Source organism: Condylostylus longicornis, unplaced genomic scaffold (genome assembly GCF_029603195.1).
Source record: "Condylostylus longicornis isolate FDR11 unplaced genomic scaffold, ASM2960319v2 ptg000169l, whole genome shotgun sequence".
Classification (NCBI taxonomy): domain Eukaryota; kingdom Metazoa; phylum Arthropoda; class Insecta; order Diptera; family Dolichopodidae; genus Condylostylus; species Condylostylus longicornis.
Window position 1 is genome coordinate 61806 of NW_026578137.1, and position 72089 is coordinate 133894.

The window sequence follows — 72089 nt, forward strand, 5'->3', positions numbered from 1 at the left end:
TTTATTATTTCTTATAATAACGGTTTGCTGTTATTATTTTATTTTATCTTTAAAAGAAATAAAAAAAAATTATTTAAAAATTAATAAAAAGTTGAAAAAAAAAACGTAAACAAAATAAGTGTAAAAAACTAAGCAAATTACGAGCATTGGTGTAGGTTAGTATTTTACCCCATATTTTATTTTTTTTTATTTTGCTTATTTTTAAGGGGTTATTGCTACTGTTGTTCTTATTGTTGTTGTTGTTTTACGCCATCGTGTTGTTTTATGTTTTGTTTTTATGTCCTTGTTATTATTATTGTTTGTTCTTATGTTATTGTTATTGTTCGCAATATCTGGTAATATAACAATACTTTTAACATTACGGTTTTCTTTGATTCTTACTCTACATTTTGTTTAATTTTTTTTTAATATTCAACCCTTCTTAAGTTTTCTCTTTTTTTTTCACCACATATTCTTTGGCATTGTACCTATACCTACCACCTTATGAGCTCGTCCTTTTTGTTTTTTCTATACCGGTTATTGTGTTACCAATTTTTTTTTGATTGAAATTCTTTTTTTTTTTAATGTTTAGCTTCCTGATATTTTTAATTCCTGTCTATAATCAGAATTAATTTTCCTTTATTTATTTTTATACATGCATTTTTTTTATATTATTATTTGACTTGTTTCCAACGTATATACTGCTGTGCTGAGGTGATACTTGATGATAGATGTCACATACAGCTTAACAAAAAAAAAAAAAAGGGGGTGAATAAAAGTGGAAGGACTGGTATGGTAGAATAGAAAAAAAAAGTATAAGAAAGGATTGGATGTGTAGGGAGAAGGAGGAATCGGGGAGCGCGGGAATGGAATATGAAGAGGTGGAATTGAACTGAAAAAAAATTTTTTTTTTAAATAATTATAATATGGTGTCGTGCGAGTGCAATCGGAGTAAGTTGCATAAGAAAAAAAATATGGCAAAGAAATTTTAGATAGAATAAAATAAGAACAAAAAACATATGGGGAAAGAAAGACAAGAAGACAGGTCAGAAATTGGGATGATGAAAAATGCAAAAAAAAAAACCAGAATTAAAAATATAAAAATTCAAGAGGGGGATGGTTAAATTATAACGGTTCCCTTTAAAAGAAAAAAAGCAGTAATAGAAAGACAATACTTAAGGGCTACAATGATCTTTTCCTATATTTTGTTAATTTTAAAAATTTAGATTTAAAAGAAAAAAAAAATAAAAATAATTCACATATCATAGTTTATTCAGGCTAGATTACACCTATCTAGGCACACCTAGACCGAATACTCTCTACACTTACATAAACCAGCCTAATATCTTACAGAAATCGACAGATCTGCAACTAACGAAAAATAAACGTAATTCAAGAAATCTTCAACTTGTCTTTCTTTCAATTTTTGTAAAATATTAAATTAAAAAATTTAATTTAATCAAATGAAACATAATTAAAAATAAAGTTGGGTCAAACCAATGATGAAAATAGTAGCATTTAAAAACAAGTGATTTTACTGTTTTTAAAAACACAAAATAATGTAGATTATTTAAAAATTACTCTCATTCATATACGAAACTATTTTAAGAATTGCATACATTTAGGGTAAAACAAATAAAAAATTGAAAGAGGCGTTAACATAATTATTGCGGGAGTTAAGAAAAATAATTATATTTTTTAATGGAATGGCATTTTTAGCTTTTAGTTTTCTGCATGAACAAAAATTTGAAAAAAACAGCTGTTTCGAAAATATATAAGGTATCAAAAATTCAAATTTTACAAATTTTTGAGAGGCGATAACTATAGTTATCGCCTATATTATTATTACCTATAGGTAATTTTGGTAAACAAGAAAAACTATATGAAAAATTTAGAAAAAACAGATTTTAGATAACGGCAAAATTTCGTTTTTTTAAAGTTAAAATAAAGAAGCTGCGGTAGAAGAAGTCCTACACTACTTTTCTGCGTTTGAAAAATTTCAAAAATGCTTGTACTTTGCAAAATGCTTGTAACAAGCATTTGCCTATATGTCGTTCTCAAGTATAAGAAGAAGCAAATAACTTTTTTTCGATATTTCCCTAATTATGCAAAACATTTTTGCTTTTTTTGATAAGAATGGCGATTCACGTATATTAAAATTTTCTTTCAAAGATTCATTTTGTACATTAAATTTCAGTCTTCTACTTTAAAGGATATACGTAGAAGTTTTATTAACAAACGTATAGACGGATGGAAGGACATACTGATTGAAGGAAATTTCAATCACGCATGTAATCTTTATGAAACCTATATATAAAAGAATAAAATTACAATTAAATAAAATTATTTATATTAAATTTTAAATCAGAAATTTAATTACGAAAAAGTTTAATTATAGCACTTCTTTATACTTGAGTGAAAGATTTGGCCAAATTTATTAAAATTTCACATACATTCTTTTATTTCGTGTTCTTCTAAATAAATAATAGACGTATGTACGTAGGTACGTACTCTTATATAATGTATAATACGCGTATGTCTCTGACTTTTCGAATGCAAAGTTCACTGTGTATATATGTTGCGTGTAGAGTCATGCACAACAAAAAAAAAGAAAATGTTTTTTTCCTTGTTTGAAGCAGAATAGCGAATTCAAGAATTTTTCTTTTTTTTTCATATTACACACACGACTCCTTCATATTTCTTTCTTATTTGCGTATATACATTATACGTTATTATATATCTACATTATTACATATGATGTGTATATTAAATATATATATATATGTACATACATACATGAATTTAAAGATTCGAAAAGAAACACATAATTAAGAAAAAAAATCAAAAAGTTTTTTCTTAAAATTGTATACACAAAAGAATCTCAGGTTGGCAACACTCACAGATAAGGATTTAAAACAACAATAGCAAATACAACCTCTCCATAGGTTGCACAATGTGACTCTCCCTTGACTTTAACCCTTTTTGTGTATACGTTAATTTTGGAGAAGCCTACTAGACGTATTCGCTACAGTTAGAAGCATTTGTTCCACAAGAGAAGGAAGACTCTGATTGGATTCGTATTGCCAACAAACAAGCTATGAGGTATTAGCGACTGAAATATACTCGAGTTTGTTTATAGCATGTAGGTTTAAAAAGAAGTGCTGAAGACGTAATCTAATATTTGGCCAGGAATTACAATATATCCTATCATAGTGAGTTAAGCTCGCGCATACATTATATATAATAAGTCTGTAAATGTTAGGGAACATTTAGTATATATTTAATACATACAATATATATTTTTATATTATTCTCAATATATTTGTAATGCAAGGCGATGCATACATATAATATTTCTTACGTTTAGAAATTTCTGTTTGTCGGCCTCGAAAATATTGTAAAGGTAATACTGCTAGAAGGTTACAAATATACATATTTAAATCACAGACATATGCAAATACATACCGAATATATGAAATTTATTTAAAAATATTAAAACAAGGCTCACAATATAAAAAAGAGCAAAAACATAAAAAAGAAAATGTTCTCTCCAAACATAATTATGTGTGTTCAATAATATTAAAAATAATAATAATGACAATAATAATGTCAATATAAAATAATAACAATAATAATTATAAGAACAAAAATATTTTAAATAGGGTATAACAATAAATAAAACATCTAATTTAGTCATAACATACCCGAACCGTTCTTTGTTTTTAAGTAATACTTGAAAATTGCAATTTCTCTGTTTCTTCGCAAGAGCTTCTCCAATTTGACGGATCTGTTTGCTCTCCTAAAAAGCATTTTCTCCTTTGCACTAGACTAGGAAGTTCGCAGATCACGTATCGCATTCCCTATGATAGTACAACCCCCAAAAAACCAGGGCAAATATTCATCTCTTAGTTATCTAATCAAACAAACCTAATCAAAGTACCAAATGCAATACTGAAAGTCCTCCGCTCATTGTGAGCACACCTCTCATTCAACCCTTATTCCCTATTCGTTCACAAAGCTTTGACTGTCCCACAAATCTGCATGTTATTTTAAAGCAAACTTGCGCCAATGATGGAAAAAAGTGAATTCTCCATCTCTGTTGCATCGGCTTTCGTAATCAATTTAATCAAATCGTCATTCCGTTCATTTCGTCTAATGATTCTTTATACCGCTTTACTATAAATCTGATTTGAAAACACAGGAATTGAGTTCCTCCAAAATATGATAACACTATCTGCCGCAACACACTTCTGTATATCGACAATTGATTGACATTTCCAATTTTCCTACAGAATATTGAACTATTCTACTGTGTCTCAGAACTATAGATAAATATAAATGAAAAATTTTCGTCCTACCAACGACACTGCAATTTTTTTGAAATTTTTTTTTTGTCGTATGTTTATCACTAATTTCATACTTAATGCGGTGCTTAGATAAACCTCCATTGCCGTTACCTTCTTCACCATCCCTCTATACCGCATTCTCAATATCAACCTCAATTTCAGTTCGATTACAGTACCCACCTTTATATACGGTTGACAAAAAGTTCAATAAAATGAATTTTTCCTTTCGTTAAAAATATAATATGACATACTCTCTCTACATGCATACGCATATACAGGGTGATTCAGTGACATAACATATACCATCCTTTAGTGCATCAAAAATAAGTAGAATTTTTGTTCAGAACTGGGTGTCAAATCTGAATGGTTTCCGAAACACAGTAATTTTAACGAATTTTAACGACACATCTATATCCCCAAGATTTTTTTTGCTTATTAAAATACTTTTCTTTTGAAAAAGATAGAAGCTTCAAACAAACAGTTTTTGAAAGAACTAGCACAGGTCTTGAAAGTGACATCTTACTTAATTTTGTACTTTATGCACTTTCGCACACCAAGCACTCGAACTTAAAAAAAAAAATCAAAATTTTCGTTTTTTTTTTATTGTTTTAGTTTTCCCGATGATTTCGTACAAAATTGAAACTTTAAAATTTTTTTTACACATTTTTTCCCAGCTGCTTAAGCTTTAATTTAAGTCATTAAATTTTTGATCGCAGTATTCACTCTGAAAAGTGGTTGACATTTTTCAGTACCCTTACAAAAAAAAAAGCTGAATTTTAAAATTTTTATTGAAATCCATTAATTTTGGAGAAAAATCTGTATTGCTGAATTTTTTAGGAACTTTTCTCTACTTTAAGGAGCTTTTTCAAGGGTATTGCGAGTAAAATGAGTAACCGGAGATGGTTAGACTACTCATCGGACCTGCTGTTGTCATCTTGTTTACTCTTTCTGGGAGCTAGCGTCTTGCATTTAGAATATTGAGCCACGATTTTTTTTTCTTTATCTCCTGTACCATAAAAGTTTTTTTTTACATTAAGTTACATACATAAGTTAAAGCTTGGCAAATTTCTATGAAAATAAATTTCAAAAATTTTAAAAATTTTGTACGAAGCTACCTCGGAAACCGTTGAGATTTCACCCCCTGGTTCTGAACAAAAATTTTACTTATTTTTGATTTTCTACATAAATGATAGCATATGTTATGGCACTGATAACTGAATCACTCTGTATATAAACACCACACATTAAAAAATTTTTTCCTATACCATATTCAATTACCTGTAAAGAACTCAATCTGATTATGAAATATTTATTGTAAAAAAAAAAAAAGTGCTATTGAACTGACAAGGGACAAAGTTTTTGCAAAAACCAAAAAAAAAAATGTATATGAATTTTTCTGTATCGAGGTGAATAGGATAGATTGGAATTGATGGATGGATGGATGGTGCGAAATTTATCATCAAGAGACAGGACGTGAGAGGATTTTAGAAAAGGGCAGTTAAAATAAAACAAAAAAAAATCCTGAGTTGTTTTATTTATTAATTTTTTTTTAATAAAATGTGAGTCATTTTTTTGCAAGCCTACCCTAGTTTTTTTTCCCTCTCATATTATTAATGGAGATTGGATTCCAGAAAATTGTGAAAAAAAGGGTTTAATTTCAAAAAGAGTTTTTTAAGTACATAATATATGAAGAGAAAAAAGCAACAAAAAAAGTAAAAAAATAAAAAAAAAAGCATATCTGTTTTTTTTTCTCCATTTTTGTCACCTTAAATCAGTGCTGCCAAACAAATTAGTCCATATATCGTAATTTTAATTAAAAATAAGGTCTTCATGCGAAGATTCGATAAATGAAAGCAATCTTCTTGAACTATTTGAGATCTTAAATTGAAGTTCGATTGAAAAAAGTTGGAAGCCAAGTCGATTAATATAGAATTAATTGCAGCTCAGAATATCAAAAATTTTCATTACAATGCGGTGCCCATTACATTCGCTTTTTGGGCAAAATGTTTTTTTTTGTAAAATTTGGAAAATATGGAAAAAGGTAAACAAATTCAATAGCTGTAAAAAACCTTAATATTGAAGATATTTTTGTATATAAAATTTAAAAATATTAAAAATCCTATTTTGAAGTAATTACGGTAAATTTTCACTTTTGGTAGCGCTGAATTAAACTGCAAAATAATTATAAGGTAAGTAAGATAGGAAATGTGTTTGCTATTTTCTTTTTTTTTTTGTATTTTCAAAAATTTATTTATTATTCAACACATTTTTAAGTTTATAATTAAAAGAAAAAAAAATCCCTTGACAGATTTTTTTCTTTTGTTTTTTTTTTATGACTGTATTTGCAAATTTTTTATATGCGTGGATTTCTAATTGAAACCGAAACAAAAGCAAAATAACAGAACATATATATTTTTTTGCAATTCTGAATACATACATATATACATTTAATTTTATATAATAAAATTTTATCGCTATACATCTTAACATATTATTATTATTATTATTTGTATCGAACCATATTTAAAAATAAAACAAAAATTAAATATGTTAGGTATACTGACAATAAAATTAAGTTTAGAATTCTGTTCTGATTCTAAAATGTACTTTACGCACAATACACATACGCGTACATTTATAATTTCAAATAATTAAAATAGTTCTCGTGACATCGAATTGTAATAGAAATTGTGACTATGTAAACTTGCCGCAACACTAATTTCTTAAAGAGTTAAAGTCGTTCTGCAATATGTTTTGGAATCTAAACAAAAATAAGGATTAAGAGAAATTCTATTAAAAGAGTACTTACTGCATTGCTCACGATCGTGTTATCAATCAGCAAAACAAAATCTATATAATCTACGATCTATAAGTTAAATATGTATGTCAGTTTGCTTATTCTAGCGAGCTTTAATTTTTAATATATGTATAATTCAGCAATCAAGGAGTCTGGAATTCAGAAATGCAGTAATACGGTATCGATAAAAATTCATCAATTCACAATAATCAGCTGAATTGTGTAAATATACGCTACTATAAGCGTCTACAAGGGAAACCAGTTCCGATTAATTTATTCGAATACGTCTGCTCCAGTTTCACAGGTCATAACAATATGTAATAATAATATCATCATCATAAATGCAAAAATCTCCCTTCCTATAGAATTCCCGTTAATTTATTTTCAAGAAATCGTAATCGTTCTCGAAAGTCAATCATCGAAATCGAAAATAATCGACTAAAACAACTCTTCAAATTTAAACTTCTCTACATAAATTCTAATTAAAGTTTTCTAAAAACTGAACTATAATAAGGCAAATTACCTGTTCTAGGCATTAATTATCATTATTTACAATCGTACAATCATTATTTACTATCGCACAATTTGCGACTGGCAGCGATTTTCTACAGCAAAATTTTTATCGTTTAATGAGCAACAAAAAGGAAAAATGGATTAGAGTTTATTAGTATTTTAGATTGCTGAATCGTACTTGGTTAATATACAAATATAGCTATGGGGAAACAAATATTTAATATAGTAAATTGAATTGTTGATAAAAATACAAGTATGTACACATATACATATAATACACGATCAATTACGCATGTATGTATGGACACATGTATTTTATGAAACTTTTCATATTAATAAACAATTCAGCTTATCAATTGTAATTGCTGAATTCTTTGAAAATGCTAGTTCTATTGAAATTTTAAAGTCACAAATGAAAGTTACAATTTTTTTGCTCATAATTCAAATGTTTATGTATGTAGGTATTAAAAAAAATTGTAATAAAAGATGTCCCTTAGTTATCGGAAATTTTTTTTTCAATTTTATGTATATATTTTTTTACACATTTTTCCACTTATTATTTTATTGTATATAATTTTTTTTTTCATATCTTTAAATGTGCTTATAAGTATGTAATTTAAGAGCATAAAAATACGCATATGTGGAATATTGTGCACTATATGCATATTAGGTATGTATGTCCGTGTATTCACAAATATTAAATTCGTATGCCATATGAAAAATATACATATACAGCATTTGCGCTCTCTGTTCACTTCATCTACCGTTATCCATCAACAGTGTAGAGCGACATCATTTTTTATGCATATGCATGCTGCTGCTGGTGACGTGATGTCAATGCAAAAAAAAAGGGAAAAACAAAAAAAGTCATTTGCTCCCCTCAGTTCTTCTTAGCTTTGTGTATTTTTTTTTTACTTTAAAGAAAGAATAAGAGGGCTTTTAAGTGGAAAAGCATACACAATAAAAAGAAAAATAAAAGTTACGCACATTTCGCACCGTTCCCATTTGTGCTTTTGATTGTATAGATGTTTTGTTAATTTTTCTTTTTTTTTTTTGTTTAACAGAAAGGGTGTTTTTCTTTTTTGATCTCATTTTCGTTCTTTTTTGCATATATTTTTAATTATTTTATTTTAAATAAAAAATAATAACGTACAAAAAAAACACGAAAATAAAAACGTTTTAGAAATTTTAAATACACACGTAGGTATGTATGTATGTATTGTAAATAATACGGAGAAGTCGTTCATACATCCATTAGGGCAATTTTTTATAGCTTTCAAAAAATAAACTCCGACTTTATATTTTCAGTGATGCTATATGTATATGTACTCGTTTTTATGCAATTCAGCAATCACAACTTCTAAGCTGAATTGTTTATCAAAAACGTAATTAGTGCAATCTTGAAGTTGGATTTATTATTACAACTTCAGTTTTGATTTTAAAGTCAGAAAAAAGTTTTATGTGCTTACATACATTTTAAATATGTATGTCAATTTCATGTTTTGTCTTATTCAGCAAATTCAATTAAATTTTAAATCCTAAATTTTTTTTATATGATAGAATTTAATACATACATATATACATATAAGTTTTCCCTAAATTCAAATTCGCAATTGCATATATTAAATAAATTGGTATTAAAATACAATTCAGTGTTGAATTTTTAGTTGCTGAATTGTCTAGAAATATACAGTTATTGCGGCCATTTCGAATTTTAAGGAAAAAATACCTATTAAATGATGAATTTATATTAAGATGTTGTTGTTTTATTTTTTTCTTAATTTTTTTTGAACATCTGTGTTTTCAATTTGAAGTTTCATATTTTATTGAACATATGATGCAGTTTTTTACACTATATTGTGAACTAGATTTTACAATATGTATAAGTGCGTGCATGCATGGTAAGCCTCGTTTGAACCAAATTTGCTTGACTTAGGTATATATAGAAATTATTTATATATTTTTTTGTCACAATACACAATTAATATGGAATATGCGTATAAATTGTACATAAAGATGTTTACATATATACCAAATACATATGAATAATATCATATTCTCATATTGTCATACTATGCGTGTACCTTCGATAAAATTATTTAAAGATTAGGTTCAAGATTTATGCGAAGAAAAAAATACTCAAGAACTGTGTGTGTGCAATTGAATTTTTTAATTTCCTTTCTTTTCTGTTTGTTTGTTTTTCTTTTGTAATTTTACTGCACATATTTTTTGCGGGTTGTTTTTACTTGCATTTATTTTTTTTTTTTTAAAAGGGAGCTATTCAATGTGATTCAATAAGGCTGGAAAAGCTTTCATATAAGCATTGGTATAGGTATATATGAAAATATGTAAATATATACTTATACGTACTGTCTTTTGAAAGAAATAACCGATTTCCGAAAAACGTGGGCTAAATCACAATTTTTAAGCTAAAAATTAGTGAGTACAAATTTCAAGAATTTCATTTAATTATAAAAAAGGGTGATTACAGGATTCGATTTCTAAACACATAGAAAATTGTCAGTTTTTTATCGATTATCAGTCCTATCATGAATTTCGTTCGGTGCTCTGAATTTCGAAAAATTACGAATATTATATTATCAATTATAAATTATTAAAATTCTGTTCCGAATATTCGTAATGGAACAATCATAAATTATGTTCGTAGAAAAAATTACCCTCAAAAGTCTACGAAAGAATAATCCCACATAACAAGCAATTTAAAGAGAAGATTCGAATTAAATTTTCAAATTCCCAATTTTTTGTTTGAGTTTAAGTTACTCTAACACAGCTACCATGAAAGGGAATGAAATCATATTGCCAAAAAAATTACATTACAATTACAATTCATACAAAAGAATATTTTAAAAAATATAATTTTGCATAAAAGTTGTTTGCAAAATAACAACAACAAATACTTATTTCGACACTCCGGAAAATGATACTGCCATTGGTGATTCATAATCTTTACGAAAGGAATTTGTGATCATTCAAAATTCTACGTCGTAGTTATGTTCGGAATTCGTAGGATTCTACGAGTGGAACTCATGATAGAACTGAATATATTAACGTAATCCTATAAAATCGTAAGAGACCAATTACTACACAAAAAATAAAATTTTAAATATCTCACCTGAAATACTTTCAAAATGTTATTTAGAATAATTTTGTTCTATTGTGATCATATATAGTGCATCCATAAAATATGTACATACATATACATATGTATATTTTTTTTATACGCGGAAAAAATGTAAAAAAATACTTTTATTCAAGGTAATAAATAATTAATTTTAATAAAAAAAAAATTTTATAAAAAAGGAATTTAATTGTCATCATTTAAAAATTATATAGAACGGCAATGTGTGGTATGATTTACACTATGGATATATACATATGTATGTATGTATATACTAGGTACATATATTTATCAAGTATTAACTTGTGATACACAATACATAAAATACCATATGGGCTCAATATGTAAATATTAAATGCGTAACCTCATTATATGCACATATTCAAAAATCAAAATATTTATAAACATACATACATGTGTATTCATTGTGGTGGCAATAACATTTTTTTAATACCCTTAATGAGTTAGTATACTGAATATTGCTTAATAAAATATGGTGTTACTGCAATTTTGAAATCAAGAATAATTGCAATATAACGAGTTTAAAACGACAATAATGGGGGGTTTTCGTTTATGCAAGCTGCGCTGTTAAGTTCTACATTAGAACTAAAATATCTTAGTTGCACCGTTAAACAGTATGCAAAAACTTTAGCTAAATTATGGTAAATTCTTAAACGTCAAATTTTACAAAATCTGAGTTGTCTGAGTTTACGGATACTCTACTACGTTTTTACTCTCAGTCAAAGTTTAAATTCTTAAACGTTTAAAAAAAGTCAATTAAGCGTCAAAATTGTAGATTTTTTTTTTTACATGCAGACAGTCTGACGTAGTAATTCAGTAAATAAATTTGATGTATTGAGTGACTATCATTACGTTAAAAATAATATAAAAAATACTTTTTTTATTAATTTTTAATATGTAAGTATAAAATTATTTTAAATCTAAAAAAAATTTTTTTTTGACTTTTACGGATGATCAAAATTCAAAGTCAATTACGAGTAAAAAGTTTACTACATTTCTGTCCGTAAAAGTTTTAGTTTCAGACAGTTTGCAGACTAAAATCAAAATTTTGACGTTAAAGAATTTGCGGTTATTTTTGTTTACGCAGTCTACATATTCTGAAACTTTTAAATAATCATTCGTTCGAAAATAACCTAACATTGTTTATGAAATTATATCCCAATATTTTTCGCCTTCCAATTCACTGCAAAATAAGGAAATTTTAACAATATTTGAAGACTTTAACACCCTTCAATATCTAAATCTCCCATTTTGAAATTTAAAATTTTTTAATTTTAAATTAAAAAAGAAAAAAAATATTATGAGGCAGCGACAAAATTTGTACTAGAGGTCTGCGCTACATTTCTAACATTTCTTTATTGCAGATTGAATTTCCGAACGCACTTTATTGCAGCCAGTAATTTCCGAACGATCTATATTTTTAGTGCGTGTAGCGTAAATTTCCGAACGTACTAAAAGTTAGAACTATTCTAAAACTGAATAAACGAAAACCCCAATGCTGTATTCGCTAAACAATTCAGTAATTATATACAATTGACAAGTTTAATACTGCAATTTTTAAGTGTTAGGCGATATATTTTTATGTACTGGCATAAACATGTATGCAACTGTTTCTCAATTAATAATGTTTTTTATTAATTATTTTTCTAACTTAGTACTCTAAATGTGTTCTATGTTTTACAATAAAGAACTGCACGTACTGTCAAAAAATGTGTTTGATAATAAGGTTCTTTTTTGCAGTTTTTTTTTATGTCTACATCTGATATTAAGATTTTTAAAATATGCTCGCAATAATTCAGTTTTAATTTTACTGCTACAGAAACTATTTTGTACTAAAAAAAATAATGTCAGATTTATCAAAATAATTTTTTTTTTTAATTTTGTTATTACTAAAAAACTGGAAATAATAAAATATTTAATTTTGTGGTTATATTTTTGAAACTTTAAAAAACATATGAAAATTTTAGAACTTTCACAACTATAAAAACTTTTTTTATGTTAATGTCAAATTTGTAATTTTTGCAGTTGCATTTTTCTGTTGTCTAAGTTAGAAATGCGAAAAAATATTACATTATCAAAAATACCTTTTCAGTAGAGTTGGCGGTCTTGATAGAATTATAATAATATGTACATACTATGTATTAAGATAAAATTCAACTTATAAATACCAATTACATAATAATTAGTATTTTATTACAATTCCGATATTAAGTAAGATATCAAGAGAAAGAATTAACCATTTCTTTAAAATTACAGACTTCAGAAATGCAATAAATATACATTGGTATGTGTATTGTATTATTCACTTTCAAAATGCAGTAATACGATATTGTACGTAATGCGGCAATTACAGCTCATAAGCTGAATTGTATATCAATACTGTTTTACTGCAATTTTGAGGTCAAGATGTATTTTTAATTTCCTTTTTTTCTGTTTGTTCGTTTTTCTTTTCTATAATTAAAAATCAATTATAATTCATAAAGCTTAATATTGTATATTTGATTCCATATTATTTTAATTTTGAAATTGGGGTATTTTTTTTTTTTTTTTTTGAAAGAAGTCCGAATAAAAATACATTTCAATAGGGGGTATCTCCCAAAATGCATATCTTGGTGTCAACTTTAGTTATTTAGCTAAACAGTTTCAATATTACTGAATAAGTTAAACCAGCATTTTGGTAGACGACCATAAAGAGAATTGGAAACAAAAGTACACATACAAATGTAAATTTCGGCGTATTATTTTTCGGAATTTTTCGAAATTTATAAATTAGTTAAATAAATTAATATTAATAACATGATATTAAATAAAATAAAACAGTAGATATTTACAATTCATTTTATTTTATTTATTTTTTTTTTTTAATTTAATACTTTTTTGTTGTTTTTTAGTTTTTTTTTTAATTTTTTATTAATTTTTTTTTATTTTTTTTTTTTAGTTTTTTTTTTTTGTTTTGTACAACATAATCTTCTTATATATATTAAAATTAATTTTTTTTTTCCTCATTAATTTTTAGTTTTATATATAAATTTTTTTTTTTCGCTTTGTAAACGCTGATTTTGATTAAAAAAGAAAAATTAAAAATTAAAACGAAAAAAAATTTTTTTAAAGATAATAAAATATAAAATCGGTTAAAAAAAAATATATATATATTTATATATTTCGGTTAATTTGTCCTATTTTTATATTATTAAATTTTAATATTAAATCATTAAGTACTTTTTCTGATAAATCTTTTATTTTTAAATTTTCACATTTAATTATAATTAATTATTAAAATATTATATACATATTTTCTGTTTTTTTTTTTTTTTTTATATTTTCTTTACTTTTTTTTCCTTATATTATTTATATTTAATTATATAATCATTATAAAATATTTTCATAATTTAATTTAAGTACTGAAAAATTATTTTTTAATTTGTGTTTTTAATGTTTAATGGAACGATTTTGTAACGTGATATCCAAAATGTATGAAATGCACTTTTTTAAAATTCTGGCCCATTTTTCAAAATTACAAATATATATTGTATTTCTATACAATTCAGTAATTAGAGCTCTAATAAGTTAAAAAAAAAAATTGTGTATTAAGGCCGTATTATTGCAATTTTGAAATGGGAACATTTTTTCACAATTCAGCAATATATATGTACATAGTTGAGCTGAATATGTTTTGAATAATTAATAAAAAATTTAAATTGGAAATGTAATTTCTGTTATTAACTACACGAATTCAGTTTATCAGTTCTAAAAAAAAATGAATAATATTGTAATAAAATGCAGATACTGACATTCAATAAAAAAATTCAGTAGCATGTACATAGTGTACTTCTACTGGTAAAACACATATTTAAATTAAAACTTTTTTTTTTATATTAGAATAGTATTATTAGTGTAAATAAAGTTTTACGGAAATTTGGACATCAATGATGATACCATCTCAATTAGTATTAGAAAATTTTTTTTTAATTTACATTTTATGGTCCATCATAGCTGATTGTATTTACATAAGCTTATGATGGTATTAATATAATATTAAATAATATTAAAATAATATTAAAATAATTTACATAGAATATTTTATATAATATTATCAAAATATATACATATATATGCATGTATATTTAGTATATATATACTTTTTATAACAATAAAGTTATTTCTAGTACTATCGTACTGAGCTGGAATGAAATTTGAATATATAAGGAATGATTTTCATAAAATTTTAGGTAATATTATTATATATATTCGAAAGTACGAATATTGAGCCTTATTCTAGTTGTCGCGTCACTTACGTGACATTTGTCGTTGTCGCTGTCACATCATTTGAAATGTGGTATTCTGGTTGTCGAGTGACGTGAGGGCGAGAAATAATCGTGAAAAAGAAGCGTTTCAAGTGAAATTGATACATTTTCAAAAGAAATTTTGGCGAGTAAAGTTCAAACTAAAAAAAAAAATTCAGTGTATATATTTATATTATTAAATAATAAAAAATATCATTTGCATTATGGTTTACGGGTTCATCTCATTCCGGTAGTGATGAAATTTTAAAAAAAACAAGAATTAAGGATCAAAAGATTTAAGATTAGCGACAACTGTAATCCATTGGATTTGCCAAATGGAGTGTAAGCCATTATAATCATTTTTTCAAGTAAGTTTTATTTTATTCAAAGATTTATAAACTATTACAGACTTCCAAAGGAGGTCTTTGAATATTTACTGAATATATTCGAAGGGAAAAACGAGTACCCGTAAAAGGCGTTCTCTGTCATAAAATTTCCAATTCTTCAAATTTATAAATACTTTCACGCTAAAAACAAAAATTAAATTATATATTTTATGACTTGATTTATGTATAAAATTAATTTTTTTATGATTTTGTTACATTGTTTTGTTTTAACTTGCATTTTTGGTGTATCCTTCTTGCTTATCACTTGTTAAATACTTTTCGACAAAAAAAAAAACGTTGTTTCACTACGACATATCTCGCATCAGAACGACAAATGGAATATGACTGAAACACATTTTCCCGCTATTGCCCGACAAGTGTCACTGCGATCACCGCTTAGAATATCAAATTCAAGTCGTAACGACAATTATCGCTCTACTTCGACAACTAGAATAAGGCTCATTGCTTTAGAATGTAATATTTAATTTTTATAAATCATTATTAGAAATAAAATTTTATAAATTTTGTTAAGTTGTGATTGAATTTTATAGATTATATACAAAATGTATAAAAGTCAATTTAATTTATACACGTTGTTAAATAAAATAATGTTTTTTTTTCCTGATCATTAGTGATCTAAAATTTGAATTTATACTATGGAAACCTCATTAATAATTAAGCAAACAAAAATTATGTCGTTCCAATACTAAGTATGTATATATGAATCGGAATTTAGGTAGAATCTATGGCTTCAAAATTACAATATTATTGTACATTACTATATACAAAATTCAGAAATTGAAATACATAAATTACATTTACAAAATAAGTTATTGATTATTTTAATTATTTGATTATAATGAATAATTAATCATCGTGTTGTTGTCCATACATTTTGGTAGTCACTTTGAGACTTCAAAATAGAGAGCAATTTTTTTTATTGTATCCTAATTTAATATTTTTTGTATTTTTTTTTTTTTTACAAATTTAATTTATTTTTCTTTTTGTACGAAGTACTAGGGATGATATTTGTGAGCTTCTATGGATATCCAAAAAGCAATTTTATAATTATAATTATTACATGTATAATTATTACATATATATGTATACAGTAATTTTATACTTCTGCAATATTAAGAATTTAAAAATGGTACATATAAAAGAAATTGAATAAAGTAATACAATTAGGAAAGATTGCGGTGCATCAAATGCGTACACTATTATCAAAAATTTAAAAAAATTGAATTTATAAGTTGTTAAATTACACATATGAAAGTTGATTTTGAAATCTCCTTTTGAATATGATAATTAATATTTCAATTAACAAATAAATAAGTTGCTTTTTTTATGTTACAAGAATTGTTGGTGATTACAAAATTGCATTGATTAGTTAAATTGCCTATTAATAATCAGTTTTATTCTACCAGACGCGTCACATTTTGTTTTTTAGAATTTAGAAAATAGTTTTTAAATAAATTGGTGGCAGAAAAAAGTATAAATAACAAATAGTAAATTAGAGAAAGATGAGTTTGGGGTAACAGCAGAAGTGAAAGTGGTGAAGAAAATTAATAAAATAAATTTTCCGATAAAAATTTGAAATTGCTGTAGATTGATTAGTTTTACACTGGAATTAATAAAATTACTTAATATTGTTATAGTATCAAATTAAACTTATGTCTTCTCAATTTTCTTTAAATTTTATTTTTCAGCAATTTTTATATCTCCGTCAACAACAAAATATATGCGACTTAATGTGACAAAATGTGATAATTTTCAAAAATGCATCTAGCAAAATAACATTAAGGAAGCTTTTTGTAAAAAATAGTCTCAGGTCTAGTATAATACGGCTGATCGTATTACTGCATTTTTAAAACTAGAAGTTTTATAATTTAAATGAAAACTTGAAAATTTAATAAAACAAAAAGTAATCAACCTTATTTTTTTCTTCTAATTCAATATGTTCAGATTTTTATATCTTCAAGATCTTAAAAAAAAAAAATGTACTATTTAATACAAAACATGCAACCGTTTAAAACTTAAATCATACACTGTTTTTATACATATAATAATGGTAATTTATTATACCTAGTTTCGAAATTGCAATAATACAAAATTAATTTGAAGAAAATACAGTTGAGATTACGGGTAATATTATTAATTTGTGTAATAACGCAATTTTTAAGTCGTGGAATGTGATAAATACAGTATTGTTAATTTTTTTTTGAATTTTGAAGTTAATGGAGTTAAAATAAATTAAAATATCATCCCTTATATAAAAATTAGTAATTTAACATTTTTTTTGTTTTTCTTTTCGTTTTATAATTAATTAGATGGATTTATTTAAGCGGTAGAAAGCGCAGTGTATAATTTTATATAGAAAAGTCTGTATTTTTTTTTCAACTTTTTATGTTTTATTTCTTATACTAATTAATTTCTTAATTTTTTATACTATATTACGTTTTTGTAATTCATATTCCCTTTTTTTTATATTTTATTTTGTTGAATGTCATAAATGGAATTATTCTTAATTTTTTTTCCTGATAAATTAGAATTTATATTTGTTTGTTCATTATTTGTATATACATTCACATTTATTCAATTTATTCACTTACATAAAAGGTTTTGCAAAAATAAAATCGGAATTTTATTTTATTTTTTTTTTGTTTTACCATAATATGAAAATATTGAAAAGATAAAATATATAAAAATAATTATATGCACAATTAAAAAAATTTCATTTTATAAACATAAATTTTCGAATTAATTTAATCTGATAAAAGTTTTTAAAAACAAGTAACACTAAAAAGACACTCAAAAGAAATGCAATAATATATTAACTTATATAGATGGTATCAAAATTAAATTCATATTTGTAAAAAACATGAATTGAATTTTGAAAAAACGAACATGGTATTCAATTTAATATGGGGTATAAAAATTTGTAGAATTATTTCTCAAGTGCTGTAATTTTCTATAAAAAGAATATTGCTTTTAATTGTGTAATTACACAATTTAGTGTAAATAGAAAACAAATACAAAATATAATTACAAACGTAATACAAAAACAAAATACAATTTTGATATATAAATCTATCTACAATAATAATTAAAATAATAATAAAAATAAAAGAAAAAAACATCTTACATTCACTTTTATGTTCGAAAATGTCCGACATCTTCTTTTCTTTGAGAAAATTATATACTTGACATATTCAACTTTCAAAAATTGAATCATAAACTTATAAAAAGTAAACTTTAGTTTTTATTTTTAATTTGTTATATCATAAATTGATTAATAATTTAATACATTATATATCAAAAAAAATACTCCATAACATTATTATTATTATCATATGTATTTATTAATATTTTCTAATAATTCTTTAGGAATTTAATTAATAAAACCAAAAATAATTAAGTAATAATATAGGTATTTTGAAATAAAAAAATTTTTTTTATTTTTTAATTTAATAAACACATAAACTCTCTTTTTAAATATAATTTTGCATGCACTAGAGATATATCGAAATTCCGATTGAATTTATTGTAAAGCCTACAAAGTAAGTAAAAATAATTTTCCAGATTTTACATTGATTTTTTTTATTTTGAGATTTTCTAATTAAAAAATTTTGTGAATTTTCTTATATTTCATTTTTTTTTGTTTCTTATTTTATTTGTTATTTTTTCTAAATGTTATTCCATTCATCACCATTATTTTCATCATTATCATAATTTTTACCATTATCATTCAGTTTTTTTACAACTTCATTTTTTAATATTACGTTTTTGTTATTATTCTTTTCATAATGTAAAAGTTTTTTTTTAATTTTTTAATAAGTAAAGCACATTTTCTGTTACTTCAATTTTTTTTTTCATTTATATTAGTTTAAACTTATAGTAAAAATATTTCTAGCATACTCATATAATTGAACCGCTTATTAAAAATTTGAAATTATTATAAATTTACTGTATAAAAAAATTTAAAATTTAATTAACGAATGAAGTAAATTAATACCAATTTTAAATTTAAATTACGCGGTTGAGATATATGTACATGAATATGGATGATATATATTTATACATGTGGAAATTAAATATTCATTTTCAAGGTAAAAATTTTCAATTTGATAAAATTATGATGCTAAGATCCGTTTAGAAAAAAATTGGTGGACTTATTTTACTCCATATTGTAAAAAAACAGTTCTCAAAAGGCGTTCAAACTTGAGCTTTTAGCTTTATGCACCAGATCGCCGAAAATATGCTTAAATATTTAAAAAACGAAATTAATAAAAAGCATTGGGAAATTATTCAAGGTGCTTTTTGCTTTTTTCAAAACAATTTGGAAATTACTAAATCGTCGAAAGCTTTTGAAATACAATATAGAACATGAATCATTGCAGCGAAAACGTTTTTTTCTGCAATGTGGAAATCAGGTATACAATTATTTATATATATTCTCACAATTTTTATATTTGGATAATAATTTATAATTAAAACAAGAAAAACAATATTATTTATGTTGCAAATTATGTCCCATTTTCGTTGTTTGAATTTTGAATCTGATTGAATTCAGAGTTTTCACAATCCTTTGTGGATAACTTAGATGAAAGGCAAATTTGTAATTTAAGAAATGTAATTAAAATTTTGATTTCCACATGCATATATATATATGTATATATTATATATATTCCACATTTACATATATATATATAATATGTACATAAATGATTTTTCGGTTTTTCGTTTTTTTTTTTTGCAATTTTATGTTTTATGTTATTTTCTTTAAATTCATTTTTCTTTCATTTAATAGTTGAATAATTTATTTAAGGTATATACAAGAATACACACAAGTAACAAATCTATATATATATAAAGTTTATTATATATATACTTATAAAATGAATGTTCATAGCAATACACATATTTATATGTGATATGTATATTATATGACATATATTACATTAGATATATTTATATATACATAATATTATATTACATATGTTATATTAGATATATTTATATATACATATATATATATATATATATATATATATATATCAAATTTTTAAACTGCAGGTTTACCAAAAAGTTGTAAAATATTTAGCGGAAGGGATAGAATGGGAGGATGAGGATGGGAGAATTTGTTAAATTGTGTGTATTGAATCTATTTTTATGCCGCCTTCTAATTTTTCTTTTTTTTTATAACTTAATGAAATGTTTTTTTGTTAATTTAATTTCTAACTTTTATGACAAAAATATATATTATATATTTTTTTGTTTTTTAATTTATTCGTAGTTTTTTTTAATTAGCTATGGACTATGTTTTATTCGTATATCTTTTTTCTTTACTACGGCCAGTTGTTCGTATTGAGGCATTATGTATACCTACACCTTGTGCATTATTTATATCATCTAATGCCCGGAACCTAACAAATCCATGTTCAGCAACTAACATACTACCGCTGTTAACACTATCACCACTTATGCTGCTACTGCCACCACCAGCACAACCACCACCATCGCTATCACCACAGCCACCATTTCCGCCATTACTAATGCAATTACCACAAATGCTACCAGTGTCACCATTAACAATAGTGTTATTGCTATTATTACTATTACCATTAATTGTATTTGTGCTAACAATTCCATTGTTGTGATGAAAATATTGTTGTTGTTGACGTTGCTGTTGATGTTTTTGTTGTTGTTTCATTGAAGTAATGTCATTATTACAACCAATTATTAGACTATTTGGTGTTGTTATATCAGTTAAATTTTCACTTGTACTCATAGTTATGCAACCTGTAATATCGTTACCACTGCTATTACCACTACAATGACCGTTTATTAAATTTGTTCGTTCAGCTTGGTTGTTACTGATCAATAGAATTTCCTCATCAGACTGTAATGTATACTGAGCTTGCTGTTGCTGTTGTTCGTGTGGTTGTTGTTGTTGTTGTTGTTGTGATGATGAAAGTTGGGGATAATGATTATAAATACTATTTCCATTAACAATACCATTGCTGACACCGACAACACCATTACTGCTACTACTATTGCCACTACCTGGACCACCACCAATGCCGCTACAGCCACCTCCTACTCCGCTACCAGAATTGCCAGTGATAGTATTAGCTCCCTCTAATGAAGATCTTGAATTAATGCCACGATAAAAATTACTATTATTACCCTTTGAATTCATTCTACCTGAACCACCACTATTACTACTACGATGTGATAAACTAAGTGTTTGAACTCCAGATGGACGATGATGCGAATGCGATGAAGTTGATGAAGAAGTACTACCATTACGACCATGTATATGAGTTGAATTTGCTGTATTTACTCCAGCTCCAATATTATTCAATGTTCCACTTTTCCTAACACCACAATTACGACGATCAAAAGAATTATATTGTGCATAACCTCTCCTACTATTTCCGTTACTAATATATTGACCACCACCACCAACACTAGCACTAATATCACCACCACCACCACCACAACCGCCTAAATCTCGATCGCTGTCACCATCAATATCCTCATCACCAGGATCATCATCTTCACCATGACCTCCACCACAATCCATGTCATTAACACCTGCACCACTATTGCATCTAGCACCAAGGCTATTCATACAGGAGTGCGCTGAATTAGAGCTCCTACGTTCTGGATTTTCATAACTCGATCGATCTAGCTTTGTATTACTATGTTTTGATTTATGATTTAAACCACTACTACAACTAATATTATAATCAATTAATCTGGAATGTATTCTTTCAGACTGAAAATTTGGACGTTCAAGATTTTGAAAATCATAACTTTGATCATATGAAATTTTTCGGTTTGTTGAACTATTATTATTATTATTATTGTTATTACTGTTAGGTATGTTTAGTGGTTCAGAATAACAATTATCCAAATTAGAACCACCGCCAGCTGTGGAATAATGTAATTTAGAACCACGTAATTCAAAATTTGGATTTTCATAATGATCAGTCGTTGAATCATTGTTACCTCCACATAAAAGATCTGAACCAATTTGACTGTGGCTAACGCTATGTCGGCCAGATCTTAATGAACTTGTTTCATATGTTCTTACAAAATCAGAATGACTTTGTTGTTGTGATTGTTGCTGCTGTTGCTGGAAATCATTCAAATGTGGAACACCGCCAACTAGATTTTCATTATTAGTTACCCCAGTATTTGCGACACCGACTGCTGTAACTAATGGGTTTGCTCCACCGCTATTATTAGAATTTTGTAAAGAATTCAATGCAAAATTATCATCATAAATTGGTTTTCCGGTACGTAATGTATATGTATGTAAATTTGTATTGGCATTACATACAGCTGGATAATCAGTTTCGAAATGTTCTTGACTAGAACTTGATGTACAAGGAAATAATGCAAAACCAGATATATTATGATGATTTTCGTGACTACTTCCACTTGATGTGCCACCAATATTTTTCTCACGTTGTAATACACCAGGCGTACCACCCGTTTTGAGACCAGCTACCCATGACATTAACCATATAATAGCAATTTCAATTAAACGTAATGAAAACTGATAACCCCACTGTAGCCAATCAACTTCGGATCCACCAGTTGTTATATTAATTGTACGAGCTGTTGATATTGATATTGCACCAAATATTTGCAATGCAGCTAATAATACAAATAATAATGCTGTTGCTATTGTTATATGTATCGCATATGACAAATTTTGATATCCATGTATATAATTTTGTGATTTACTACGTAAAACACGTTTTAATATTCTATATATATACAAATAAAGTAAACCTAAGCTTAGGCATACAAATATATAGATAATTTGACATATTAATGATAATACTCTTGGTGGCGGAGGTGGTATTGTAACTGGTATACCACCGCTATTCGATGCGACAACATTTTTTATCAAATTTGTATTACCAACATTAACATTATTTCGAAATTGTTGTTGCTGTTGTGGAGTGTGTTGTTGTTGTTGTTGCTGCGCTTGTTGTTGATGCTGTTGTTGATAATAATAATGTAAATGACTGTTTTGTGCTGTTGTGTAACTTTCAACTAAATGTAATATAACACAAAGTAATACATGAACTAAACTTCCAACTAAAACAGTCAGTGGCCTTATTAATGTTGAATAACGATTTGTTTTATGATTTAATGATCTAATTAATAAAAATAATATTAATATTGAAAATGCTATTGTTAAAAATGTTGCTGGTAAATTTAATAATAATTCCGATATAAAAATTGGAAATGATGAATGAATGTTGTATGCATCATAGATTAAATAAAATATTCTTGATATACATATTGTTATTAATATCAAATGTATCCATACAAAATATGATTGACTGAACAAATGTGATAATTTATTGTAAAAAATCATTTTGAATATTGAGTATACACCTAACATTGTAAATAATATAACAGATAAGTAAACATGTATATTCCAGGCAATATCCCATGTTGCTGCAGCATTGTTTTGTATTGTAGATGTTGATGGTCCAATATTTGATTTTTTAGTTTCTTTAGCAGCTGCAGCTGCTTGATAAAGACTATCACCATTTGATGGTATTGACGTTGTTAAGTGTACAAAACTTTTTCCATCAGCTAAGTTATGTATAATTTCAGTTGAATACCCATTTTGTAATACATTACCATTATTATAATTATTATTATTTGTATTATTTGATATTTCTCCATTTTCTAATGTATTGTTGTTACTATTAATACCAGAACTTGAACCTGTTACTATATATGGATTACTAGTTGATTTACTATTAATTTTAATAGTTAATTGTGTCTTTGGTTCATCTTTTTCTTTGTGTTTTTTATCATTATTGTTACCAGTAGATGCAATTACTTCTCCATTTGTATCATCACCGAAATCATCATCATCTTCTTCATCATTTTCATCAGAAAATTCATCTAATAAAGATATTCCATCCTTTGTAGACGTTGAAGGCCCATATAAGACACCACGATTATCTTTATTACGATTATTCTTTGAAAATATATTAGAACTATTGTTATTATGATTGGTATGATTAATATTATTATTATTACTACCATTATTAATATTGTTATTATCAATACTTTTATTACTTTTACTGTGATTATTACCATGAATTGAAGTACTATTATTATTAATATCATTTTTATTATTACTATCATTATTATTTTTATTATTACTGCTACTATTAGTAATTATAGTACTGCTACTATTATTGTTATTGTCATTATAATTATTTATATAAGTATTATTAGTGCTACTATTATTAGTATTAATATGATTACCGCTATTATTATTAATAATTTTGTTATTATTACCATTTAAATTATTAGTATTATTAATTTTATTATAATAAATGGTACTATTTCTACTAATATTTTTATTATTATCTTCATTTATATTATTACTTTTATTATTAGTATTATTTTTATTATTACTATTAGAATGAATGTTAGTGTTATTATTAATATCTTTGTTGATATTTTTATTTTCATTATAATCTTTATTATTATTAGTGTTATTATTATTATCATTGTTATTATTATTCTTATAATTATAATTTGGCTGACTAGTAACCTGTTTTAGTAGCACTTCTGGTATATCTCCTTTTTTTCCATTTGAACCTGATAATATTCTTGATATATTTGGCACACGATCACCGCTTATATTTACATTTGCTGTTGTATCTGAGCCACCGCTACCACCGTTATTTAATTGAACAACATTGGTCATGCCATTGTCACTATTTATATTATATTCATTAATTGAATCAATTTTATTGTTATTTAATTTTTGTGATGGAGTATTCAAAGTCTTTTTTCTTTGTTGTTGCTGCTGTTGAATTTTTAGCTGTTGCTGCTGTTGTTGTAGTTGATTTGGATCATCTATAGTTTTTGATGTAAATAGTGATACACCTCCACTATTATTATTACCATTTATATTAACACCCCTTCCGCCAATATTACTATTTGACAATTCCGATGACGATTGTTTTGGATTAACATTTATATTAGATGATGAACCAGGGCTCAATTCTGGTGGTCGAAACGGTATTCTTTCATGTCCTGGCATTAGACTTGGTGGTGGTATTGGTCTTCTATTTATATATGACTGTTGATTATTATTGTTACCAGGTGTAATAATACCACCGTCGTTATTAGTACCACGTAATGTAGGTTTATCAGCAAATGGATTTTGATATTCTGGTGGTAAAGGCGGTGTAAAAAATGCTCGAGCTGGTGGTGAATATGAAGGCATATCTCCAGGATACATAGCAATTGTTGGTTGTCCTTTATTGAGTAAATTATGAACTGTAAGGAAAAAAAAATTAATGATATAAAAAAAAAAGGTTAAACAAAATACTTACAAACTTGTTTTATATTTTTCTTTAACTTACTTGATGGTGCTGGTGTTGAATTTATAAGATGTCGATGTCTATCCCGATCATGATTATGGTGTCTGTTAGGATTTGGATAGGTTGGATTGCTATTACTTTTCAAGATGTCTGCATTTGGTGCAGATGTTGGTAAGGCATGATCTCTCTCCAAGTCTAATTCATAATTGCGATGATGTAAATTTAGTTGCTGTTGATGTGGAGATTTCTCAGAATATCTATAGAAATTTATATTTAAAAAAGACACCAAATATTTATCATTAAATACTTAAGAAGAAGAAAATATATATATATATGTTTTCTTTTTATTTTGTAAATACCTTAAAGTTGTTAAAGGCGGCGTAGCTATTGTTGTTAAACTTGGCACATATGTATTATCTGGTATACTACGTTTTGTTGTAGATGTTGTACCGTAAGCAACTTTCATTAATACAGCGGCAACACTTCTTTCTAAATTATCTAATTTATCTAAATAATGACCACCTTCATTATCAATAATACCACCATTATTAATGTTACCAATATTACTGCTACTGCTACTAGCTCCACTAATTCCAGTTATATTATTACCATTAATAACTATTGGATCATTTAATATTTCATCATCATTATAATTAATATTTTTATTTATACCATTATTATTACTATTATTGTTGTTACTATTATTATTACTATTATTATTATTATTTTTATTATTATTTTTAATATTATTATTACTGTCATTATCATATTTTAAATTTGAAATTAAATTAATTTTATTATCATTATTATTCGTTTTAATATCATTATTAGTACTATCAATTAATATTGTTTCATTATTATTTTTTATATTATTTTTATTTATAATATTACTATTATTATTGCTATTTTGTTCAATATTATTGTATGTATTATTATTTCTGCTATTATTGTTTTTGTTTTCAATATTATGATTCGTATAATTATTAATAGTTTTATTATTTTTATTATTACTATCAATTTTCGTTAAAGTTAATCCTCTACTATACAATTTAAAATTATATTTTAAATCATAGTTTATATTATCATTATTATTTATAATTTCACTGATATTACTATTAATGTTACTAATAATGCTGCTACTACTATTACTATTTTTAATATCAATATTATTGATAACATCATGTAATTTTGATGGATTGACCGTTAATAGAGCACTTGATAATTTAACAATATTAATTTGATTGAAAAATATTAAGCATACGATATGATATACACAATACTTTACAATTTTATTATTAAATGAATAAAATTTAAATAAATTTTTATTATTATCAATTTTAATATTAATATCATTATTATTGTTATTATTATTATTATTATTATTATTATTATTATTATTATTATTATTATTATTATTATAATTATTATCATTATTACGATATCGTTTAGGATTTTCAATTTTTAAATTACTATTGTTATGAATATCAAGACTATAATTATTATTTTTATTTTTACTATTAGTTGTATTAATATTATCATTGTTTTGTTTATTATCATTATTTTTATTAATATTATTATTATTATTACCATTATTATTATAATCATTATTCTGAATATTATTATATTTTTTAAATAAAGTTCTTTTATTAGTGTTATTATTATTATTATTAAATTTTTCTTTTCCACATTTTTGATGAAATTTAATTTCATTATACACTAATCGTATTTGATTTTGATGCTTTTGGTAATTTTGATGATATAATTGTGAGTTATATTGTTCTGGTTGTTTTTTTAGTTGCAATTGGTTTTGTTTTTGTTGAAATTTTATTTTAATTAATTTTTTATAATTTATATTTAATAACAAAATTTTAATTATTTTAGTGCTTTTATTTAATATATTTCCATTTAAATTTTTTATTAAAGTATTATTAAATTTTATTACAATTATTGCTATATTATTATAACGGTTATTATTTAATAATATTATTAATAATAATATAAGTGTAAAGGATGATAATGATAATAATAATGAAATTGATGGTAATATTAAAAAATATATTTTTGATTTTATTATATTATTATTTATAAAAGTTGATGTTTTTGTAATATTTTTTGATGTTGTTGTCATTCCGGTTGTTATTTGTAGTGGATTTGATAATGATGACGTTGATGATGATAATAAAACTGGCATTTTAATATCAATATTTTGTTTATTATTAATATTGTTATTATTAATTGTATATATATATTTATTAGCTTGAATTTTGGCAGTATAACTAATATTATTTACTAATTGTATTATATTTAAAATTTTGTGATTATTATTATATTCATTATAATTACTATTATTTATTATTATAAATATTATTTGCTCTTTAAATTTTATAATATATTTAAATTGATGATAATGTTTTTGATATTTTTCATTTATGTGTTTCTTAATATAAATTGATTTTTTTAATTTATCATAATAATAATTATAATAATTTTGTACACCATCATTATTATAATATTTTAATAATTGAAAAGTAATATTATTGATACAAAAATTTTTAATAATAATTTCATTATCTATATTATTAGTTTTTTTACATAATTTTATTATTAAAATTTTCTTAATTTCATTATTAATTATTTTTTGTAGAATTTTCAATAATTTTATTATAATTATTTTTTTTCTATTTTTCGATGATGTTGCTGTTGTTTTTGTTAATGATGATAATAATAATAATGATGATAATGATATTGCTGACAAATCAAATTGAATTAGTATCGTTGATGTTGAAGGTGATGTTGACGACAATGATAATGATGATAATAAAGTTGATTTTCTTGTTGATATTAATGACGATAATGATGTTGTTGTAATTGTTCTTGTTATTGTTGAAGATAATAATAATGATGATGATCGTAAACGTTTCTTAGCGACATCACGACGTGGACTTAAACTAATTGAGAATAATGAGTTCTCATATGGATCACAGCTAATTTTAATCGACATTTTTTTATTTTTTTGTTTCTTTTTTCAGCTTTTCTTTAATTTTTCAGCTTTCAGTTTATTTTTTTTTTTATTAATTTTAATAAAATTTTAAATTAAATTATCATTGTAAGAAATTAAAAACATTTTTTTTGTATAGAGTCTATATGTATACATACATATATTATACTGTTATGGTTTATATAAAAAATCTTATTAAAAAATTAAAAAAAAAATTTCCTTAAAATTTGTTTGTTTGTTTTTTTTTTTTTGTGAATACGGGCTATTTTGAAATTAATTCACCCTTCTTCATGCGTAAATACTTTGTTTTCCTCCTCTAATGAAGTTACTTTCTTAATTTTTAAATAGTCCAATCCATAGATTTTGATCATTATTATTTAGAGAGCTTTTGACCAGTAGTAGAGGAGTGTTTAAATTTTTTAATTTGATGATGACTTCTGGTTCAAATATCTTGAGTTTCGCCACATCCAATAGAAACTAAAATAAAAAGTTTGTTCTTTTCATCTTTATAGATTGAGTTTTTTTTAGTTTGAATCAATATTTGTTTTTGTTATTGATTTGAGATTTTTTTTATTGACTGTTTTTATTAACTGTTTTTTAATTATAATATTTTGTTTTATTTTGGCACAAGCACTACTTCATCTTGTTGCTGATATATTTGAGTTTTTACAAGTTAGTGTCCCCTTTTTTGGTCTTTATTTTATTTTAACTATTTTCCATAATTTATGCAACTGTTTAACTGTTCAACTGTTTAAAATCTATAATAAAATAAAAATAAGAGTAAAATATTAAAATAAATATTTTATATGACTCAAAATAACAATGCAAGATCATCTCTCTTTTTTTTCGATATTTTCCACTTCAACATCAATTTACATATTTAGCTTAGCAAAATCACAAACAAGTATTACGGCAGGCTATGAAATTGATCTTTCAAAAATGGCCCCTATACCTCATATACAAGTTTTTTTCATAAATTTTAGATCAAATTTTCTCTTCATATGATTTTTATCAACGCAGTTTTTAAATATAGCATCTATCAATTTATTTGATTAAGTATTTTTATTTTTCTTTTTCCTTCTTCACTCGTAGCTGGAGTATAGGGCTAGTGCGTAATATCTATCATGCCCTAGTTTCTACAGTCATAGAGAGTTAGCTAGTTAGGTGACTAGCCTATTTTTTTTATTTATATTAAATATTTCAGTTTATTAATATTTTACTTTTTATTTTTCTTAGTCTTTAGTATCGAATATTATGAATATTTGAAAATTACTTGTATAATATTTATTAGTATTGCATATTAAGTTATATAATATTGAATATAATTTTTATAGTGACATGACCGGGGTTTGAACCCGAGACCCTTCGGTTAAAGGGCCGGTGCCATAACCACTGCACCAATAAGATAAGTATTTTTATTGGGGTAATCGCATTTTATTGAAAAAGTTTATTTGAAATTACAAATCAATTTTTCCAATATCAGAACCTATATTCGATTAGACTTAAAATTTCATTACGAAAAAAATGTACTCATACGTTTACTGTAATTAAAACAATATTACTGTTTGGTATGGCTTATGACATAGCACAACCGATGCTTCTCGTTTCTCTAAAAAATGGGGAATGACAAACAAATTACCAACAGCAGTACAAGTACAACGACAAAGGTGGTGTGTTTCCAAACTATGTTTTTCCATTTAACAGATAACTGTTAAAAAAAAAAACCATAACAGTTAATAGAACCATTAAGAAGACATTAAATACTATTCAGTGTCGTTCTTTTTCTAAAATAAGCAAACACACACTGATTTTGATAACTTGAGTGTATTGAAAATATTTACTTTATTAAATATGTACTTACTTTTCATATCTGTTTATTTGCCTTTCTTAAAATTTGAAAACATACGCATTTAATCCTGTATGATGTTTCATAAAACATGATTTCTGAAATAGGAAAAAAAATATGGTTAAAAATTCAAGGTTCAGACTAAGATTCGATAAATTTTAATTCTAATACGTATTGCAACTGTTAAATAATATATATATATATATATATAGCGACAAATCGGACTTATCACGCATCGCAATTGACCCCGATTGAGGTTTGTTTATAAATACAACGGGTAATACGACGAAGAAAATACACATAAATTTAATGATAATTGGCAAAATTGAGTATAAAATATAATTTTTAAAATTACTTTAATCGTCCAGAGAATGCTACTACGCAATATTCAGATCATAACAGTTTTAAAATTGACGATCACTTACATATATTGCAACCATTATTTTCGAAACTTTAATTGTCAGTTCATAAAATAAGCTTAACGACTTTTGAAAAAATTATGGATGGAATTATTTTTCTCCCCCCTCGGAACCAGAAAACAATGATAAAGCTAAAATTTTCTATAAGCTTGACTTAAAAAAAAAAAAAGATTTTTTAAAAACTTAAAAGGGTAGACATACATTTTTCTCCCCTAAATGTGGACAAAGCCTTTCAATCCTCTAAATGTGGAAATAGCAATTTCACATTTCTCATCTAAAAATTTAGAATTAATAAAAAAAAAAAATAATAATTATAACAATAAACATATGTTTTTTTTTTATTTTTACCCTTGTTCTTTTCGAAAATTTTTTTGTAAAAAAAAAACCCCCAAAAAATTAGCTAAGTAGTACCTACCTACCCACTTGCATACATTTTACTAACTTGATGGTCTTCTCCAATGAAGGTGTAAAATTAAAAAAAAAAAAAAACTATTGAAAAATGAGAAAGAACACCTTCTACAAGTACAAAAAAAAAAATGCAAAAAATGCTAAAGGATTGATTTTTTTTTCTTCTTTTTTGCGGTATCCTGGTCGCAGACCACATGACATTTTGCGTTTTTTTCTGGTTTAATTAAGGCAGAAACAAAAAAACATTATTGACCACTGCACGCCACTTCATATATTCACAAATTTCATGAACAATAACGGAAACGATAAAATTACAGGTTTCAATTGAATAACACAACCAAAAAATTAATTTTTGCAATTTTTTTTTTTTTTTCAAAATTGGTAATTAAATTAATTTTCTGTATTCGAGCCGTCACTTTTTTTTTGTACTTACAGTGAGTTACCTACAAAATGAATGCTTCAAAAATCAAGTTTATCAATTTTAGAACTCGTCAACGGAATTTAAATAACATTTGCATTAATTTTCAAATTTACATATTGCAGAAAGTAGAAGATGTTAAATGATGAATGGGTATAACATTTGAATAAAAAATTAAATTGAATTTCGCACGTGGAAATAGTTAACGGTAAATTAAGTGCTTTTAATGGAATTATGTACAAGTACAAGAACAAAATTCTTGTTGTTTTTTAATGAAAATGTATTATGGTTTTGTTCATTCGATTATGTCTTAATGCTGTAATTTTGCGTTATGGTGCTACCAGAAAGTTACAGGTACTAGAGAACAAAATTTTAAAGAATATTGTAAACTTACCCTGGTTATATATCTATAACATCTATATTTTGATTTTTCTTGTACTTTGAGTTTTTTCCTATAAATGGGATACAATAATTTTAACGAATTTTGGGTATATATAAAATTTTAAATAACAAATATTTCTTCTTTTGCAAGATTTAATCATAAAAAAAATTGCGAGTTATAAAATACAAGTGTTGATTAAAAATTATTGAGCTGTGAAAAAACTTAAGTTTCCAAATGTAAATTTTTATAATGCCCAAAGGGCGCTGGAACGATATTTTATGATTTGTATTAAATGAAAATAATTCTAAATATATATATATATATATATATTCTTGAATTGCACCATACATTTCCCCAGTCAAAGTCAAGGAATAATTAATTAAAATTGGAGATAATATTAAATTTAAAAAAAATTTGTAAATTGTTAAACAAACAAAATATGTTACTATACTGTTCCCGGCTCAGGCGTATCATTGGAATTACAATTTTGCAGTACAAGTAAGAAGATTTTGACCAGTGGAAGATTTAGGAAATATTCATTATATAACAAAGAAGACAAAGTTCACTCCTGTATAAAGTCAGTCGTCTTATTTGGCTCAAAAACTTTGCTAACATACAGAAAAACATAAAAAATAAACTGAAAATCTTTGTAAACAGGTGCTATTTGTAAACGTGTATACAATGTCTATATAATGGCTCTAACTGAGCGTGAAAAAATATCAGTGGTCGAAATTTGATTGAATTGAGGCATACCTTGAGACGTTCACGTGAAATAATTACCAAACAGACAGTAGAGTAGAATCCTCAAAGATTAAAAAGAGATGTTGGAAATCATTTTATCTATTTATTTACCTATTATTTAGGTAGGTACCAAAATTTTAAAATATCTTGGGCAGGTGGTGGCACTATAATATCACAAACAATTTACACACACATTCTATAACTATATTTGAATTTTGTGTTTGTATTTCATAAATATTTTATTAAAATGTTTCATTACTTTAGTTCTGTTAAGTTATTTTAAAACTCTCCTTAAATTTTTAATTCTAAAAATTGTTTTTTTTTTTTTGAGTAATATAAATCGGGTAGAAAAATCTTTGAATCTTTTGAATTCTACTTTTTCTACAATTAATATTTGCAGTTTCAAATTAGATATGTAGATATTAAGTAGATATTATAGGTTCCTACCTACCTACATATAAAAATCTTTAAATTTCTTAAAATTCAATTTTATTGGAATTAATTTGCAAATGGATTTTTAAGTACCTATGGACCCACCTAAATTGAAAAATGTAGGATGAAATTTTTTTTTCAATTTTTCTGTTAAAACCCAAAATTTTAATTGGACAATATTGACACTTAAATAAAATTTAAAAAGGTTGAATACTTAACACAAATTTAAAATTATTTTTAATTTAACCATTAATAAAGAGCAAAATTATATGAAATATTAATTTATGGGAGAAAACAAGAAAAAAAAAAGTATAGTTTACATGTTTTTTTTTTTTTTCGGTGTAGGATCTCTGAATATGTTATTTCCATTTTTTAAAACACTTGTATATTATGAACGTAAATATATACATACATATTTATGTAGGTATATTAATCCGTTGTTACAATGGTATTTATAAATAAACATACACTTATCTCTTTTTCACAAAAAAAAAAAACATGTTTTAAACAGGGTTGCCAAACCTAATATATTTTTGATACTATCGAGTAAAACTACGTATGGGTAATTTTGGTTTTTTATGAATTTTTCTAATCAGAACAAATTAAAACAATTTCAATTTTGAGAAAACTAAAAATTTCAAAAAAAAAATCCTGTTCCATAATGTGCGTATGTTTTTAAAAATAATGTATTTTTCATGTTAACGATTCACAACTTTTCAAAACAGAAATGTATTTATTTTTATTTCGTCCAGTCCATTAATTCAACTCGGTGGTTATTCTTTGGAACGTTGAAAACATGTTGATCAATATAACCAGCCCACACAAAAACGTTAAGTTTTTTTTTAAGCCTTAAATTTTTTATTTAAACTGTTCCACACATTTCAAATATTTGGGCCAATTAGTTTCAACGATTCAACGTACTTTTTTGAAAAACTTGTATTCATACACGGAAATGGGATAGGTGGTAAAGGCATGAAAAATATCAGATTTTTAAATTTATATAAAAAAATCTGATATGAGATTTTTTTTTTTTGGAATATTTTTCAAAATTTTGTATTTGGCAACCCCTGGTTATAAAAAATATAGTGCATATATTTATCTTCTCCATTTTTATACATGATACATACACAAATACACAAAATAAATATCTATTTATCTCTTTTCTTCTCCAACCAAAGAAACGCAAATACAAAGATAGAAAATACACAGAGAAAATGATTCACTTAAGCAAAAAAAAAAAATTAAACTAGCATTTTAATTATTAATGTTAAAACTAAAATTTTTAATTAAAATTAAAAAATTATTATAAAAAAATGCGATTTCCACTTACCAGATTTTGTGAGTGGTGTGTTTGGATTTCTTTTTTGTGTTGTTGTTATTGGTCGTGTTGTTGTTTTTATTGGTTGTGCCTATTTTTTTTTTCGATCTTTTTTTTGAAGAGAAACAGAAATTTTTATTTTATTCCATTTTCGTTTTTTTGTATTTTATATTTTATATTAAAAAATTAATTTATCAACAAAATTTATAAAAAAAAAAAAACTTAAAATGGTGCTTTTTTCTTTATGTTCTTTCAATATTTTTATTTTGTTATCCCAATTTAAATTGCATTTACACACCACACAAACCCAAACACGTACACCTATTCTCCTATTTTTTACACCACATCTTCTTCCTTCTTCAACATTTTTCCAAATTTTATTTTTTTTTTCCCTATTTCGTTTAAGTTTTTCTAATTAACCTTGTGTTCTTGTTTCTTTTTTTTTTTTTATTGTTTAAAAATTTTTATACACCACTACTCTTTTGTCAGCACTATGGAAACTTTCTAATGATGGATGATCCAAGAAAAACAAAAAAAAAACAAAAACGGAAAACAGAAAAAAATTAAGAAAATGAAATAAGAAATTCAAATTAAAATTTAAATAAAAAAAATTTTAATTTTGTTTTCCCTGTGGGCCTCTTGTTTTTTTTTTTTTAATTTTCATTTGTATTTATTCAATTGCAAAACAAAAAAAACAACTTTTATTCAAAGACACTCTTCTGAAATTTTTTTCTTGATTTTACTTGACATTTTTGAACAAAAAATAGATGACAAAAAAAAATTGTACTAAAATATTTTTTTCAGTGTAGGCAATTTAAAATATAAAAAAAAAAGAAAACAGTCATAAAATTATCCAAAAAGTTGATTAGTTTTTCTTTTTTTTTCCTTATGGTTTCTTCTTCTTCTTCTTTTCTAAAACTCTCATTAATTTCTTAATTAATCAAAATAAAAATAACCCAAGTACAATTTTTTTTTCTTGTATTCCAATTTAGTACCTCTTAAATTATTTAAAAAAAAAAAAAAAAACAGAAAAAAAAAACAATCATAAAATTCATACAATATTAAAAAAAATTTCAGAATACTGAAAAAAAAAAAAAAAAACACGAATGCTAAAGTCCTAAAAACGAGTATTTTTTTTTTTCGTTACACACTGCCATACGAAAATCTACACAACACAAATATTTTTTTTTGTTTTTCTATTTATTATGATGGCGACGAACACATAATCCAAAAGATGGTTTTGTATTTTTTTTTTGTTCTTGTACATCGGGAGGCAAGTAAGCAAAAAAAAAAAAAACATTAAAACCACAACAGGAAAAAAAATAATGAATAAATAATAAAATAATTTTTCAATCCCATACACTTTTCACACACTCACTATATTTCACGACGATTTATAGCAGACTATTTGAAAATTGAAAAGATCAAATACAAAAGCACAATATTTTTTTTCTATTCTCTCTTATCTTTTTCGTCTCTTTTCTCATTTTCGTTTTATATTTTGTTTTTTTTTTTCTCAACACAACACAACCAGTACTGCCAAACGTATCATTTTCAACCATGTACCATTTTTTAAACTATTGTACCATAAAAATATTTTTATTTTATCATGGTACGCTAAACGCATCATTTTTTTAATCACTTTTTATTAAAATGTGATTAGACTTTAATGTCAAACTGAATATAATAAATTAATTAAATTTTTTAATAGACATTTCTCCTCAAAATGATAAAAAGTTAAGTATGCAAATAATAAAACAATAAACACGATATTTATGATACCGTGACTTTAATAATGAGTTATAAAAAGTTTAAGTATGGTATTAATACGATTGTACTACCGTCTCACAGCTTTCAATACCTTTACTTTGTAAAAAAAACTGCTAAAGCTTTTAATTATATGTTAGAAGACAACTTTTACAATATTAATACATACTTTGAGGCTTGTTTGAAAAATTCAATTTAAAGTTCTGTGCAAATGCTTATTTTCAACAAACATTACCATATCATTAAAAACAAAGCATTTTTATATGCTGCAGTTTAGGAAAAAAACTTAATAACTAGCACTTTATTGCTGAAAATATATGCTAGTTTATTTAATTTGTTATTTCTAGCAACATTTATATGACATGTATAAGAAAAGCGTGCTACGTATAGAACTACGTATAGAACGCATTTAGGAAAAGTGTACAATGTCAAGAGCTTTTACTAAACTTTCTAGAATTACGTGTGATACTTTGAAAATTTTATGTCGTAAGCGCATTATTGAAATCACGGATATTTGTGATATCTATGAAAGTGATAGGTACCACAACGTGAAATAATCTACATGCATATATAGTACAATATTTTAGCGAATTGCATGGGTCAAACTTTTTCTTGAAAATGTGGGAAAGCACCGAAATTTTTTAATTTAATATATTTATAAATAAAATATTAACTTATTTATTAGCTGAACAAATATATTTTGTTTAAATATTCTAATATTGAGAATTATTTAATTGCTGCAGAGTACTCAAAAATTAATAAAACAAATGTTAAAATTACCATTTTATAAATAAAATTACTATTTTATTATCTGTGGTGCATTGATTTTAGGTTGCCTATACCATTTTTTGAAATTCAACTTATGGCAGCCCTGAACACAAATCTTTTATTCTTTAATGGATACAAAAAAAAACACCAAATTAGCATTTAGTAGTTTAGTACCACAAAGGATAGAAAAGGTAAAATATATTGTGTATTATTATTATCAGTGAGAGTAAAATACAAAAAAAAAATTCAAAAATATTTCACAAAATATATTGTACGTACATTCTACAAATTTGTTAAAATAGTGTTACCATACAGAAAAAAATTAAGTAATATCAGAATTTATTCAAATCAAATTAAAGGATCTTCATTCTGAATCTCAATTCTTATCTGATCAATTATCTTTATATGCTAATAATGAAAATTGATATGAATATAAGTACATATATGAAGTAATATAAAAATTGTAAGACTACATGCAAAAAGTGTAAAAATTGGTTGTAAATTATAAAGACACTTTCACTTAACTAGACAAATTAAAAATATTGTGTTTTATTGAATTTTTTCTGTTTTAACTTTAATTTCAATCAACATTTTTTAAATTGTTATAAATTTTATAACTGATCTTTTTTATTATTACCATTTAGAATATGTATGTACATATAACGGAACTCTTACATATATTCTTTTTGGTCCCGACATATGCAAGCGTAAGCTTTTTTATAATGTTGAGATCATTGCAAACATATTTATTTTACACAAGTGTGTAGACATTTGTATTAATGTATAAAATTTGTTTTTATAAAGCTTATTTTACATTTCGGTCTTTATATTAAAATAGTTTTGTGAAAATTGATAGTTTCACATTATGATATATTTTTTAATATGTAGATGCATGTAAATCAATTGACATTCAACGTATCAGATAGCTTGAATTGTAAAACGTAATGGTTATATTGAAGTGTTTTGCTTTACGCAAAGTACGACATCAAAAATTTTTTGAAATATATTAAAAAATGGAATTAAATCTTAGCTACAACAAAAATGTATTAAGACTGCCATATGATAAAACAAATTTGAATACATATACCATTCAATTAAATTATTTTCAAAAGGCCATGGTAGCTATGCATTTTACATTTTTGACTTTAAGTTTTTAATGTCTTGAAAATGAATAAAAGATATACAGCAAAAGATAAAAAATCTGATGTGATCAGAACATAAGCGACCGCAATGTACTTGCCTAGTTTAGTGAAAGTGTTACAGAAGTGTTACAGAAATGAAAATGCATTTTGAACACTTCCTTTCAATTTTAAGGAAGGAATTCTACTAAGAGCAAAAAGTATAAATTTGTCTCTTAGTCGAATTTCGCTATGCGCCGTCCGTATCCCCTGGAAAGTTTCCCAGTTAGTTTTCGTAACAACCAAAATTCAAATATCAAATTTCAAGAAATTCCATCAATTCGTTCCGTAGATATGGTAAAAAATGTAACATCGGCCTCCAGTTCGGTTTCCGAGCCCTGATCTTTCCAAAAAGCCGTTAGTTTTCACTTGCTTGTCATTTCCACTATTTTCAAAATATTCCATTTTTATTAAGAAACGAGAAAAAATAGAGTTGACGCATGAATTTGTTACCCTATGTGCGGATAAATATGCCATACATATAGCTGACTATGAAACAGAGTATGACTTTAAGATATCATATTACCATATTAATTTATGCAGCATATTAATTTATAAAATTTTAGTACTGTGTTTTTGTTTTCAATATTTTCCAAGATATGAACAAACTACTATAGAAGTTGTATGGCTGCTACCAGAAATAGCCAAGCAATTTCAACGACTTTTATCAAACACATTGGCCCCACCTATATATTTACTTGTGCGAAATTTCAATACGAGAACTTTCATAGTTTTTAAGATGTAGTTCAATAAATTTTGAAGTTGTATGGCAGCTACTCGAACCAGTATTCCGATCATATTCAATTTAAATACGGTTCTGGCATTTATTAAGATAAATGATTTGTGAAAATTTGGTGAACTCAGCTCAATTAGTTTTTGAGTTATCGTTGGGACGAACGGACGGAAGGACGGACAGACAAAGCTAAATCAACTTAGAATTTGACGCTGATCAAAAACATACACTTGAGTCTATATCTCAGACCATTATTTCTTTGCGCTATAAACGGTAAGGCAAATTTAGTTTACCCTTCGAACATACGTTCGTACGGGTATAAAAACGTGCATGCACATTGACACATACTTTACGAAATATAATTACTAAATTACTACCAATGCGTGTGTATGTGTATTCATAGGAAATATGTGCTTTAAATTTATTGAGACAAGATTGAATTAAAAATAAATATTAAAAAATTCATAATTTATATTTATTCCATTTATTAACAATTATTAGTTACAAATTTAAAATTTTTTTTTAATAATTTATTTTTATTATTTTCAAAATTATATTTTGAAAATAATAAAAATAATTTTTCAACACTCAAAGTTTTTGTTTTAAATCGCTTCGCTTTTACAGCTTCTGTCCAAGACAGATAACCATTATAACACATTATCATGCATTATAGTAAAACTTGTTCAAGATAGAAATGTGAGTTGTAACAGCATAAAATTGAGAGGAAAATGTAATTTTTTTAGGAGAAAAATATACCATATAAAAAATTTGCAGGAGAATTCCCGTAAAGTGTATAAAAATGAAAATAAGAAAATATACTGCTTAACTCTTTTAGCTAAAAGAAGTTTTTGTATACAAATATTGGTGAGGCATTGCATTAGCCTGAATGTCCGATGTAAACGGAAAGTCGAATTACTTATAAAATATATATGTATATAATATGTACTTTGATTATATATAACTATCTGCTTTGTACTCAATCACAGGCATCTTTGTATGAGTTTATGACTCTATTATAAACTCCTATAATGTAATATACAGATTTTTGTGACTCTATGCACTTTTATTTGTACATACATATACATAGTACACTAGAATTGTATTTGGAATTATATTATGGTCTGGAAACTGGACAATCAGAGAGACTGGGGGCATATGAAGCCACAAGTTCAAAAAAAAATTTTGAGAGAGAAAAGAAACTCATTCAAAATTAAAATGAACTCGGTTTTTAAGTTTTGTTAGAACGTCATGTTTTGTTAATAAAAAATCTAAGTTGTCCACTAATAAAATTAGAAAGTTAAAAGAAATCTTAGTTTTTCTTCATAAGGTACAAAACAAAAATATACAACAAAAGATGAAAAATCTGATGTGACAGCACTTAACAGACCGCAATGTATATTGCCTAGTTTAGTGAAGGTGTTACAGAAGATTATGAAAAGGCATTTTGAACACTTTTTTTCAATTTTAAGGAAGTTAGCAAGCTTTTAGCTAACATAACTGGAAAGGTGTTAATTCGATTCTTAGTAGAATTTCGCTTTGCGCCACCCATATCCCATAAAAGCTAACCAGTTAGTTTTGGTAACAACCAAAATTCAAATATCAAATTTCAAGAAATTTCATCAATTCGTTCCGTAGATATGGTAAAAAATGCAAAACTAGCCCTCACTTCGGTTTCCGAGCCCTAATATTTCCAAAAAAAATTTATATATTTATTATTTTAATAAATTTTCGAGCCCCTAAATTTAAATATTAAATTTCAAGGAAATTGTTTGATTATTTCTCTTTATATTCGCAAAAATATAAAACTGGCCCGCAAAAAGGTTCTGATATCGAAGTCAGATATATCACAAAAGTTGACCAATCCGTTGGATATATCACAAAAGTTGGCCATAACCAAAATAAACTCACACATAAAATTTCATCAAAATCGGTTCAGCCAAACTTGTGATACCACCCTACGAACACACTGACCGACAAACCAACATCTCTTTAAAAATGGTTTATTTAAACTCGACATCCAAAACTTGGTACAATCACATGACCTACCTTATTGTATACAATGCGGTCGGTAAAAATGAGAGCGTAATACATAATGATAATAGAATATTTAAAAACTGAGATATTTAGTTCTGTAATGTCGTGATTCATGATGGTACTTAAACTGTATAATATACAACATATAAAATAATTCGGGTTGCCAGATTTTATAAAATAATATCGTTTTACAACAAACACTGTAATATTTCTTGAGTTCCATATTGTAAAAAAAAAAAGGACTCTTGTGTAATGAAAATCTTGGGAAAAGCAGTCAAAATTGCTTATTAATACTCTAACCACAAAGGGCTGCACAGCAAACTACAACATTTGATAACTACAATAAAATAACATTTGACAATCACAATAAAACGTAAAGTTTGGGTTATTTAATGGAATCGGACACTGACCGCAAGCTGCAGCTGCAAATTTAGTTTATTTTATCATTTTGCTGCTGTTATATTTTCTAAAATAAATTCTTCACAGTATGTTTTTTTTTTCTGACAATTTTGATATTTGACAACGTAAGTTTTTTATAATATAATTTTTAGTGCGGCCTCAATGTTCTTAGAATGCAACTCGAATGCTTGCAATTCTAATGTGAATCAAAAAATTGTATTTTAACTGTCCCATTTAATTACACAGAATACACGAATAAATTATATATTTCAATTGAAATACATTGGTAACTCTTTAAACTCTTTAATAAATTTCATTTTTAAAATACCATTCTCATTTCTCATTATATATAACTAAAATTTTTTATTCCATAAAATTCACTTATATATCTTACTCTTTCTTTCATATTACACATCCAATTGAATCCAAAATTGGTAATTAAAATGTCAATTTTTTGATATGCAAATGTCATGTTTTTTTCAATTAAAATTTCAATTTTTTTTTCTTAATATCACTCTTTTCTTATGGAAATCAAAATTAAATTCTAAATTTTTTCAGTTTCATTTAATTTGATAAGCACAAGAATTATAAATTTATATTTGCTTAATTTAAAAAAAAAAACATTGATTTTAATTGTCAAAATCATACGTTTTAAAACTACATTTTTTTCCAAATAGGAATGGCGTACTAAATTTTGAGTGTATGTGTGTGTATTTGTGGTTCCTCAAATGATTTTGACGAAAAATTTCTTAAAAATATTGAATATTGAAAAATTTTTACATATTTCAGATAAATAAATAATTTTATTTTTTATAATTTTCACTTACACAAATAATAATATAATTAAATTTATATACGTTTATGAAGGAAATAAAAAAATTACTTACCCTAAAAAAATTTTACTTAAAAAATTAGTACTCCCTTTTTTGTTTTTTTTTTTGTTTACGCAAATGGCATATCGTTTTTTGTTCTGTTTTAGCTTTGACAGGTAATTGTGTCAGTTCAAAAAAATATTTGGCTTTTAGGTTTATTGGGATTTTTTGTGTAAGATCTCTGCTTATTATTTTTTTTTAGTTGTTCTGGCTTATGAATCTGTAGTAGTTAAGTTACACAAAATTTGAGAGGGAACTATTTGCAGAAGTTCTTTGTCGGTCGAAAGGCGAGACACAGATTGCCTGATGATTCATTATAAAAATGCGTCAAATTGCCCCCTGTATAAAAACGAACATAATAAAAATATGAAGAAAGTTGTATGAACTTTTAAAGTTTTTTTCTCGTTTTGAAGAATTCGTTTTACTGAAATCTTAAAAAAATGAACAGAGCCTGGAAGTTTTTTTTAATCAATTTTTTAATATTTTGATAACACAATACTTTAAGAATGTAAGCGCTAGTAAAGTAGAAAAATATTGAATTTTAATTTTTTCTAATTAAAAATTTAAAAAAAGTTGATCTTGTGAGAGATTTATGATGTTAAAAAGGGCCGACCCTTCTATAGCTTCCATAAGAATTCGTATAAATTCGTTAATTCTGTCAGTCTTGATTTACACTAACAAGTACTCATTGGCATGGAACATCCTATTTTCTCTAGAACTTTATAGAACAGTTTATCAATCCTCTTTTTTTATACAATATGTAATGTGTATTATTATCTTTATAGAAGCAGGCTAATAGCAATAAAGGGTTTTCGTTTATACACACTGTGTTCTTAGTTCTACATTACAACTAAAATTTCTAAGCCGCAGCTTTAAACAGTATGTAAAAACTTTAGCTGAGGTTTTTTTGTTTACAAATTCTGAAACTTCTAAATAATCAGTCGTTCGGAAATAACAGAAATGACATTGTTTATGAAATTGTATCCCAATACTTTTCGCCTTCCAATTCACTGCAAAATAAAGAAATTTTAAAAAGATTTGAAATCTATTCTAAATTCAGATATCTGAATCTGGTATTTCAAAATTTAATTTTTTTTGAATTTTAAATTTAAAAAAAAAGAAAAATTAATGAGGCAGCGACAAAATTTATACTAGAGGTCTGCGCTACATTTCTAACATTTCTTTATTGCAGATTTAATTTCCGAACGCCCTTCATTGCAGCCATTAATTTCCTAACGATTTATAATTTCAGTGTATGTAGCATGAACTTTCGAACGTGCTACAAGCTGAACTGAATAAACGAAAACCCCCATACTTTTAAGGCGTCGAAACTTTAAAGGAGATCAATAATGCAGGTGACACAAAAAATAGCTATTGTTTTGTAAATATGAAGATGAGTTCAAAATTTTTTATGTTTTACCTTATTTTACAGTTATGTATCTTTTAAAGGCTAGCGAATTAGAAATGCATACATATTAATATTTATAATTCGTTGTTTAAGGTTTTTCTAAAAATAAGTAATGGAACAGATCTATCAAAGCATAAGAAAATATTTTACTTATTTTTAATATACATATTGTCTACAATAAAACACGAAGTTGCTTAAGAATTCAGTAAAATATACATATATAAACATGAATAAATTGGGAATTTTAAACTGAAAACAATTTTCGTACACATATAAATATGCGCTTTTTTATACCTTAGCCTCTACTTTTTTTAGAAAGCATTCATTTGATAGATTTATTAGTTGCATGTACGAATAGATCATGCCTATCAATTTCAGCTAGTATTTTTTACTATACGATTTATTTATGTTCACCGAAAGACAGGTCTTATACAAGTTTGTTTTTATATAACTTAAAATTGATTTATTTTCAAAATTTAAAAGGGATTCCATGCAAATATTTGTTATTTTATTTTACAAAATTCAAATTTATTAGAATATACCTACATTTCTTTAAAAAAAAAACTTGTTTAATTTTAATTTTTGTTTAGTTCTTTTTTTTGTCTTTTTGAGTTTTTTTACTAAAATTTCAGGTTGATTTTTGTATAATAAGTTTAAGATCATCTGGTAAAGATTGAGTTATGTTTTCAATTTGTTTTGTTAATTGAATTCTTGTTGGTGAATTCAACACGTCTTCATTATATGATTGCGTTTCTGAGCAAAGTTTTAATTTTTGTTTTAACTTTAATATCATATCAATTATTTCTACTTCCTGTTTACCTTGTGCCCATTGATTCAAATCCTTAGAAAATAAAATAAAAAAATATAGTATTTAATTATTATTATATAAATTTGATTTATAAAACAAAATATTTGTCTTACAGCATCAGATAAAGCTTTTAATTGTAGTTCTTGTAATGTTTGCTTAAGCTCTTTATAACGACACTCGTACCATCCTTTGAAATTTGGTGATTTAAAAAATTTTATATATAATCCTTTCCAATTACCCTTTAACGATGATGTTAAATGTGGTCCAGATTGTTCTAGCGTAGCCAAAAATTCATCTTGCTTAAATTCATTTGGATTTGGAGCTGCTTTAAATGGGCTTATATCTTTTTGTAATGGCAATAATGATGCCATATAACGTTCTAGGGGTATTGTAAAACTTTCGGTTAATTCCAAAAAATGTTGCCTCAATAACAATGTTTGTACTTGCTCGGGCCGTTTTGTTTTTACTCCATTTTGTATTGTTTTTATAAAAGTTTTATCCTTTTTTAAAAACGGTTTATATTTTGTATAGAGCCCTGGTGCATTACTTCCATCAGAATTACCGGTAACAATATTTAATAAATTTGTATTACTAGTTGATATATTATTAATACCACTGTTACAACTGCTAAAATTTTTTAATAAATCAGGATTTTTCACTTTTATTTTTGAAGGATTTGATAAATATTCTATATTACTTAAGCTATTATTTGTTTCATGACTTGCCAAACTATTACTATTACAACCAAATGAAAACTTCGGTATTATAGAATACATCTGTTGTGAATTATCAGGTAATTTAATCATATTAGGCCAATGTTGCAATAATTTTCCAAAAAAAGGATTTGTTACGCCTAATATAATTGATGGTGGCATCGAATGAGAATTATTTGTTTTACTATGACTTGTATCTTTAAAAAAAAAAAAAATGTTTATTAAAAATTAATATTTTTATCAACACATTCTATGTATATTATTATTGTTACCATTATTTCCTATAGAACCTCCACTATTGATATTTATGTCTGAAAAATTAGTTGATGGTGAAGTAAATTCTCTAAATTCACTATCATGTATTGTAAAATATGGTCGAGATTCAGCTAAATAACATAACGGATATATTAGTGAAATAAGTGACTGAACCATATGAGAACAATCCGCTGGTGATGACCCCATTACAACAATTGGTTCAGCTATTAAAACTAACTCCCATAGTGTATATATACTTGATATATAAATTGATAACGAACGAAATATATCAATTTCATGAACAGAAGTTAAAACTTTTGGTGGTAATGTTGGACCAATAAATTTTGTTACATAATTATTATTTTTTTGCTTTTCATTATTTTTACATTTTTTACACAAATTGCCTAGGTTTTTGTTTATTTCTTTGACATCATCATATTTATCATTATTTATAATTATTGAATCGTTTGATTTATCAATATTATTATCATATGTTGATGGTGAAATATTATTATAATTATTCTTTGAATTAAGGGTTTTTACATATGAATTGTTTTTATTTCTATTATTATGAGTTTTGCTATTTGATTTTGGTATATCTGTTTGATAAATCGTACCTAATAAATTTAGATTATAAGATTCACCAGCTTGTAAAGATGGCCATTGATTAATTTGATCGTATACAATTTCTAAAACTTTTTTGCCATCATTAAAATATCGCGGTGCTATCGCTGATACAATTTCATTAAATAAATTGAAAAATGGTAAACGTGTTAATATAATAAAACTCTGAAAATATAAAGAAATATAAAAACAAAACAAATTGTTAACTTTTATTTTTTGTATCTTGTATTAATTATAGAAACCTTCTGAAAATATCCTCTAGGTATCGTTTTATCTTTTTTTTGTCTAAAATATACAAATCCCCAGTAATGTGCTAAATCAGGTCTCTGTATTGGTTTACATTGAGCATTAAATTTCTGTTGAATTGGATTCAGTGGAAGCGAATCAATATTATCACATGATAACCTTAAACGTACGTGATATTGTGTATCACCCATACAACTTGAATTTGAATCAGGAAATGCTAAATAACAGATATTCATAATTTCTTGTTCAGATAAAATTGAATTTTTTGGATATATTTCCTATAAATTTATGAAGAAAAAAAATTTTTTTATGTAAGAGAGAAATTATCCATATAGTTAAAAGTGTAATTTTTCAATATTGAAAAAACAAATTTAAATGTTTAAAGTTTAATTATTACCTCCATTGCTTGTCCAAGTTCAAGATCAAATGTTACAACACACATGCAATGTATCCATTCTGAAAATCTATTATTAAATAGATCTTTTTGTTGCTCTTGCACTGAAAAAGTTTTATTATTACCCAACAATATATATTTATTGTTATCATTTTCGATTTCTGGATTATCATTATCTAAATTATAATTTTGAATGTTTTCAGAACTCATAACAATCCCACAATTGGCGCATTCCACGTTATCATTCGAATTTATTTGATTTGTGTCTGATGTTATTAAAGCGTTTTCAGTAGACTTATCAAATGTTGTTGTAGATAATATATTGCTACATATTGTTGAAACATTGTCATCCATGGATATTCTTAAATAAAAAAAAAACAAATTTACTATCACAATGTTTGTTATTTCTGTATTTTGCTACAAAAACTGATAAATCAAAAAATAAAAATATAAAAAATATATAAATTTTCAATGTTAAAAAGTAGGTATCAAATTTTTACATAAAAAATAATCATATCATTGGACTAAAACTTACAAAATTTTCTGAGTTATATCAAATAATAAAAGCAAATTAAATTTAAAAATTAACAAATTTTTCTTATAAAAAAAAGCAACAAAAAATAAAAAACTTTTGTATATTTTAATTTGAATGTAAAATGGAGGAGCAGTAGCCTGGTGAAAATTTTTATTATTATTTTTTTAATTTGATAAATAAGATTTCAAGTGTTGCCATGCAAATAATTTTCTCATTAGATACAAAACACTAAAATTAGTGTTGCCGCATATAATTTACCATTTATGAAAGTGGTGATAACATCGAACTCAGTCACTACACACCAATTTCTATCTTTAATGTCTTCTGTAACATTTTTGAAAAGGAAATCAACAGCAGAATTGTTACATTCATTGCTAACATATGTGGCTTTGAAAAGCATCAATTTCAGTTCCAGAGCAACAATAATACGCAATCAGCCTTGACTGAAGTCTTGAAATACGTAAATGACTCTCTGGATCAAAAGAAGTACGTTGCATCGGTATACAAGAATGGGAAATATTACAAACAGATGTACAAGAAACGCGAACGAGATCAGCGTTACTAAAAACCACACTCAAAAGCATTTTAACAGCTAAAAACCTTCGGCAACTAGAATGTTCAACAAACTAACTAGCCAGCTATAACAAATTGATAACACTACTAAATTTGAAAAAAGGGTAAAACTTTATATAAAAGAAAATTTAAGGGACAATATAACAGTGGCCAAATTGCAATCACACATTTTATGACAATACTGTACAACAAATAAAAACACAGTCAACCTTGACAATACAAAAAATCAGCCGTGTCAAAAAAATTTAATTGGAAAGAAATTCTATCAGCTGTCAATAAATAAACTTTCGCTTACTTTTATCTTAATACCTGAGCGGAAGTGGTGGAACAATTTGACATTTGTTATTTAATACATTGTATAAAAACATACAATTTAGTAGAAGTTGAAATTAAAATAAATAAATAAAAAATAATTGTATTACTAAATATGTAAAATAAAAAATGTTTTGTCACGTGACAATATGGAAATTTCATTCAAGTATAACATAAGCTTACAAAATTTAAAGAAAAAGAATTCCATCATTTTTATTTTTCTTGTTAACCAATTTGTCTAACTGTAATTATCCTGCGTCAATATTATTCTTTTAAGTAACAAATATGATAGTAAATAGACGTAGAATCAGAAAACAAAGGAAGTGTAGTGGTTCATTTATTGATTTATTATGACTATAAAGTTTGTTTTGTCCTATTTTCAATAAGATTGTTTTCCTATGGAAGAAGGTATTTATAGATTTCGGCATTGTCAAAATCATAGTACAATATTTGAATTTATTTCGTATTTTCATGCTTGATAGCTCGTTATATGTTTATTTTTCTTAAACTTTTACAGATAAGTCTTAAAAATGGATTAGGAGTATATATGTACATATTGCAGATAATGCTTAGAAGTACAACAATTCTTGAGTTTAAACATCAATAAAGAGGACTTCAGACAATAAATCAAATTTAAAAATTTCAAAATTTTTTCCTGTCAAAAGCAATATTTTAAAAAATAACATGATTATAAAGACGATTAAGCTATGTTCCTTTTAAGAAAACTGATTTGGAAGTACAATTAAAAAAAATTTTCAATTAAAAAAAGGACTAATTTTTAAATACTAGTATAGCAGTGTCATTATTTTCTACTTCATTGCTCGAACGTGTTTTAATTTCAGTAACAAATTTTTTACGTAAACTCCAAATTATTGTTGAAATTAGTGCAACGAATTACTAAAGGCAGGAGCATCTTTGTTTCTATCTCATTCAAAATATGGCACACGCTTTTCGAATTCTATTATTTGTTTAAAATTGATTTCGTTTATGAAAGCAATTATTTTTTTCCGCAATTTTCTTTTAAATTTTAAGAACAACAAGTTCGGAACAGAATTTTTAAATGAATTAAAAGAAGAAAAATAGAATCAATAATTAAAATATATGCGTTGCAAAGAGGTGGAACGAAGTATATTTATTTTTATAATTTTAAATTAACTTGTGTACTGAAAGCTAAAAAGTATTTTTCTACATTTTTTAGCCTTGTAAGGAGTTTTTTTACGATTTTACAATCATATTCAAAACAAATTTTAATAATCTCTAATGTATTTATATCAAAAATGACAACTGCAAGTTTTCAATAAGAAGCAATTTCAACGTTAGATGTTTGTCTCGCGGCAAGATTTTTCAAACAACTTTCATAAGCACATGCAATTTATTACACTTTCTAGTATAAATGCAAAAAAGTAGTATGGTAATATAGAATGCCTACATACAGTAAAAAAGTACAATAACTGTAAAATTACCAACACTGATTGTAAAATTATGTTATTCGTTTTTATGAGAGGAGAGTGGTGTAACAAAAGGAAAGAATGAAACTTACATGACAGTAATTTGACATTGTACCAACTTTCCATATATAAGGGCTCTATTCAAACTATTGTCATTCTATTCATTTTAAAAGAAAAGTGTTTTTACTGTTTTAAGTGCTAAAAGAATGTAACAAAAAAAATATATTATTGTTATTTATAAATGTGTTAAACTATTATTTATTTTCCTCTATATTACTATAAAAATTATAATTTATAATTATTTAAGTTTAATTAATTACCAAAACAAAAAAGGATGGTCAAAAATACATGTTTACCGTTTTTTGAGTCCTAGAGGAAAAAAAAATTGATTTATCGCAAAAATTTTCTTGAACCACAACAAATTCGCATAAGAGAAACAAAACGCAACTTATAACGTGGGTGCTTTACTCAATAAATATAAACACGTTTATATTGAGGTATATGAGTATTGTACATATGGATTTACAATCAATTTGCAAATAATATCCTTCAAATATATTTGCATACATAATAAATTTTTAACTTAGAAATAAGTTTCTATTTATTAATTTATATTTATTTTGGGGGGAAAATAATAATGTACGTCGTTTTATAAGTAAGTATACCATAAAATTATTTTAATATTTCCAATGTACCTATATATTTTAAGATATAATGTAAATATTTTTTGGAATATTATAAAAACATACAAGTTGCGCATATACACAAATAAATGTATTTAGTTTTTGATATAAATAAAAAAGTGTGATATAATCTTCAGTTTTATGCAAAATAATGTTATGCAAAATATATATACAAATATACAAACATATAAATATATAGTTAACTCTAAAATTAGTTCAATGACAAATGCGTACTGAAATGATGACTGCTGCGAGTTAAGTAATAACATTATGACTGTATGGAATAATCAATTCTGAGAGAGGGGTTAGGTTTTGATAATGGTTCATTTACCCTTTATAATAAAAATTTTGAATTTGATATTATTAACTCTTATTCATTTTATTATGATCCGAATTTTAGGTTAATACAAAAAAAAAATTGTGGTAACCTTCGAAAATATTTTTTTATTTAAAAAAGATTTTCATTGATCACAAAGTAAATTGCGAATTAAGAAATTTCGTAATTTACTTATAAAAGAGCAGCAGTAAAGCAAACACACACCACAATAATTCTGTTGCTGTAAGTCAGGCAGAGATTTTGTTATTATTTAACATGTGAAATGTCTAATGCCTTTATATCTGACAGAGATATGAAGACATTAGCATGGCAAAATAAAAACAAAAATAAACACTATTTTTTTTTTTACCTTGAACGTACGTTTTTTATCTTCTTATTCGATTATGATATGTATATAGGTAGATATATGTATATATATATATATACCTAGACTGACAATATTTGAATTGATTATAACAGCGAAATTTTTATTTAAAAAGTTTTCTTTTGCAATATCTCCTCAACATTCCATTATTGATATTAGTTAGTAAATTTTAAGTTTTAAAGAAGTGAAGTTACATATAAAAAATACAACCTGATTATTAATTTAATAATAATATTTAAATTAATTCACATTATTGTAACCAACAAACGTGTAAAAATGTAAGTAGGTAAAGTAGGTAAGTACCTACTTAAATGTGTACGTTAATTTTTATTAAATTTAACTATTAATAATTGTTGAGGTAGAATTTCACGTATGTATGTAAATAGGTCAATATTTTCAACAAATTTACATCGATGTAAAAATTCAAAATCTTGGTAAATTTTATGGCCGTTAATAAGGGCCCGATTTCAAGCCAGACCAATATGGACACAAGATAGAGCAAAATATATCCGAAGACTATTGATTCAATTAAAACAATTAAATTAAACATTAATTTGAAAATTAAAAATAATTGAATGAATTTCATTGTTTTTAACAAGAATCCGATTTTAATTTTTCAAATTACAATAGCAAAAGTGTTATTGATTATTACATTACAACTATATCTTAAATAAAACTTTAATTTATTTTTTCAGTTATATATGCATAAATTGGGGACTAGTCATTATTATTAGGCTACTTAAAACTGGATTGGAATTCCTTATTAATAGTTGATAAAAGTAGATTATAAAAGTATTTACAAAAATAGTTCTGTATATAATAAGAAAAAAAATTGAAAGAAAACAGTATGACTAGTGATGATACTACAGGCTTTGATAAAATAGACATAAATACTCAAATAATGCAAAATCAAGGGTTTCTTGGTCCACTGGCAAATTCTTTAGGGGCAACCGAACCGGCATTAAAACTATTAATATCTTTATTGTTTGGTAAGTATAAAAAAAATTATTTTTTTTTACAATTTGTGAGTCGCATTTTAAACACAATGCATTTAGTATTGCTGGTTGTACATCTGCATTTATTTTTAATTCAGAAAATAAAAATAACTTAATATTTTTAAAATATTATAATATTTTTCCTTTTTTTGTAATTATTTTAGGTTATCCATTAGCTGCAATTTATCATTCACATATTAAAAAACATTCTCTAAATATTAAAAATATATATTTTGCGTTGACTGGATTTTTAATATGCTGCTTCAATTATGGATATGATGTATATCATAGTTTAATATCAATATTAATAACATATATACTATGCCGATATTTTTGTAAATATCGATATTTTGTAATTATAAATTTTATATTTAATATGGGTTATCTATTAATTGGCTATTACTTTACTGAAAGTAATGATTATGATATAAAATGGACAATGCCACATTGTGTTTTAGTATTACGTTTAATTGGATATGGTTTTGATATATCAGATGGAAAAACATCAAAAGATAAACTATCAAAAGATCAATTAGAAAATGCAATATATGATATGCCAAATTTATTACAATTAACATCATTTACATATTTTCCAGCTAGTTTTTTAGTTGGACCACAATTTCAATATCAAAGATATAAAAATTTTATAAATGGTAAATTTGATAATTATAAAGGTAATATTGAAGCTGGTTTAAAACGTGGAAGTATTGGTATATTATATTTAATAATAAGACAAATTGGTGCTACATTTATACCTGATAGTTTTATAATGAGTGAAGAGTTTGATATATTATCGTTACCAACTAAAATATTATATATTGGTATATGGGGTAAACTATCATTATATAAATATGTTTCATGTTGGTTAATAACAGAAGGTGCTTTAATTTATTTTGGTAAGTAAATAAAAAAAAATGTGTTTAAATATTTAACAGATATATTTGTAAATTGATTTTAAGCTTAAAAATTTTAATTTAAGAAATTTCCAGCAAATGGAAGATAAAATTATTTGACAGGTATTTTTTTTATAGGTTTAACATATGTTAATACTGATAAAAATACTGGTATATCTGATTGGAGTGGTTGTTCTAACATCAATATACGTATATTTGAATTAGCAACGAAAATGGAACATTATGTTAAATCTTTTAATATTAATACAAATCAATGGGTTGCATCATATGTTTATAAAAGGCTTAAATTTTTAAATAATCGTACAATTAGTTATGCATCAGCATTACTATTTTTAGCAATGTGGCATGGATTTCATTCCGGTTATTATATGTCATTTTTATTAGAATATAGTGTTATAACATTTGAAAAACAATTCGAATCATTATGGTCAAAATATATATTAGCAAAATATTCGAATATAATAAATTCGAATATTTGTGAAGTTCTTATATTCATAATAATGAAAATATATAATACTTCTTGTATGGGATGGTGTATGGTACCATTTGTTTACTTAAATTATACCCGTTGGTTTTATATATATAGTAAATTATATTACTATGGTTATATATTTTTGATATCATGGTTTATTTTTAATTTTTATATGAAAAAGTATGTTACAAAACCAAAGAAAAATGATAAAAGCCTAGATAAAAACAAAAGCCAATAAAAAAACATCTGATGTGGTCTACACATAACCGACCGCAAGGTGTGTTGTCTTCTTTTTTTTTTTGTTCCTGTTACTCTGCAACTTGGGAGCTTAGGGCAACTTGAAGTCTCCATTCTTCTCTGTCATCGCTAGTTCTTCTAGTTCATCCCACGGGATTCCGTATCTATTTAGTTCCTGTAACACTGTTCTTCTCCATGTTGTTGTGGGTCTAACTCTTGGTTGGTCTCTGCTAGAGGATTCCAGGTCAGCGCCATTCTTGTTATGCATTCTTCCTTTCTAAATGTATGACCAATCCACTTCCATTTTCTTCGGGGGATTTGCTTCACTACAGGCTCTTCATTTGTTAGTTGTCACAAATCTTTGTTCCTAATTCTGTTCGGTCAGAATATTCGGCATATAATTCTTAGGTGTTTATTTATGAACACTTGCAATTTATTCTTGATGGAATTGGTGACTAGCCATGATTCGCAGCCATATGTTAATGTTGATTTTACACATGATTTGAATACACTTAACTTGGTATGTCTACATATTTTTGTCATATCTTGGTATGTCATATCTAAGTTACTCTGCAACTTGGGAGCTTAGGGCAACTTGAAGTCTCCATTCTTCTCTGTTATCGCTAGTTCTTCTAGTTCATCCCACGGGATTCCGTATCTATTTAGTTCCTGTAACACTGTTCTTCTCCATGTTGTTGTGGGTCTAACTCTTGGTTGGTCTCTGCTAGAGGATTCCAGGTCAGCGCTATTCTTGTTATGCATTCTTCCTTTCTAAATGTATGACCAATTCACTTCCATTTTCTTCGGGGGATTTGCTTCACTACAGGCTCTTCATTTGTTAGTTGTCACAAATCTTTGTTCCTAATTCTGTTCGGTCAGAATATTCGGCATATAATTCTTAGGTGTTTATTTATGAACACTTGCAATTTATTCTTGATGGAATTGATGACTAGCCATGATTCGCAGCCATATGCTAATGTTGATTTTACACATGATTTTAATACACTTAACTTGGTATGTCTACATATTTGCGAGCTTTCCCATATGGGGCGGAGTCTGATGAAGGCTGTTCTAGCTTTATCTAGTCTATTCTGTACATCTTCATTAATACCGTCAGTTGGCGTCATGATACTGCCTAGATAACAGAAGTTAGTTGTTTATTCAATGTCTTGGCCGTTTAGCTTACTTGGATTGTTATAAACAAGGTGTATGTACATTGCTTTGGTTTTGTTTGTATTAATTTCTAGGCCAATATTTCGGGATTCTAGCTGCAGGTAATTCAATTTGTATCTGCGCATCTTCTTGATTGTTAGATATTCGACATAAGTTGTTTGCGAAGTCAAGGTCTATTGGTCATCCGACTAATAGATGTCTCTTTCAGCACTTCTTATTCCCTCAAGACATCATCTAATACTATGTTGAATAGTAGCGGCGAAAGCGGCCATACTTGTTTAACACCTGCGTTTGTTGTGAATGATTCATTAATGTTCCCATTATGTGATACTGAAGGTTCCACATTTTCATACATGTTCATAATGATGTTGATTATTTTCCTTGGAGCACTCCTTTTTTCCAAAGCTTTCCATATTGCATTTTTGTGGATGGAGTCGAAAGCCTTCTTGAAATCAACGAATATGAGGCATAGAGGTGTTCTCCATTCATTTGCTTGTTCCACAATTATACGAAGGGTATTATTTTGGTCCAGGCAGCTTCTGTTTGGGCGAAATCCAGCCAATATTTATAAATAAATAATATTTTTCTAATATGTTATGATATTGAATAATATGTTATAAATTATTGAAATATTTATTATGATCTGACCGTTTTGAACCCGCGATTTTCCGAATGAAGAACCAGCGCCTTAGCCACTGCGCTATCGGTCAGATTTAAGGTGTGTTGTCTAGTTTAGCAAAAATGTTTCATAAGATTATGAAAATGTCTTTTAAATACTTCTTTCGAATTTTAAAGACGCTAATAAGCTTTTAGCTGATATACCTAGAAAAATATAAATTTGGCTCTTAGTAAAGTTTCGCTTTGTGGTGTCCGAATTTCTTAAAAAGTCTGACAATTATTTAAGGTACCAATCAAAACCCAAACATTAAATTTCAAGAAACTCCGTCAATTAGTTCCTTAGATATGGTAAAAAATTTAAAATCATCTCTAGTAAAAGTTCAGTTTCAGAGCCCCGATAAAATTTATAAGCTTTCAAACAAAATCAAATATTTAATTTCAAGGAAATTGATCAATTTTATGTGTATAAATGTAATGCGTAAAAATGTAAATTTAGTCCGCAGTAAAAGCCTATACATATATAAAATTTCAAGTTAATCTGTTAAATTACTCCTTAAAAATAAATCAAAATGTAAATAAAAGTCCAGTTCCCGAGATCTGACAAATGATGCTGAAAACTCCGCAAATTTTGGAAATTTGGTGGTATCACATAACCTTCCTTATTGTATGCAATGCGGTCGGTAAAAACGAAAAAAAAAGAACTATTGCAGATGAACTATTTTTTTTATTGTGTGAATTTAGAAATTAAATTATTTTCAGTTTAATTTATTAATCAGTTTTAATCGAAAAATTGACTTAATGATTCGAATTGTTTCACCGTCACACTGCTTCTGTTGATATATGCTATCTTTCAGTAATTGAGATAATATAAGACAATTTCCAAGAAAAAATTTTTTAAATTTAAAACAAAATTTGAAACAATTTATATTGTAAAAAAAAAAACAAAACAAATTTACCTTATGAAATTCTTTTTTTTATTTTTAATTACTATAAATTTTTTATATAATTTCTTTTTCTGAATTAAAAATAAATTAATACTCTTAATTTCTTTTAAATATAATCAATTGTTTTATTCATTAAATTTTTAATTTTCAGAAAAATTTTGAATATTGATATTTTAATTTTCAGTTCAATAATTTTGAGTTTAGGTTTCTTATATACCTCCAAGGAACATTAAAACTCTTATGTTTAAGGGTCCTTAACAATAAATAACTCTAATATTATTGTATGTAATCTGGTCAATAAAATTTCATCACTACCGGAAAGAGATGAACCCGTAAACCATAATGCAAATGACCTTTTTTATTATTTTAAAATATAAATATATACTTTTATTATTTAAAAATATAAATAATAATAGTTTGAACTTTACTCGCCGAAATTCCTTTTGAAAATGTATCAATTTCACTTGAAACGTTTCTTTTTCGATTATTTTTTTGCCCTCACGTCACTCGACAACCAGAATACCACATTTCAAATGATGTGACAGCGACAACGACAAATGTCACGTAAGTGACGCGACAACTAGAATAAGGCTCTTAATATTTTTTATTAAATTTTCTATAAAGATTTTTTCAACTGCTATGTTTCATAGAAACGTCTAAGCTAAAATTCCTAATTTTATTATCGTGTTATTTACATCAATCAAATCTAAAATAAATTATTTACACAATTAAATTTTTAATTTTTAGAAATAAATAAATCAATTCATTGTCGAATATATATGCTTTAAAAATACAAAAATTAATTAAATAATAAACGAAAATGAAATTTTTTTTAATAAAAATAAAGATCAAAAATTTTTCACTTACCATTTTATCTGCAGTAGTACGTTAAATTTTGAATTGATTCCTCTCTGTGAAAATTATTATTATTCTTTGTAATAGATATAAGATGTTTATGTATATCATTTAGAAAATTGTCAATAATCGAAAAAAAGGTTTCTGATAAGAAGGTTGTTATTCTTATTAGAAATTTGTAGTCTTAGAAAATGCCTGACCATAAAAAGAGTTAAAATTTTCATATTATGAAAGTTTTCTCAATCAATAGTAAAATTATAACTTTGAGTCGCAGTGATACAGTGTAGTCAAGGTAAGTTGTTTTGTACATTTTAAGTTAAGTAAACTTTCATATATTTCAAATGTTTTTAAAAGACCAAACTAAACAATATTAGAACAGATTTTCCTTCAAAATTAGGATTTAAATTCTGTTGTATCATTTAATTTATAAAAATATTTTAAGTTTATGAAACATATTCCTATATGTTGAGATAAATCTACAAGCAAATTACAATTTTAAATATAACTGTATTAAATTGAATCCTTGTCATGTACAACTGATGTTTAATATCAAATATAAAAGATTTTATTACTATAAATATTGATAATATTTTTTTAAGAAGACTCCATTTGTTTATAAAATATATTAGGATAATTATTTAAAAAAAGAAATAAAAACATTGAACAAATGAGGTCTTTGGGTTTTTAAAAGCTGATAATATAAAGAACATTTAAATAAAGAGTTGGAGTTAAATGAATGAGTTTTGCATGATATTCAAATTTTAGGAGTAAGTCAAGGAATAATAAAAAATGATGTCTTATATAAGCTATTTCCAATAATCTATTTTAAATTAAGATCACAATCAGACATGTGTCTTAGATTAATGTATTTTTATCAGGAAATTTTCTTTTTCTTCTTACAATTGAGGAGTCCATGAAATAATTACCAGCAGGGTAATTGGTTCATCAGTGACTATAAACTATGAGGACGTAATTTATGTAAACACAATGAGGACGTGGTTGTTTTTTCAACCCGCGAAATTAAAACGTAAAATGTTAAAAGGGCAGAAATTTACTAAAACATTTTTTTTTATTTAATTACATCTTTACTTAGGTTTTTTTTATTCTTCCAATTTTTTATTATTATTTTTTTTGCTTTTTTTGTTTTTTTTTTTTTTTGATTTTGTATTATTTTATACAGCATTTTGTTTGTTTTTTTTTTTAGATTTTATATTTTTGTTTTTTAATTAATTTGTTTTTTACTCTCTTTTGTAAATTTTAGGTGCATGTGCAAATCAAACAAACCTACAAATATAGTTAATCCAGATTTTCTTTTCTTTTTTGTTTATTTTTTTTAGATTAATTTTTTTTATTTTGCTCTATTTTAATTTTTTTTATATTTTTCATAATACATATTGCACTTTCAGTGTGCCTAATTAATTGTATGTGTTTCTATATATATATATATATATATATATGTTATTCTTACAGTGTCGAATATATAATTTATGTTATTATTATTATTTTTCAGGTTTAATTCATTTTTTTAATATTTATTTAAATTTTTTTTTTCTTTACATGCACATACTATATGGATGCGCATATATATATATATATATATATAATTATTTAATATAATTATTTTTATATTCATTTATTTTACTTATTTATTTATTTGTAAAGTTCTACATCAAAAACTTTTCAAAGTTCCAACTCGTACATGCTATGATAAATCATATGAATGATTTCAAGTGATTTAAAATAGTAAATTTTAAATTTAATTAAAATTTTTTATGTATTGTACTTCTTTTAATTTAATTTAGTAACTTTAAAGAGTTTCGATTTAATATATTTATAATTATAATTCTTATTTTATAAAATAATATTTTCCTATATATATGTATAGTGTATATAATTGTATATCAATATAAAATAATTATAGCATATAATAACAATAATATTACTAATAAAAATAATAATAATAATAATAATAATAATAATAATACTAATAAGAATAATAATAATAATAAATATATATATATATATATATATATAATATAAGTATAAAAATTCAAATATCTTTATATATTTATTTAAAATTGCAGAAGAACGCATAAGATTAAAATAATATACAATTTTAACTTGTAATTGCTGCTAATTTTTTTGCAAAGTTATTACATACTGCAATTACATCACTGTAATAACTGACGTCACGGTATATTATTGCAATTTAGAAGTCATTGATATATGAATAAACATTATACACTAATAAACTTTTATGTAATTTGTATAATTGATTTGGTTTTTTTTTAAATAATAATTTAAATAACATAAAATAAATTTTAAAAGAAAATTTCGCCTTTTAATATGTGCTAGTATATAAGAACAAAAAATTCTTATACATACGTATTAAAAGCATAATAATATATTTTAAAAATTATTTTACTTTTAAAAATTAAGATAACAGAGCATAACGTTACACCAACAGTCTTTGCCAACAGCGCTAAAAATATAGATATACGTTAATGCAAAAATTTATGGGCGCATGAAATTCTTATTTCAGTAATTAATAATTTTTTTTTTTAAAACTGATATATTTTTATATTTAATAATTAAAATATGTTTTAAAAATTTGAAAAGCAAACCGCGATATTTTTAAAAATGTTTTTTTTCATGCGTCAAAAAATTCATCGGCGATCCATCGGGCTTCGGGAAATTTATTTAAATAGCTCTGTTCAAATTACATCTGCTTGATTTTTTTTCAGCTTTTAAAATATAATCAAAGATTATATATAATATTTTAATCACTATGTGATGCTATAAGTATGTAATAATAACATATTTCTATAAATTAAAATAAATTAAATTTAATTATACATTAAAAAATTATAAAAACAAAAAAAAAATACATAAATATTTTTATAATATTATATAAAATGTATACATAAATGTGTATACATAAATAAATAATTATGTATATTTTTATACAATGGAATTAAAAAATATCTTGACTAGATTTATTACAATAACAAAAAAAAAAACTTTTATAGTCACAATTTTATTTTACAATTTTTATTACATTTGCTTAAAATTTAACGGTAATTTATAATTTTACTCATAAATACTAAGTGTTTGAATGATTAGCATGTTCTAGACTAGACTTTGTTTGTTTTTCTTTACTCAATACTTTTTTGACTTTGTCTTTTATTTAAACTTTGTTTACAAAATTAATTTAAATTAATTTTTAATTTTGATGCTTTTATGAATGCATATATATACACAAATATATATATATATATATATATATATATATATATATATGTCAAATATAGTTTTAATTATTTGTGCAACTAATTTATATATTTTTATTTTTTTTATATATCATATTTTTATTTCATTATTCGTATGGGATATTTTTTTATTTATACATAAAACAGAGTTCATAATTTTAAAATTACATTTAATGTTTATTAATTAATGTTTTGTTTTTCCTTCTATTATAATTTACTAACTCAAAACAAATATTAAAAAATTTGAAACTTTAATGTAAAACTTAAATGTTTTTTATCTCTTTATTTACTGTTATTATTAATCAATATTTCTTATATGATCATTATTATTGTAATTGTAATTAATATTATCATTATTATTAAAATAATAATAATAATTATTATTATTATTATTATTATTATTATTATTATTATTATTTTTAAAATAATTATTATCATTATTATTATTATTATTATTATTATTATTATTATTATTAGAACTAATAATAATTTTGAATCTCTTAACGAAATATCTTCTAATTATTATAACACTTTGGTTTTTTTTATATATTTTCAAATACAAATATATTTTTTATTGAATTTCCTAATTTATAATTTCTTTTGTATTCAATAATATTATAATATTGTGACAAACTATTATTAAGATGATGATAACAATAATAATAATAATCTATATTATTTTTATAATAATTATTATTATTGAATAATTTTATAATTTGTTGCTGTATTTATATTATTTTCTTTTTGTTATTTTGTTTTAACTTAATTTTCATTTTTTGTACAATTAATTTATATATTTCTATTTGTTTTTTCATATTTTTATAGTTTTATCATATTTTTATTTCATTATTCATATGGGATATTTTTTTATTTATATAGATATAAAACAGAATTCTTAATTTTAAAATTATATTTAATTTTTATTAAGTTTTTTTGTGTTCTCGTTCTATTATAATTTTACTAACTCAAAACAAATGTTTAAAAAATTTTAATGTGAAATTTAAGTGTTCAAATTTGGGAATTAATGAAATCATTTAAATATTTTAACCAACATTTTTATTGTTATCATTTTGTATTTTGTAGTGATCCATTGAGCATTTTAATGCCCATATTATGATCGGCCAAGCGAGTGGCTAGGCGAGTCGAATGGACTAAGCAAATCGAATGATATTTTAAATTATTATCGGCGAATGCTTTCATTCGCCAGATCCAAAATGTTACTACTGCAAGACATCAGAAAACCTACCGAAAATAATGAAGTTAACACTACACATATATATATTGTTGTTGTGTTTTTGCAAAAACAATTGAATTTTCCTATCCCTTGAGCAATTATGGAGCTGTTGTCCATTAATTTATTTAAATGCTCGAATTGTTTTTATTTCGTTTTTTTCACGCTTAAGTTAATAAAAATAACCAATAAAAAAAACACTTATGTATTATTTTGGCTTTTGGTTTCATTCTCCAAACTTGTCACATGGAATTTTTATTCGACAGATTTGATAGCTCTTTCGCCTAAAATTTAGTCGAATTCGGCAATCTTAATACCAAAAATTCATATTCGCCGAAAATTTCATTCGTTTCGTCGATCATAATAAGGGCTCAAAAATTTTAGAATATTAGTAGCCCAATCACACCGCTACACAAAAAGTTAGAGATGATTTAGAGTAATATTTAAGTATACAGCTTCCCTCTACATATCAGGACCGTGTTTCATAATATAATATTAATTAATAACCTTGACTTTAAAATTGTATTGAACATTAATAAATAATTAGTAACAAGGTATTATTGTAATTTCGAAGTTAGGGTTCATTATTGTTTTTTATTCTTTTTTTTATTTATTCTATGTTTTTTGTATTAGAAATATATTTATTTATTTATACGAGTAAATATGTATATAATTATATATATATTGATTTATGTATATATTATGTATATAAATATGCATAAATATGCATATTTGCATATTTATATAAAAGGCGGAAATTACGACCGCAAGGCATTTTTTTTCTATTATTATTGCGTTTAGTATTATAATTTATGTTAAATTCAAAGTTATATTATTATTAATCGTATCTATTCATTTAAGCAGAATCGGCGTAGGGTTGAATAGGTATGGGGGGAGTGTATGAGGGAAGAATAAAAATTTAAATAAATATTTGTTTGTTTTGTTGAAACTGTTTCTCATTTTATTTTAATGGAAGAGTTGGAATTGCCTCAACATCGGGATTATTGTAACACACTATAATATTATTATATTCTCAATTACTTAGAATTATAAGCTGAATTGTTTAGTTATTACTGCTGTAATACTGATTCCGATATCAGCAAAAATTCAAGAAATATTTGCGTATATATATTATTATATATTATGAAATTTGTATTATTGTTTCAAAAACTATTTTACCATGACAAATCAGTGTTCTATTTTACCATGATACAGTGTTTGTACATAATTCATATAATAAGGTTGCAATTGCTGAATTGCATATTAACACAGTAACATATTATTGAAGATTTGACGTGATGGTTTATGATTTATTTATTGTATTGCTGATTATGTTATAAATTTATATAATGAAAACTCCCCAAAGTTTTCCGTTATTCATGTAAATAAATGTACATGTTGAATAAAAAAAATTGAATATAATTAAAAATTAAATTTTTAATATAATTAAAAATTTTTTTTTGCTTTATAAGTTTTATAATTATATTAGTATTATTTTATTTTATTCATTTATTTTCATTATGTTTTGTTTTTGGTTGCTTTTCAAAATAACTTTGCAAGTGTATTTATACTTATATGTATAGTTTTGTTTTAATTAAATTATTTTTGTTTATTCAATCCTCTTTTTTTTTTAAATTTTGTGTTTTCGTTTTTTCCCATGTATCACTTACAGTTGCCATATTACAGATATCTGCGGTATATTCCGTAATGTTAACAAAAATAATATGTTGTAAAACTTATAATTTATTATGTTTACACTTTAAATATATGTATATACCTAATTAATTATATTTCTCGCTAGAAACCCTTAAATTTATGTATTGTTTTTTTTTCACTCCTAATAACAAACACGAGTATAGGAAAAAAAAGAATTGTGATCCTGTTAATTGCGTCCTATATTTTTTAGTATGAGTTTGATAATGCAATATGTTTTCGCACTTTTAATTTAGAACTTTAACAACTTAAACAACAGAACGATAGAGCTGCAAAAACTACAAATTTGACATTAGCGTAAAAAGAAGTTTTTTTCGTTGCAAATGTTCTAAGATTTTCGTATATTTTTTAAAGTTTCAATAATGAAACCACAAAATTAAATATTTTATTTATTGTGTAATTTACTGAAATATAATTCAAATCTTTTATTAAAGTAGTAACAAAGTTTAAAAGAAATTTATTTTGCTAAATCCCGCATTATTTTTTTTAGTGCAAAATAGTGATAGTAAAATCAAAACTGAGTAATTGCGTGTATGTTAAAACTCTAAATATGCAGTTGTAGTTATAAAACAAAAACAAACTACAAAAATAGTACTTCATTATCAATCACATTTTTTTGACAGCACGTGCAGTACCTTATTGTTAAACATAGGATAAGTTTAATACTAGAACTTAATTATCAAAAACGCAGAATCCGTCGTCAAGTTTGGAGTAAGTTTTAGTACAAAATTGAGCAACTTAAACTTTTAAATTGTGTATTAATGTCGTATTGCAGCAATTTTGAAGCCAGGGAATAAAAAATTCGCGTGACTTTACAAAGATTATGACATTAATATAAATAATGCAATTTAATTATGGAGCATAATTTAATGAAATATAATTTTTGTACACAGTAAAAACCTTGGAAACAAAAAAGAAACTTTCATTTTAATTGATATTTAATATTGAATGTGCCACCAAAAAGTTATTTGCAACAAATAAAATAAATCTTGATTTTTTATGATAATGTAATTAACCGTAACAATAAAATAAATTTTATTCTTTTAATGTATAAAAACTTAAAATCAAAAACTTTTTAAATAATTGGGATTCTAACATGAAATGCCGGTTTTCAAACTATACATGAATTATTAGTGGAATTTAATACCGTTTTACCTTTCACTATTTCATCTATTTATTTTATTTATATATTACTTTTTATTTTAATTTAAATTTAAAATAACTAATTAAATATTAATAAGGTTTTGTTTTAGTATGAGATTTTTTTTAACATAAATATCTTTAACTTTTTTTGTATTAATTTTGCATTTTTTATACATATTTATAGCTATATTTTTACTAAATCTAAAATCTCTAAATTACTAGAACCAAAAAAAAAACCAAAGGAAAAAAACTAATGTAACTAACATCATTTTTTTTTAAAAATAAATTTTTAATAACTCTCTATTACTGTTATTATTAATCAATATTTCTTATATTTTCATTATTATTGTAATTGTAATTAATACTATCATTGTTATTAAAATAATTATTATCATTATTATGATTGTTATTATTACTGTTATAATTCTTATTGTTGTTATTATTATAACTAATATTATAATTATTTTTATACTTTTTGTTCTTAATATAATAATAATTATTATTATTATTAATATTATTATTACTATTATTATTATTATTATTATTATTATTATTATTATTATTATTATTATTATTATTATTATTATTATTATTATTATTATTATTATTATTATTATTATTATTATTATTATTATTATTATTATTATTATTGTTATTATTATTATTATTATTATTAGAACTAATAATAATTTTGAATTTTTTAACGAAATATCTTCTAATTATTATAACATTTTGGTTTTTTTTGTATATTTTTAAATTAATAATAAAAATATATTTATAATTTTCTAATATATAATTTGTATTATATTTAATAGCATTATAATATTGTGACAAATTATTATTAAGATGATGATAACAATAATAATAATCTATATTATTATTATAATTTTTATTATTATTAAATAATTTTGTAATTTGTTGGTGTATTTGTATTGTTTTCTTTTTGTCATTTTGTTTTAACTTATAATAATAATAAGAATTTAATGCTGGATATAATTTTTTAAAATAATGATAATAATAGTAATAATAGTAATTATAATAATAATAATAATATCTTATAATAAGCAATATTAATATTAGAACATTTATATTTTTGTAATTAATAATAATAATAATAATAATTATTACGATATTTTGTCACAACATATCATCATGGTTCTCAACATCATCATGATCATGATCATTCAAATCAAAATCATTGTCATGACCTAGATCTAAATCCATTCCACCATCATCATCATTGTCATCATCATCATCATTTTCGTTGTCATCATCATCGAAATCTAGTGAATGTTGATTACCCGGTGATAAACCATCAGAATGATGAAATGATTTTGAATCGCTATCGTCTTTCCATTTATCCATTGAACGACGTCTTGCATTCATAAAGAAATTGCCAACAGTAGTTGGCTCTAAACCCAGTTGTCTTGCAATTGTTACTTGCATTTCTTTTGAAGGCCTCTTGGTTTCCTACAAAATGAAAAAAAATAATAAGAAAACATTAAAATTATGTTAAAGAAATAAATTAAATGAAACAATATTCTTAATTTATACCATTAATAAAGTTCGTTTTTTCTTACCTTAAAAATAGCTTGTAAAGTTCGTCTTTGTAAATCTGTAAAAACCAATCGTGGTTTTTTTGGCTGTGGCATATGGTCCTGATGAATTTCTTCTTTCCTTTTGCAACCTTTAGTACCAGAAATAAAAAAAAATATTATAAAAATTTCATTAAAATAAGTAATTAAAATCTAATAATGTTTTTAAAAATTAAGTTCTTAAAATTAGAACTACAAAGTGTTGAAAGCTTCCTGTGCATATGGTTCATACTAGCTATTGTAAATTTCGCATTTTGATAGCTTTAAGAAAAAATAAATAAGAAAATTAATACATAAATATAAGAATATTTTCTAAAATATTCTTTAAAATAATTAAAAATAAGAACAAGTAAAACTTTGCAGTTCTAACTTTACAAAGAAAAACAACGAAAAACTCCATAATATTAGAGAAAGTAAAAGAAAATATATTTGTACTCACTACCCCGTTGTGGAATTTGAGCAGCTGAAAGAAAGAAAGAAAAAATTAAAACAAATTTAATTATTTTTACTTAATTAATAAAATATATATTAATAGGGATATTTAAAGAACAAATTTTAAATGATGAAATCCAATTACTAATAATGGAAAATTAAAAGCAAATTACTAATAATGATAAAATTAAAGCAAAATTTTAATTATTTACCTGCCATACGTAACGCAGACATTCTTTGATATTCTGGTTCTTGTAACCATTTATACATTCGACGAAATGTTTCACGACCGGATTTTAATTTTGACCAAGGTTTCGGATTTCTTAACAAATCGGATAATGTACCCTGTGAACGACATAAAACCCGTTGAGCGAAAATTGCTTGTGGTATACTATAACGTTTTAATTCAGCTGATATTCTTTGAGCTAATTCCTTTGTATTGATTTCTTCAATATCACTTGTTAATGTTGTAACAGTGATGGGACTACTATTAGCACAATGTGTTCCAATAATTGCGTTAATGTTATTATTATTACTGTTATTATTATTATTATTGTTATTACTATTATGATTGTTATTTGTATTTCCTTGTATTATTGAGGTCATGTTATTTACGGGATGGCCATTATGATGTGTAACTATTAAGCCATTATTACTATTATTATTATTTGCTAGTGTTGGCTTTGTTATAATTTGTCCAGAAGAATTATGTTGCTCCTGTTGTTGTTGTTGCTGTTGATGATGATGATGATGATGGTGATGGTGATGTTGATCGTTATTTGTTTGTTGCTGTTGGTGGTGTTGATGAGAGTGATGATGGTGTTGATGCATTGTTATCATTGGTGGAGGCGATGGTGATTGGGTTATAATATCATTATCACGATTTGTTATATGAGAAATTTGTACTAAACCAGACTGAGCCAATGGTGAAATTTGTGAATTAATATTACCATTACTATTTGAATTATTATTACTATTATTGCTATTATTATGATGTTGTGTTGTTATTGTTGCTGCTGTTATCGATGCTAAACTATTAATAACATTTAAATTTGCTTGACTATTACTATTAAAACCGGTCACAATTGAATTTCCATCATTTGGTGAATGATTAAGTGAATTCGATTGTGGACTTAATTGTGGACTATGCTGCAATAATTGTTGACGAGTATTAATAATATCTCTAGGATGATGTTGATGATGATGTTGTTGCTGCTGTTGCTGTTGTTGCTGCTGCTGATGATGATGATGATGCTGATGGTATGGGGAATCATAACCGGATGGTGATATACTTTTTTGAGGTGATGATAGTTCATTATGACTATAAGAGCTTTGAGGTGATAATGGTGATGGTTGCTGTGATATACCAATACCAGATAATGTATTTGTTGGTGATGTATAATTATGTGGTGATACCATACCAATTGACGGTAATTTATCATAATTATATGGTGATTGTACACCACTTAAACTACTTAAACTTAAACCACCTAAATTATTATTACTATTATTATTTTGTATAATGCTATTAAATGAATTACTGATATTGCTTGCATGACCACCATACGCAAATTTATCTGACATGGTAGATATTGGTGGTAAAGGTTGTAATGGTGTTAAAGTTGCATACGATGATGATGATGTTGGTGAAAATCCAGGCGGTGACATACGTCCATTAACTGATGTTAAAGTCTGATAAGTTGGTTCATGTAAAGAACGTGTAAAATCTGAACCATCAGCAATTTCAGTTGTTGAAGATGGCGTTAATTTACCAGGTGATAGTAATTGTGAATCATGTGAATCATCATGAGGTTGTACAATAACTGATAAGGCTTCATGATGATGATGATGAGGATGATGTTGATGATGATGATTTTGCTGTTGCTGCTGCTGATTATGGTGTTGATGATGTTGCCGACTGTTTTGAGTTACTGCATTAAAAAAAAAAAAAAAAAAAAAAATTATGCATTTTTATTATAAAATAAAGTTGGGTTTAATTTTTGTATTAAAATGCTGAGTTTTTGATAATTCGGTTCTAACTTCGCACTAAATGTGTAGTGGTAATAAAGTACTCCGGTGATGAAAAATGCGCTTGATATAGCGGTACTATCTTTTTAGTTTGTTTTATAACTACAACTGCAAGTTAAGATTTTTGAGATATACGCGTTGCGACTCAGTTTTTATTTTTCTGCTGGCGGAAATTATTTTGTATTTAAAATAAAAAAATGACGGATTTAGAGGATTTATTAGAGTAATTTTTTTCAAATATTGTTATTACTTTATTAAAAATTCTTAAATTTATATTTTTATGAACTGGAAAATAAAAAGTTCTGGGATAGAAGGAAACTTTGCAAAACAGACAAAAATCTTAGAACTTTAACATTTGATCATAAAATACCTGATTGATGGAGCTGCTGATGATGATTATTATGATGCATTTGTTTATCGATACTATTTGGTGATATTGAATCACTGCTATTGATACTATTAACACTATTGCCACCAGCACTACCGCCACCACCACTAACACTAACACTACTGCCTCCAGTTGTATTTACATCATTTACAATAATATCAATGTTTGCTAATTTATGTTCTTGCTTTATTAATTCCAATGTTGATATAACACTATCACTATTATTATCATTTGGACTAATTTCAATAACATTATTATTATTACTATTATTATTATTATTATTGTTACTGTTACTATCATTACTAATATTATTATTATTATTATTACTATTATTAAGAACAGTAATGCCACTGCTATGAGCAATTATTTTTGTTGCCTGTTGATTTTGTTGATGATGTTGCTGCTGTGTTTGATGATGTTGTGAATGTGGATTTGAGGGATTATTATGCTGTTGATTGTTATTATTATTTTGTTGTTGTTGATGATGTTGGTGGTTCTGATGATGATGATGGTGCTGTTGATGCTGCTGTTGTTGTTGTTGTTGTTGTTGTGAATGATGATTTAAATTAGTATGTATTGTATTATGACCACTTGTACTAACTGATAATGGTCCAAGTGTTATTGATGCAGCTGTTATTGTCGCAGTATCTTGACATTCTTGCTGTTGTTGTTGGTTATTATTGTTACTACTATTATTAAATCGATTGTTATTTCGATTATTATTATTACTATGATTGTTATGTCTATTTATTAAACTTAAATGATTAATATCATTATTATTTTTATTATTATTATTGTTATTATTATCCTCTATTAAATTTTGATGATTTTGTTGTATTTGCTGTTGTTGTTGATGATGATGATTATTATTATTTATATTATTATTTGTATTATATTGAATGTGATGACTACTATTATTATTATTATTATGGTTTAAATGATTATTATTATGATTATTTTTATTATTATTATTTAAGTTGCACACGATTTCTGGTGATGATAAATCAATTGTTAAATCATCATTATTTGAATTTGTATTAATTAATTGTGGTGGCGGCGATGTTGAGGATGTTGTTGAATCAATTGATGTTGTATCAATAATTAATTGATGATGATCGCTTAAAGTTGTTTGTTCAATTATACCAGTAATTGACTCCATATTATTATTATATTATTTTTTAAAATAAATAAATAAATTAAATAAATAAATAACTAAATAAAAATAATGAAAACAATAAAAAAAAAAACAACAAATATAAATCAAAATTTATGTTATTATTAACATTATTAAAATATTTTTCTAAATTTCATTATTTATCAAATTTTTTATACGAATCGTTTTATCAATAATAAATAATTAATTAAAATAAATTAAAGAACAAAAATTATATTACTGGTTACACAACGGGCTTATACGGTAATTTTTTGGTTATAAATCTTGAGTTATTCACTTAATTTTTTACACTTTTTCTATTTTCGCATTTTTATATAAATTTTAAAATATTATAAAATTAAAAGGTTGAAAAATTAATAATTTTTAATTTTCAGTTTTTTTTTTTTTTAGGTTTTGTTTCAAAACGATTTTGGTATTAATTCTTTGGGTACTGGAAAGGATACTTTGGTATCCTTTTCACAATTATTATAAATAAATATTGTTTAATTATAAAATTTTCCAATTTTTAAGCCATAATGCACTAAATTATTAAAATTTTTAATTATAATTTTAGATTGAACATCTGCTACCGCTTTGTTATTTTCTTTTATATATCAATATAATTAATTTTTGTTAATTTATTTTGTTTTTTAACTGACTTGTATATTAGGTTTTGTACGAAATAAAAGCTGTTTTTTATAGTTTTTTTTAATAATATAAATTTTATAATATTATGTTTTGTGTTTTTTTTTATGATTTAATTAAGATATTTCTTGTACCGTAAATTATTATATATGTATATACACATATATATATGTAGAAACAAAATTCAGAAAGAGTTTCTTGTTCATTTTATTAATTTTGTTAATTTTTTTTTTTATTCATCCTAATTAAATTTTCAGAATAACTTTTTTATTATTAAAAATATATTTTAATAGTTTTTTTCATAACTTTTTAATATTTTGCGATCATATTTAATTTGCATTTTATTTTTGTATTTTTTTTTTTTCATTTATTATATTTATAAATATATTTACACTTCAAATTTGATTAAATAAATTAAACTTTATATTTTTTTTTAATTATATTAAAAATAAATTGAGTGCTAAAAATAAATTTATTTTATTTTTTTTTTTTTTAATTTTAATTTGTATTATAGTTTTCATTATGTATTTTTTTATTTTTGTTATATGAACTATAATATATTATAGTACTTATACATAATAATTATATGTATATAAGTTTTAATGAACTATAATAATAATAATAACAATAATAATATAATTATATATATTTAAATTATAAAATTTTAATTGATTATTATTAATTTATAGATTTTAAATATGTGATTATTATTAATTTATACAAGAAAATTTTTATTGCATTTTACTTTCACAATTACAAAAAAAAAATTGAAAAAAAAAAATAAATAAATAATTAAATATGGTAATATTTAAAATGTGTTATACAATAATCATTAAAATAAATATTTATAAAGTTCTAGTGGTGGAAGAAAAATAAATAAAATATTTTATAAATATAAATAAAATTTATAATTTTATAAAAAAAATTAAATGTTATACGTATATAATAAACAGGAAACATTCACATACATACATATATATATAATTTTCATTTACATATTATTATGTACATTATTTGTATAT

At 24.6% G+C, this 72089-nt stretch overlaps 5 protein-coding genes across 8 annotated transcripts; 1 reads left to right on the forward strand and 4 right to left on the reverse strand.

Moving 5' to 3' along the window:
- Nucleotides 1-19570: 19570 nt before the first annotated feature.
- Nucleotides 19571-26807, reverse strand: LOC129616272 (probable cyclin-dependent serine/threonine-protein kinase DDB_G0292550). 4 transcript variants are annotated; one of them, XM_055531841.1, is made up of 4 exons: nucleotides 26209-26449; nucleotides 25892-26106; nucleotides 25072-25805; nucleotides 19571-24486 (listed from the first exon to the last, which is right to left on the reverse strand). In XM_055531841.1, exons 1-4 carry the CDS (start codon nucleotides 26313-26315, stop codon nucleotides 20782-20784), a joined length of 4761 nt encoding a protein of 1586 aa, XP_055387816.1. In that variant the 5' UTR covers nucleotides 26316-26449; the 3' UTR covers nucleotides 19571-20781. The 4 variants fall into 4 exon arrangements, with proteins under 4 accessions (XP_055387816.1, XP_055387814.1, XP_055387815.1 ...); XM_055531839.1 differs by having other exon boundaries at nucleotides 19571-21605; nucleotides 21672-25805; XM_055531842.1 differs by having other exon boundaries at nucleotides 21480-21616; nucleotides 21672-25805.
- Nucleotides 26808-26941: 134 nt separating this feature from the next.
- On the reverse strand, nucleotides 26942-42642 carry LOC129616270 (NAD-dependent protein deacetylase Sir2B-like). The gene is made up of 5 exons (XM_055531834.1): nucleotides 42578-42642; nucleotides 34824-35315; nucleotides 30709-30791; nucleotides 27287-29605; nucleotides 26942-26997 (listed from the first exon to the last, which is right to left on the reverse strand). The coding sequence occupies exons 4-5, from the start codon at nucleotides 28848-28850 to the stop codon at nucleotides 26942-26944; spliced, it is 1620 nt and encodes a 539-aa protein (XP_055387809.1). The 5' UTR covers nucleotides 28851-29605; nucleotides 30709-30791; nucleotides 34824-35315; nucleotides 42578-42642.
- A 1654-nt stretch (nucleotides 42643-44296) lies between these two features.
- Nucleotides 44297-47981, reverse strand: LOC129616274 (protein DENND6A). The gene is made up of 6 exons (XM_055531844.1): nucleotides 47546-47981; nucleotides 47014-47371; nucleotides 46613-46894; nucleotides 45764-46535; nucleotides 44892-45688; nucleotides 44297-44811 (listed from the first exon to the last, which is right to left on the reverse strand). Exons 2-6 carry the CDS (start codon nucleotides 47362-47364, stop codon nucleotides 44599-44601), a joined length of 2415 nt encoding a protein of 804 aa, XP_055387819.1. The 5' UTR covers nucleotides 47365-47371; nucleotides 47546-47981; the 3' UTR covers nucleotides 44297-44598.
- Nucleotides 47982-50025: 2044 nt separating this feature from the next.
- LOC129616275 (lysophospholipid acyltransferase 5) lies at nucleotides 50026-56714 on the forward strand. The gene is made up of 4 exons (XM_055531845.1): nucleotides 50026-50533; nucleotides 51958-52251; nucleotides 52422-53153; nucleotides 53289-56714. The coding sequence occupies exons 2-4, from the start codon at nucleotides 52110-52112 to the stop codon at nucleotides 53879-53881; spliced, it is 1467 nt and encodes a 488-aa protein (XP_055387820.1). The 5' UTR covers nucleotides 50026-50533; nucleotides 51958-52109; the 3' UTR covers nucleotides 53882-56714.
- A 9044-nt stretch (nucleotides 56715-65758) lies between these two features.
- LOC129616273 (homeobox protein onecut) lies at nucleotides 65759-71448 on the reverse strand. The gene is made up of 5 exons (XM_055531843.1): nucleotides 69252-71448; nucleotides 67066-68784; nucleotides 66861-66884; nucleotides 66407-66513; nucleotides 65759-66296 (listed from the first exon to the last, which is right to left on the reverse strand). Exons 1-5 carry the CDS (start codon nucleotides 70426-70428, stop codon nucleotides 65964-65966), a joined length of 3360 nt encoding a protein of 1119 aa, XP_055387818.1. The 5' UTR covers nucleotides 70429-71448; the 3' UTR covers nucleotides 65759-65963.
- Nucleotides 71449-72089: the final 641 nt, after the last annotated feature.

What these genes read in the sequence shown, in the direction of transcription:
- LOC129616275 (XM_055531845.1), top strand. Translation starts at nt 52,110, where the DNA reads ATGACTAGTGATGATACTACAGGCTTTGATAAAATAGACATAAATACT. An exon ending in ATTAATATCTTTATTGTTTG is followed by an intron (nt 52,252 to 52,421) that starts GTAAGTATAAAA and finishes TAATTATTTTAG; the next exon opens with GTTATCCATTAGCTGCAATT. An exon ending in AGGTGCTTTAATTTATTTTG is followed by an intron (nt 53,154 to 53,288) that starts GTAAGTAAATAA and finishes TTTTTTTTATAG; the next exon opens with GTTTAACATATGTTAATACT.
- LOC129616274 (XM_055531844.1), bottom strand. Translation starts at nt 47,364, where the DNA reads ATGGATGACAATGTTTCAACAATATGTAGCAATATATTATCTACAACA. An exon ending in CTAGAGGATATTTTCAGAAG is followed by an intron (nt 46,536 to 46,612) that starts GTTTCTATAATT and finishes TTATATTTTCAG; the next exon opens with AGTTTTATTATATTAACACG. An exon ending in TAAAAGCTTTATCTGATGCT is followed by an intron (nt 44,812 to 44,891) that starts GTAAGACAAATA and finishes TTATTTTCTAAG; the next exon opens with GATTTGAATCAATGGGCACA.
- LOC129616272 (XM_055531840.1), bottom strand. Translation starts at nt 26,315, where the DNA reads ATGAAAGTTGCTTACGGTACAACATCTACAACAAAACGTAGTATACCA. An exon ending in CCGCCTTTAACAACTTTAAG is followed by an intron (nt 26,107 to 26,208) that starts GTATTTACAAAA and finishes AAATTTCTATAG; the next exon opens with ATATTCTGAGAAATCTCCAC. An exon ending in TTCAACACCAGCACCATCAA is followed by an intron (nt 25,806 to 25,891) that starts GTAAGTTAAAGA and finishes TTTTCCTTACAG; the next exon opens with TTCATAATTTACTCAATAAA.
- LOC129616270 (XM_055531834.1), bottom strand. Translation starts at nt 28,850, where the DNA reads ATGTCGATTAAAATTAGCTGTGATCCATATGAGAACTCATTATTCTCA. An exon ending in TGAAAATCCTAAACGATATC is followed by an intron (nt 26,998 to 27,286) that starts GTAATAATGATA and finishes TATTAAAAATAG; the next exon opens with TAATAGTAGTAGCAGCATTA.
- LOC129616273 (XM_055531843.1), bottom strand. Translation starts at nt 70,428, where the DNA reads ATGGAGTCAATTACTGGTATAATTGAACAAACAACTTTAAGCGATCAT. An exon ending in TCAGCAGCTCCATCAATCAG is followed by an intron (nt 68,785 to 69,251) that starts GTATTTTATGAT and finishes TTTTTAATGCAG; the next exon opens with TAACTCAAAACAGTCGGCAA. An exon ending in CTTTACAAGCTATTTTTAAG is followed by an intron (nt 66,297 to 66,406) that starts GTAAGAAAAAAC and finishes TTCATTTTGTAG; the next exon opens with GAAACCAAGAGGCCTTCAAA.